A 72,089-nucleotide genomic window follows, 5' to 3' on the forward strand; every position below is an offset into this window, starting at 1 on the left:
ACCTACACAATAACCATATGACAAGGTCTACCTATTAAATAGAATAAATAGCGACATTTAAAACAATCATTCCTAAGGAAACATATATTATAACCTGCACAATAACCATACGACAAGGTTTACCAATTAAATAGCATAAATATCTACACTTAAAACAGTAATTCCCAATGAAACATATTTGTCAACATTGGAAAATTGTGTAGGAGTAGATTTCATCAGGAGAATTTTAGTTTTTTAAGTGAGAAGAGATTACAATATCTTGTGATTCTTACTAGATATTAAAAGGACTAGATATAATAATAATTATTATTACATACTATATCCCAGTGTTATAATATAATATTATTACAATTATAGTATTAGTATCTCTCTTATGTTATATCATTATATAATATAACATTAGATACTAGTATTACTCGTAATAGTAATATTAGTGTATTTATAATCATAATTGTATAATCCCCTCGTATCAATTAATTTGGATTTGGGTTAGACAATAATGACTTCACCCACATGATATAAAAATAAGTATTGAGAATCAATAATATTGTAGCTAAAAGCAATTGCAGCTTAGATTTCCCTTCTTTTAGAATGCCACATTATACTTCATGAAGAACACCTCAAAACCAACAAGGTACTTGAATTAAAGTGAGAACTACTACAACATCATAGGTTGAGCTCCACTCGTAGCGGCATCGTAGAAAATATCACCATGATTATAAACTACACAGAACGAACCAAAGATCACTTTGTTGATGATTAGCAATGACCTCTTTAAACCTAGGATTTGATATGCTCGTTAAGAGTTTAAGAAGAAAAGGGGTAGATTTCATTGTTCGTACCATTAAATAAACATAATGAATAATCAATTTGCATTTACTGAAAAGTAAGAAATTACCATTCATGTGAAACATGTTCAACACAAACCTTATCCTTGGAGGTGTGTTAGGGTAATCCTCCCTGAACTAGAATGTTAGCTTGAACATGCCTAGAAGAGGTAGACAAGGAGTCTTATTTTGGGGAAATACACACTGCCATCGCACAGAGTGTCTCGAGGCGTGTAAACAATTATGGACACAGACCCCTAATAATTATATTAGGCTATTATTAGTATATTAGCTAATATAATAGTATTAATATTAATATAATATTATGTATTATATATAACAATAAATATATTATATTATTACTATTATCTAATATATAGTTATCCATTATAAATAATACTTAATAGGTGCATCAATGCAATTATAAAAAAAACCTAACCTTACAGAAATCAAATCCATATTAGGATTCGACCCAACAATTATAACACAAAGAAATTCAATTCATAAACACCCATATTGATTTCAATCTTCAAAAGAGTGATTCCATTCATCGAAATTCCTGCATGCATATTATGTAATAACAATGGCATGCAATTTCCAAAGTAACTACTTATTCAATTACTCATTTCATAATTCACATAGAAAGAGACCATCATCACAATACAAATATGCAGACAATGATGTACAATAAACACAAAATTGGTTTTAATATGTTTTTCATAAATTTCTTACATACAGAAATTCATCACCTCCTCTCTGACACTTTGAAACTGAGAATGTGCTTCTCTTCATCAAGAATATTGAGGCGCTCTAACACTATGCTCAACTTGAATCCCCAATACAAATTTTACCTCCCTCACACATCTGATCTTAAAATATTTTAATTAACGAACCCATCTGAAGTTAACATATACCAATTGACAAAGTCAATAAAGACAAGAAAGTTGGTGTTAAAGGCTTCAACCAAAAATCTCTATTCTCACATTATGTGTTCATATTTATTCCCACATTATGTATTCATTTTCCAATGATAAAAATATGTAATATAATTGTCAAACCACTTCAATTTCTTTCACCTTGGCACTTCAGAAATAGATAAAGTAGAATTATTTAGAAAAAAAATTAGGATGAAAACTAGAATTATTTACAAACAATTTTAGGATAAAATCTATATCCCAAAATGTGAAATACATAAAAGTGTTATATTAGGGCTTCATGATTGTATATGAATAAGAGGCTAATAATCACTTATAAGAGAAAATTTTGAAAAAACTAACATAATACTTGGTCTTACTAAGATCCTTTGGAATTAAAGAGGCCAAATGTTAAACATCTAATCCTTGTGATTTTGGTGAATATTTTATAAGTAAGAGAAATCTTAAAAATTAAAATAGAAGGAAAAGTTAAACTTGGAAATTGAAAATATAAAATATGTTATAACTAATTAATTATATAACTGGATAATAGAAAATAAAGTTACTCCCATATTGTCCCGAGGCAGCTCAATTGGCTAATCCTAAAAATGTGAAATTATTGAAACTTGAAAAACAAAAGTTCAAATCCTCTTTTTTCTATAACAAAAATAATATAAAAAAATATCAATTAAACACTAAAATGCCAAAACCCCATATCTAATCATTCTCTACATGATAGTTATCACAATGGACATATCCATGGCATGTGAATCTATGAATCTGACATCGAATAAATAAATACAAACAAATTTTAGGAGGCTTCATTCATTTTCAAAGTTCAGGATACAGAATTCATTTCTGGAATATGCACCCGGTCTCAATAAAGTGGTGAGATGATTATCACATATAACACTTCATGTGAAGCCAAATCCCGGAGTAAACAATCCATACAAGAATTTTCCAGTGGACGCCTGTTCTTCACTAGATGGATTAATATATAATGACCAGTAATTGAATGATTGCATTAATCTATACCTCTAAGATTGTGCAATTTCGACAAGGAGGCTAGGAGACTTACTACCAAAACTGCGTAAGGCATAGTCCAAGTTGTCAGGAGGCTGACTAACTATTGGAGCTGCGTAATGCACAGTCCAGCCTGGCTTACTGAAAACTAAAACTGTGCAATGTGTGGTTTCAGTCAACAAGGGCATGTTAACCCAACAAACTGCATTGCGTAGTTTCTGGGGCCAGCTCGGCTCTGCCTCCAAAAATTGTGCAGAGTAAGCCTTGGGGTCAGTGATGGCTAGTTTTGCACATTTTCTGTGAGGAAGGCAAATCCTTCATTATCACGGATGCACATTGTTGGCTGGGCAAGGCAAGGTCCGGGTGAAGGTAGCCCAAACTTGCCAACGGGTGATCGAAAACATAAGAAGGTTTGAATGCATTCCAAGATTGACTGTAAGAAATAGTGAATGATCATGCATGAAAAAAGTGAGTGCAAGATTTAGAAAGCAGGAAAGCGAGCATGTGTGTGAACAATAGTGACTGTTAGTGTAGAAATAGTGTCATGCATGCAACAATAGTGAGATGAAAAGGAAAACTGAAACAATGTTTCTACAAGCTAACATACATCCAAATGATAGCAGGCATACATTGAAACCAAACAGACAGCACTCACACAAGCCAAAATACAAAAAGCACCAAAAAAGCAGTAAAAAACATGAAAAACGGATTTACCTAGAAAAATTGAGTACTCTTGATATACTATTAGATATCTAATTATATTTAAAATATTATCCTATAATAATATTAGATACTATTAGGGATATATTATTATATTATATATCTATATATTCTATTATAATATATACTAATTATAGTATATACAATAATACCCAGTATCCTATTATCCCTATAATAAGATAATGGTATATATTGCCCTAATATTAGGATAATATTAGGATAATATATACACTATATATTAATAATAATAGTGTATAACATATACTATAAGGATATATATATAATATACCCTAATAGACAGATAGGGATATAGGGGTATAATATATATATATATATATATATATATATATACATATAATCCCTATATACCTGTACTATAATATATAACTATATAATATGATCCCCTTTATTAGTGATTTATAAAGGATATAATATATTAGTGATCTATATACCCCTATAGTGATAGTAATACTATATATATATATATATATATTTTGAGGTTACCCTAGGGTATCTCCTATAATATATACCCCTAATATATTATGGTATCCCTAGGAGATTATTAATACTATATCCCCTATATATTATCTCTATAATATATTATGCTATAATATATATCTTAGACTAAGTATATTAACTATTAATAAATATAATAACAATTAATGTTATTAATATAAGTAATAATAAAGGGTCCCCTAATAATCATGCTTAATTCAAAGAATGCTAAGACAACATGTATTTCATATCCTAAATTCCAAAGGTTCTAACCTAGCACACTTGTTTCTCACGCATAAGGCATTTCTTGAATGTCGTGTTCATTTAGAATTTACTGATAGCTTTTGTCTTCCTTCCTATCATCTGTTGGCATTATGATACAAGTGTTGTCCTTGATGGAAACTCACTCAGAGGTTTGATACAGGTGATGGCAACTTAATCAGAGGACAGATCTTAGTACAACAGGTCAAAAAGAGAGATATACATAGGTTCATTGTGACAAAGCCATGTATACGTGCGGGTTAAACATTCCGAAGACGCATGTGCGTATACATGCACTTTCACACAAGGAAAAGCACGTACATGTGGGAGAACTTATGTTTTGGTCCGTGGTATTTAGTCCTTGGTATTTGAACCTATGGTTGTGGACCATGGTATCTCGTCAGAAGTGTTGATCCCAAGTATTGGGTCCACGGAATTGTTTCTACATGGTTTTGGACCATGGTATTGAGAGAAGCCTAACTTGTATAAGGAGAAGATCATTAGGCAAAGGGAATGCAAGGAATGGATGTCTGACAAAGTGGGAAGATCTAGTTATGGATTTGTGATGCTTGGCTTAGGTTGGATATGATAGCGAATGTATAAATAATTATCTTTAGATCTATACGCGGGTTGTCTCTGGTGAAAGCGTGTATACACGAGGTTTTGATATAAGTCAAGTAGCATATGAATTATGAGATTTGGTGTTTCAGGTTGCTGTTGATTCTAGTGGTTGTTGCAGAGTTCTGGGCTCTAGTATGCGTTCTGTGTTTTTGATGACAGGGTTTCAATGATTCAGTATAAGTTGATGATTGTATTGCAGCAGTGATTGTTTTGTACTTATGGATCCAGTTTGAAAATGTATGAAACGTGGTCCTTGGAATAAAAGAAGGTTGTAGCCTTCTGTAGGTCAGCACCTACGTACTAGTATATCAGCTAGTACAAGAGCTGAGGGGGTTGTAGCTCCCTTCCAGAAGAAGCTGGAAAACGAGAGAGGGTTGTAGCCCTCTGCAGGTTGCAGCCTGCGTGCTGGTAAAGGACTGCACCAGTACATTGTAAAAGAAGTTTATTATTAAAGGAAGATAGAAACAAATTGCAGCAGGTGGTTTTCACCCACATTGGGTTTCCACCTTATATCATGGTGTTCATGTGTGCTCTTTATGTGTGATGATTTGTTCTATTTACTGTTCATATGGTTGATAATGTTTTGATGCATTCACTGAAGATGAACTAACTAAATCATAAAGTTTACTGGATGTATGCTAGTTGCTTTTAACACAGTCGCATATATACGCGGATATATTTAACTGAAGCAGCATATATGAATCAGAATATGAAAATCGAAAAGTGGTTGATTTGCTAATACTAATTCACCCCCCCCTCTCAGTATTATTTCCAACAATTGGGATCAGAGCAGGTCCTTTAGAAGAAGCTTGATCACTTGAAGGAGAGATCCATCAGAATGGCTAATCTAGAAAGAGAGGCACACATCAGGCCACCAATCTTTGATGGGAACAACTTTACCCACTGGAAGATAAGAACCATGGCATATCTACAATCGCTTGGAGCAGAAGTTTGGGGAATCATGGAAGGAGGATACAAATACCCATCAACAATTCCTACAGATACAACAGAGAGAAAGAAATATGAGCTCAATGCCAAAGTTGTTACTGTCTTATTGGGAAGTTTGACACAATCAGAATTTATGAAGGTCATGCATTTCAAATCAGCTAAGGAAATATGGGACAAAATCATTCTAAGCTACGAAGGAGATGAACAGGTAAAAAGAGAAAAGCTTCAAACTCTCAGAATCCGGTATGAAAATCTTAAGATGCATAGTAATGAAATCATAGCTAATTACTTCCTACGTATAGATGAGATTGTAAATTGTATGAGGAATTTGGGTGAAGAATTTAAGGAAGTTGTCTTAGTTGAAAAGGTTTTGAGATCCTTGTCTGCTAAATTTGATTCCAAAGTGTCTGCCATAGAAGAAAAGGAGAATCTGCAGAAAATCACCATGTCACAGCTTCACAGAATCTTAACTGCTTTTGAGATGAGAAAAGAGGGACCATCAGAAGCCGCATTTGGAGCATCAGGATACATGTCAAAAGAAGACGATGAGGTAAATTTTGTCAAGAATCTTAAACGAGGAACTAGACGGTACAAAGGTAAGCTACCTTTCAAATGCTTTTCATGTGGTAGAGTTGGTCACTACGCTGCTAGATGCCCCCATAACAAAGGAAAGATGTCTGAAGAAGGTAATAGAAGCTATTATACCCATGTTAAAAGTAATGACTCATTCAATGGTAGTGAAGACATTAGAAGTCTCATGGCATATGAAAAGAAGGATGCAGAAACTGAAGAAGTTACCAAATTAAATGAACAATTGGAGTCAGTAACCAGGGTAAGGGAGAAATTGCAGGATATAGTAAAAGATTAGAGCATAACAATTCAGAGACTTGAATCAAAGATCCTCTCTCTAAAAGAAGATCTTGAAAAATCAAAGAAGCAGAACAGAGAAGCTCTTGAGGAACAAGAACATGAAGTGATCAAATTAAAGCACCAAGTGGAAGAAGGAAGAAAATCTGAAGAAGAATTAAGGAAACAATATCTGGAAAAGGAAGAACAACATCAGGTTGAGGTAAATATCTTAAAAGGTAAATTAGAAGAAAAGGATAAATCGTTGTGATTTCAAGATAGTACTAAGATTTTGGATGACATTCTTGGTAGTCAAAGATCCCCTATTATCAAAAATGGTCTTGGCTGTTAGGATATTCCGACACATAGGAAATAGTTAAGTACAACTTGGTCTAGTATAGAGTTAGGTAAAGTGTGTTTCTTTACTATGTACATTTTGTAACTTATAATCCGACAGTCATGATATGTAGTGATCCGACGGTTCATTCTCTCCTCGGTATTACTGACACTTGATCCGTGGCTTGACACCCGATTGGTCCATGATTTCTATTTAAAGCGCATGGAGGGTCATTTGGAGGGTAATCCGTCTATGAGAGAAGCATATGTAAATTTTCATTCTTTTATTAATAAATTTCCTAAAGTGGTCGTGTTGGCTCAGGTCGTGGACTGTTTCCGTCTTTCAGGGTTTTAAACACGTCAAAAATACTGGTGTATTGATCTGCGATCTGGTTGTGAGAGGTGTCCTTTGGTGTTATGTCTGAGGAACTTACCGTATAAATTCCTATATGGTATCAGAGCTATTTGAGGGCCACGTCCGTTGGTGATCCAAATCTGAAGCCGGTAGAACTGCATCCGACTGTCGTTTTCTAGATCTACTGTTTCTGACTACTTTCGAGCTGAGAGGACCGCTCTGTTGTGTTGGGAGCATCTGTTCCAGTGAGGAACCCCTTTCGTTTCACGTGAAAAGTTTGCCAGTAGCCCTAGCTGCGTCATTTTTAAGATTTAGAGGTATACAGTGTTTATTTGCAGTTGACAATTATTTTCTCTCTGTTTATTTTGGTTTCGGTTTATTTAGTTTTTTTTATTACCGGATCTATACCTTTCATTTCTGCATATGCTCTTTGCCCTGTGACTTTGTGCGATCTGGGCAAATCAGAAACAGAAAGGAAGGATTTTTCTCATGCGTATGCTCTTTTCCACTGTGCCTTAGTGTGATCTCGGAAAATTAGAAACATTGAGGAAAATATTTAGTTTCCGGCTAAAGCTAACTTTGAGCCGCAAGGTTCATTTTTGAAAATATTTAGTTTTTCGGCTAAAGCTAACTTCGAGCCACAAGGTTCATTTTTTTTGTATGTCCATGTTGGGTTTTGTGTTTTTTGTTTTGTAGGGAAAAAGAACCTTCTCAAAGCAAGCACGCAACCCAAAGCATCAACCCCCCCCTCTCTCTCTCTCTCTCAAATTTTTTGTATAGCTCAATTGGTTCAAAACTATTTTAAGAAAGTAGAGGTCTTGGGTTCAAATCTCCTTTTTGTGAGGGCGGATTTTTAATTTCCGCACATTCCCACACTTCGTCGGCATCTTCAACAATGTTTTTTCAAAAATTCATAACTTCTTCATCTCGAAGCCGTTTTCAGAGCCGTTTTTTTTGAACCAGCCTAATTTTTTGAGATCTATCCATTGGAACACTTAGTTTCAACATCTTTAGCTTTAGTTTCCATTGAAATGGAAAGTCAATACCAAGTTACCCTTAACAGCACCAACTACTTCCAATGGTTGTCCTACATTGAGGATTTACTTAGAAGTAAAGGTCTCTACAGAATAGCCTCAGGCCGAGAAAAGAAACTGAAGGATGAAGATAAGGCTACTAAATGGGAAAATAGGAAAGATCAAGCACGCGGATTGATAGGGATGTCTATTTCTCTAGATCTTAGATTCCATATTGCAGAACTTGATACTCCAGATGAAGCAATGAAACAAATCAATAAAGTTTGTGGGATTAAAAATGAACTTAGAGCCCATCAACTTGAAAATGAGTTGCTTACACTGGACCCTAATAATTTTTCTTGCATTGAAGATTTCTTGTCCAAGTCCAAGACCCTTATATATCTCTTGGAAGGTGTTAAGGTTAAGAAAGAAGATAGTAACCTTATCTATTCCATTCTTACTAAGTTGGGACCAGCCTACTCTGTGTTTGTTTCCACCTTCCATTCTACAAGAGAAGCCTTCATTTCTCAAGGAACAGACTACAAGTCCCCTTCCTTTGACTCTTTTTGTGATTCTTTAATAAGAGAACAAGACAAACTCTTACACCTTGGTCTTCTTAATCTTGGAAACTCTTCCAAGAAAGCGTTAGCCGCCCAGCAGCAACCAAATTCAAAGAATCCTAAGAAGTCATATCCTAAAAACAATGGTCCTAAACCAAAAAGGGTCCTAAGAAATCTCAGCCTCAAAATGGAAAATCATTTCAACAAAATGATAAGACAAATAAAAACAAATGGAACAAGACTGATAGACATTGCAACTTTTGTAATCGAGATGGCCACATAGAATCCAAATGCTTTAAGAAGATGGAAGCCTTGGAAGCAGCGATGAAGAAACATAACATCCATTTGGAGCATTCTTCAACTTCAACTTCATCTTCAGGAATGGCACTTTCTGCATGTGGTTGTCAATCATCTCGGTCTGGTTATGCATTAAATGTATCTTCTTCTTCTCATTCTCATGAGTGGCTCATTGATTCTGGAGCTTCTTATCACATGGCCAAAAACAAAGCCATGTTTTCTTCTTTAAATGATTGTAACACCAAAAATATATATGTTGGTGATGATAGATCTCTTAATGTTGTAGGGATTGGAACTGTTCATCTAGACAATGGTCAATTTAATGATGTATTATGCATTCCAATCTTATCCTGCATCCTTCTATCTGTATATCAGATAACTCATTCAGATGAAGGTAAAATCATTGAATTTTCACCTCATGATGTTGTAATCAAGGACCTAAGAGATCCTAAACAGATTTTAGCTACTGCCATTGCTGATGATTCTACAAGGTTGTATAAGTTTCACAACTTTGAGTCATCAAATCTTCCCTCGGTATTTTTTGCTCATAATGATGAAGTGAGCAAACTTTGGCATGAGCGATTTGGTCACTTAAACTATCGCTCCCTTCAGCATCTATGTAAAGAAAATATGGTGACAGGTCTTCCTATGGTATCTTGCAGAGATGGTGTTTGTTCCGGATGTGTACTCAGAAAACATCATCGGGACAGTTTTGAAAAACGTGCCTCTTGGCACGCCTCAGCCCCTTTACAGCTTGTGCATAGTGATTTATGTGGTCCACTTCCAGTTGTTTCATTCTCTGGCTGCAAGTATTTCTTAATTTTCATTGATGATTTCTCCAGACGCACTTGGGTATACTTCTTAAAACTCAAGAGTGAAGTATTTAACACATTTTTGGCCTTCAAGGCCTTTGTTGAAAAACAATATGGACATCAAATTCTTAAGCTAAGATCTGATAATGGCGGAGAATATTTTAAAAACACATTCATCAACTTTTGCACTGAGAATGGAATTCAAATGCAACATACTGTTCCATATACTCGACAACAAAATGGTGTAGCTGAAAGGAAGAATCGCACCTTAAAGGAAATGGCTAATTGTATGCTACAATCTAAAGGACTTGGTCTTAGTTTTTGGGCAGAAGCAATTAACTGTGCAAATTACATAATAAATCGCACTCCTACTAAGGCTTTAAAGAATATCACTCCAGAAGAAGCATGGAGCTCAATCAAACCAGATGTAAGTCACTTTCGTGTTTTTGGAAGTGAAGCGTGGGCCCATATTCCAGATGAAAAGCATAAAGCTTTAGAACCTAAGAGTGAAAAATGTACTTTTGTTGGATATTCTGAAGATGTCAAAGGCTATAGAATTATTCCATTTAAGTCCAAAAATGTTATCATTAGAAGAGATGTAAAATTTGATGAAAATATATCGACCTGCGAGCCTAGTGCGGCAGATGTGCCACCTCTCCCTATCTCTTCTACTTTTGAAAACATTTCTTCTTCAGATGATGAAAGTGAGGATGAAAATCCTCCCCCACCATCTCAAGATCCTCCTTCAGCTCCTCAGCTTCCAAAATGGGTTCGTGCTACTCGAGATGCAACAGGTGATATTGCCGGCGATCCTATAGATCAGCGACGCACACGTTCTCAGTTTGACAGAGCCTCTTCTTTACTACCTCAAGCTCCAGTAAATTATGATCCTGACACCTTTGAAGAAGCTCTAGGCCATCCAGATTGGGAAGCATCTATGGATGAAGAATATCATTCATTATTGGCAAATGATACATGGGATCTTGTTCCTCTACCAAAGGGAAGAAAACTTGTTATATGCAAATGGGTTTACAGAACCAAGTATGGACCAGATGGGAAAGTTGATAAACATAAAGCTCGTCTTGTTGCTAAAGGTTTTTCACAGGTTGAAGGCATTGACTACACTAAAACCTTCTCCCCTGTTGCCAAAATGAACTCTATCCGCCTTGTTCTTTCCCTTGCTGCCTCGTTCAAATGGGAAGTCCATCAGATGGATGTTAAATCTGCCTTCTTGCAAGGGGACTTGCATGAAGAAATCTACATGGAACAACCCATTGGCTTCATAAAAACAGACTCCAGCCTTGTATGTCAGCTTAAGAAATCCCTTTATGGTCTCAAGCAAGCTCCTCGAGCTTGGTATGCCAAAATGGATAGCTTTCTTTTAGAATCTGGCTTTTCTAGGTGCCATTCTAACAATATTGTCTACACCAAGAAAGTGGGCAAGTCTCTTATCATTCTTGTTCTTTATGTTGATGATCTTATCCTGACTGGTAGTGATCCCAACCTTATAAACCATGTGAAGTCTAGCCTTAAAATGAAGTTTGAAATGATAGACTTAGGACACTTACATTATTTTCTCGGTCTTCAAGTCTTGCAATCCAAGGAAGGTATTTCCCTTTCTCAGTCCAAGTATGCCTATGATATTCTATGCCACTTTCACATGGAAGACTGTAAGCCAACCCCTTCTCCCTTTCAATCTGGAGTCAAACTTTCGGTCACTTGTACTTCTCCTGAAGTTGATGCTACCTTATACTGTCAACTTGTAGGAAAACTTTTGTATCTAACCCATACTCGTCCTGACCTTTCCTTTGTTGTTGGCCTTGTTGCTCGGTTTATGAAAAACCCCCGTGAAAGTCATTGGAAAGTAGCTAAAAGAATACTTCGTTATGTTTGAGGTACAGTTCAGTTTGGGATTCATTACAGTGCCGAAGCATCTCCTCTATTGGTTGGTTTCACTGATTCTGATTGGGCTGGTGACCTTGATGATCGGAAGTCTACTGCAGGTTAGGTGTTCACTCTTGGTTCTGGACCTATTACATGGGCTTGCAAGCAACAAGGTGCCATTTCTCTTTCTTCAGCAGAAGAAGAATATCGTGGTGTCGTAGAAGCTAGTAAGGAAGCCTTGTGGCTACCTCAGATCCTTTCAGAGTTTGGTTTTCAGCAGCAGCATCCGACTACACTTTGGTGTGATAATCAAAGTGCCATTCAGCTATGCAAAGATCCAGTCCAACATCAGCGCAGCAAACACATTGAACTGCACATGCACTTCATCAGAAAGCTCATTCATGACCATGTTCTTGAAGTGCAATATTGTTCAACAGATGATCAAGTTGCAGACATCTTTACAAAGGCTCTCACAGAGGCGAAGTTCACTAAACTTCGATTTATGGTTGGAGTTTAGGAAGTTGTCACTAAGGGGGGATAGGCTCTAGTGCCTCCTTCCTTCTCCTATTGTGTCATATTTGTAAATCCTTCAATCCTATCCCAAGTTGTTCTTAAGGGGGGATGTTAGGATATTCCGACACATAGGAAATAGTTAAGTACAACTTGGTCTAGTATAGAGTTAGGTATAGAGTTAGGTAAAGTGTGTTTCTTTACTATGTACATTTTGTAACTTACAATCTGACGGTCACGATATGTAGTGATCCGACGGTTCATTCTCTCCTCGATATTACCGACACTTGATCCATGTCTTGACACCCGATTGGTCCATTATTTCTATTTGAAGCACATGGAGGGTCATTTGGAGGGTAATCCGTCTATGAGATAAGCATATGTAAATTTTCATTCTTTTATTAATAAATTTCCTGAAGTGGCCGCGTTGGCTCAGGCCGTGGACTGTTTCCCTCTTTGAGGGTTTTAACCACATCAAAAATATTGGTGTATTGATCTGCGATCTGGTTGTGAGCAGTGTCCTTTGGTGTTTCGTCAAAGGAACTTACCCTGTGAATTTCTACATTGGCTTTTATGAACCTGTTGAAGGTGAATCTAGCTCATAAGGTGAGGCAAGAAACTCTAATGAGAAATTTGAAATGCTCAACAAGGAACAGCCAAGGAAAGAAATTCCTCAAAGAAAATCCTTTAATGTTGAATGCTATGTATGTCATAATCTTGGACATGTTGCAGTTAGATGTAGATGTAGAATGGTTCAATACCATCACAAAAGATCATCACATTCTAGGTATTTCAGAGGATATTGTTTTGCCTGCAATGCGTTTGGACACAAAGAAATTGATTGCAATAGAAGGAACATGAAATATGTAAGATGTTATACATGCAACAAACTTGGACATAAAGCAAGGGAATGTAGGAGAAAATTTCAAAATTCAAAACAAGAGGACCATACATCATGTCAGTTCCAGGAATTGAAGAAGACAGAATTAGAGACAGAAAGGTGTGACATAACTCAGTTAGCTGACATAACAGATACAGGGGAAACTGAAAGTGAAGAAATTCAGTATTCCATCTTGCATACACTGATATAATGAATATAAGTCGCGTATATACGCGAGTTACAGGCTGCAGAGTCGCGTATATGAAGATCAAAAGAAAAGGCAACAGAACATAATCAGGAAATGGTTCAGTCATGATATGTGATGGTTGGCACAGGCTCAGGGGGAGCATATACTTCAAATAATGCATTGTTGGCATTATGGTTAGAAGTTGTTGATGAAGTTTATAAAGCTAAATGATACATCTTGCTGTTTGATCAAAGGAATGGTATTGCAGGTTTGGATGCTGATGCTTATGGTGCAGATCATATATGATGTATGATAGTCATGGTCTTGAATGGATTGTTGGTCTTAGAACTTGCATCTGCTCAGGGGGAGCATGGATGGATTGATACAACTTGGCATATACAAAGGCGATCCCAATCAAAGATTTCAACAGGTAATGAGGGGGAGTATGAACAGCAGCGGGAAAGAACTTCTTGGTCTGCCCTTTGCCCTTGATGTCAAAGGGGGAGAGTGACTTCGTGTGGTGGTGTTGGGTCCCTATAATACTAGTGATTACCCCATTACTATTGTATTTATACCCCTTATTTATATTTTTGTGCCCCATAGAATCCGTCTATTGTTATTTTTGTGGCTTTATATTATTATTGTTAGGTCGGCTGGATTATATTGTGACTCCTTAGACTCCTATATATAGAAAGGAGGTTTTGTCATTTGTATCATCCAAGAATTATTCATTTATGTAATGTAAAGGAGGTTTCCCCCTCGAAGAGGCTGAATTCTAAGGCGTTGATCTATCTTTTCTATCGTTTCTTGAGCTGGTTTCATAACATTTGGTATCAGAGCTTTGGATTCTAGGGTTTCGCTGCTCCAAACAGGTCATCGTGGCATTTTCGCTATAACTTTTTTTCTGTGAAGTTTCAGAAGTCGAAAAAAAACCCATTTGAGAAGAATTGGCGCTGAACCTTGGGTCCGAATTTCAGAGCTTTTAGCGTGATATTTTCGGAGATATGATCTGAGGAAGTTGGTATTTTTGTAGACTCCTGAATTACATTCAAAACAAGTGACCTGGGAAAAATAGTCATAACTTTCTCTCTGAGGATCAGATTGAAATTTCGTAAAAAGGTACAGAAAGAGGACAGACTTTAGTTTCTTGTGGGTGTTTTTTAGATCCAAAGGTCGAAACAGTGACTCGTGGCACGTCATACAAGTTAGCTCTACTGAACAAGTCTATAATCAAGTCACTGTGAGAGATTTTTCATAACTCTTCCTTGGAGAATCCAATTTGGGTCAGACTTCTGGCATTGAAAAGAGGACACAGAGAGATACTTGAGGTCACAAGTTCAGAACTAGATGACTGGAAAGTACAGAGATACATCAGAAGCAATATCGAGCTCCTACAAAGTGAAAAAAGGTGTGTAGATTTTTTAAATTTTTGCTTAAGCTTGGTTTGAAAATTTATTTTGAAGGAATTCAAAGGGCATAGTAGAGCATTATTATTGGTAACTGATGCCCCGAGGAAAGAAAATGCGAACACCTAGTAAGGAACCTGAAAGCTCTAGCATGCCTCATGAAGAAGAGGAAGAAATGCTACATGATATATCAAAATTACAAGAACAAGTGCAACAAATATCACGCTCACAAAAGTTAACAGATGCTAACATAAATGGTGTGGAAGCTAAGATGAATGGCATGGAAGCTAATATGGACAATTTGAAGATAGATTTGAACACAAATTTGAAGACAGGCATGGCAGATTTGAAGACAGATTTGACTAAATTTCTACAAGAAATACTTACTAATGGTGAAAAGGTAGTAAAGGAAACTCATGATGAGAACAAAAGAAATGTTAATCATGATTCCAAAGCTGCTAATGTTGGATTGAAGAATCACTACATTCCAAAAATCGATATGAGGAAGTTTGATGGCAAGGATCCTGCCACATGGATATTACAGTTGGAGCAATTCTTCGATCTCAATAATATGCAAAACACACAAAAGGTACGTATGGCAACTTTATATTTGGAACCAAATCAGTTTGTATGGTATCAATGGCTTTGTTCTCATAAACAATTTATCGCTTGGGCAATTTTTACGAAAGAATTGATAGCACATTATGAGGATACAAAAAGCAACACTTTTTTTAGCCGATTGATAAGTCTCAAACAAAAGGGTTCAATAATGGAGCACATTGAGGAGTTCCAAAAATTGAACATAAGGGTAAAAGATATTCCAGAGGAGCATAGGATTGATGTGTTCATAGGGTCTTTAAAGGATAATATCCAACATGATGTGCTCCTTTGGGAACCTGATTCATTAGAGTAGGCATTCAGGTTAGCAAGAAAAATGGAAAGAAAAATTATGGCAACTAGGAAGCATACCATTCACAACTATAAAGATGGAAGTGTTGTTGCCCATAGTCTTCCACAACCTACAAGGTTGACACCACAACAATTGGAAGAAAAAAGAGCAAAAGGGCTTTGTTACAATTGTGATAGCAAATACACAAAAGGTCATAAGTGTGCTGAGAAGAAATTATTCTACATAGATTGTGAAGAGGAAGAAGAAAAGGAGCAAGAAAGGTCAAAAGAAGAGAATATATTCCAGGAACAAAGCCTAGATGAAGAACAAATAAATCCGACCATATCTTGTAATGCATTGGCGGGAATTACCACTCCTCAAACCATCAAGATAGAAGGACAAATCAAGAAGAAAAAGGTAATAGTGTTGATTGATTCGGGAAGCACGCACAATTTTATTCATTGTAGGGTAGCAAAAGAATTGAATTGCTTCCTATATCCAGCACCAGAGTGTGAAGTGATGATTGCAAATGGAGGAACAATAAATTGTTTTGGAAAGTGCCATAATATCAAGCTATCGATGGGAGAATATGTATTGACTAGCCTAATGCTTTCCATTCCAATGGGAGGTGCTGATTTTGTACTAGGAGTCCAATGGCTACAATCCTTGGGTACAATAGCTTTTAATTTTCAAGAACTTTTCATGAAATTTTCTGTGGAAGGAAAGGAAGTTGAATTAAGGGGTATTTCAGGGAAACCAGGAAATATAATCAGCTCTAATGGCATGACAAAGCTTCTAAAAAAGGAGCAAAGAGGTGTAATTGCACAATTATGTTCGCTAGATGTTTCCACATTGGAATCATCTATTTCTCTGGATCTCCAAAAAGTCCTGGACAATCATTCCAAGGTATTTGAGACTCCCAAATTTCTCCCACCTATGTGTGATCATGATCATGCTATTCATCTGAGTCTAGGAAGTGTTCCTCCAAACATCAGGCCGTACAGATATCCATATGTCCAAAAAAATTGAAATTGAATGTATGGTTGCAGAAATGTTAGAGGCTGGTATAATTCAACCGAGTCAAAGTTCTTTCTCAGCTCCAGTAGTATTGGTGCACAAGAAGGATGGATCATGGCGCATGTGTCCAGATTATAGGGAGCTCAACAAGCTCACTATTAAAGATAAGTTCCCCATTCCTGTCATTGATGAATTAGTGGATGAATTGCATGGATTAATTTACTTCACCAAGCTGGATCTTCATTCGGGATATCATCAAATCAGAATGAAGATTGAAGACATTCCAAAAACGGCATTTAGAACTCATGAGGGTCATTATGAATTTTTGGTCATGCCTTTTGGCCTTACCAATGCACCTTCAACATTTCAAGGTTTGATGAATTCAATTTTCAAACCATTCCTTAGAAAATTTGTGTTGGTATTTTTTGATGATATACTAATCTACAGCAAGTCTTGGAAGGATCATGTTGAACATGTTGACAAGGTGCTACAACTATTGGAGGAGAAACAATTATATGCAAAAAGATCCAAATGTTTCTTTGGAGTCCAGGAAGTGGAATATTTGGGTCATATTGTATCTCATGAAGGAGTTAAGGTAGACCCTAGCAAAATTAAAGCCATTAAGGAATGGAAAATCCCCACATCCATAAAGCATCTGCGAGGATTTCTTGGGTTGACAGGGTATTATCGCAAGTTTGTTAAGAATTATGGGAGAATTGTTGGCATTATGATACAAGTGTTGTCCTTGATGGCAACTCACTCAGAGGTTTGATACAGGTGATGGCAACTTAATCAGAGGACAAATCTCAGTATAGCAGGTCAAAGAGAGAGATATACGCAGGTTCATTGTGACAAAGCCATGTATACACGCAGGTTAGATGTTCTGAAGATGCGTATGCATATACACGCACTTTCATGCAAGGAAAAGCGCGTACATGTGGGAGAACTTATGTTTTGGTCCGTGATATTTAGTCCTTGGTATTTGAACCTATGGTTGTGGACCATGGTATCTCGTCAGAAGTGTTGATCCCAAGTATTGGGTCCATGGTATTGTTTCTAAATGGTTTTGGACCATGGTATTGAGAGAAGCCTAGCCTATATAAGGAGAAGATCATTAGGAAAAGGGAATGCAAGGAATGGATGTCTGACGAAGTGGGAAGATCTAGTTATGGGTTTGTGATTCTTGGCTCAGGTTGGATATGACAGAAAAGGTATAAATGATTATCTTTACATGTGTACGTGGGTTGTCTCTGGTGAAAGCGCGTATACACACGGTTTTGATATAAGTCAAGTAGCGTATGCATTATGAGATTTGGTGTTTCAGGTTTCTATTGATTCTAGTGGTTGTTGTAGAGTTCTGGGCTATGGTCTGCGTTCTGTGTTTTTGATGACACGGTTTCAATGATTCAGTATAAGTTGATGATTGTATTGCAGCAGTGATTGTTTTGTACTTATGGATCAAGTCTGAAAATGTATGAAACGTGGTCCCTGGAAGAAAAGAAGGTTGTAGCCTTCTGTAGGTCAGCACCTACGTACTAGTATATCAGCTAGTACAAGAGCTGAGTGGGTTGTAGCTCCCTTCCAGAAGAAGCTCGAAAATGAGAGAGGGTTGTAGCCCTCTGCAGGTTGCAGCCTGCGTGCTGGTAAAGGACTGCACCAGTACATTGTAAAAGAAGTTTCTTATTAAAGGAAGATAGAAACAAATTGCAGCAGGTGGTTTTCACCCACATTGGGTTTCCACCTTATATCATGGTGTTCATGTGTGCTCTTTATGTGTGATGATCTATTCTGTTTACTATTCATATGGTTGATAATGTTCTGATGCATTCAATGAAGAGTAACTAACTAAATCATAAATTTATTGGATGTACGCTAGTTTCTTTTAACACAGTCGCGTATATACGTGGATATATTTAACTGAAGCAGCGTATATGAATCAGAATATGAAAATTGAAAAGTGGTTGATTTGCTAATACTGATTCACCCCCCCCCCAAGTATTATTTCCAACATCATCACTACCATAGCATAGGTTGTTCAAAAATAAATGATCCTCAAGGCATACATCTACTTTTCTTTTGTTATCATGTGTAAATGGTGTGTTACATCTCAAGCTTAAAACAAGGTAATCTAATTACATATGACTAGGATAGAAAAATGCAAACATCGTGGAAGGTTGATTAAATGTCAAGGCACTATATCCCGCCTATTCACATTATATTCTATCCTAATATATTAGTATAGAATAGGTATTACCTAGTATATAGTTAATTCTAAGATAATATTACTAGTATATATTATATTATACCTTACAGCTAGTAATTAAGTATATTATCTATATACTTATTAGTATAGGGGATATATAATAGGATATTAATATACTATATATTATATTAGTATATAATAATATACTAATAGTACCTATATTGATATTATATAGGAATCATATAAAAATACCTATAATATTATATATTATTATACCTACAATAGGATATACTATAGGTAATAGGGTATACCTATAATATAGTATATAGGAGATATATCCCCTATAGTATACCATATATATATATATATATATATATATATATATATATATATATATATATATATATATATATATATATTAGGGGTAGTATAAGGATACTAGGGTATTAGTATATAGGGATATATAGTATCCCTTATAAGTATTATATACTAATAATACTATATTATATATACCATATATATGTGTGTGGGGGTGGGAGGGATATATGTATATATTAATATATATCCTATAATATTATATATACTATATTAGTGTACTATATCCTTGGATTAATTATGATACTATTACTTTATAGTATCATGGTATTATAATATAATGGATAACCATATATTGCTTTCACTATTATTCATATTCCCTATTCAATATGAATGACAAAAGACTGAATTCAAAAATTAAATGCCCAATGTTAAATTATGGATAAGTTGCGAAAATCTTTAGTTAAAGACAAACTAATATACACTAAAATATAAAACTAGAAAGAATAAAAGATAAGATATAAGAGAATACCAAAAATAGTATCTTGTTGTTGGGCTTTCTAAAAAATACAATAGAGTTTCTAGTAAGTAGAACTGTGTTGAAAATGCGTTAGAAGTTTCAATGAATGGCAACGAAATATAAAATCCACAAAGTAAATTTTAACACAAGGTTGAAAAGAAATATATATAAATAAAATTATCGCATCATACTATTAATAATATCCTATATTAGGCTCTCTGGCATATTAGTATATTAAGGGATATATACTATATATAAGGGATATCCTAGGGATATAGGTATATGGGGATATCCTATATACCCCTCATAATACTAATATACCCTATATCCTAATATTATATATTTATTTATTTATAATTTTTCAATGTTAAATCCTTTCACTAGTGGACCATTAGGTAAATTAAAAAAAAGAAAAAAAAGACTATATATAAAAACCAATTTCATTAAATTTGAAAGTTACAGAAAAAATTAAACTAAAAAATTATAAATTTTGATTTTCACTCTTTGTTTTAAGTTGATTAATATTGTTCTATTAATTTTCCTTGACCATCCTTAGCCTAATGGACCATTAGATGAATTAAGAAGTATTGTTTATAAAATACAATTTTATTAAATTTGAAACAATAAGATAACATATATAGTGTGGAATTGTGAATTTTTATTTTAGAAGTGTCAAATCCTTTTAATTTACATAATTGTATTTTAAATATACAAATTATAATTTTAAAAAGTGTACATGTCATTCAAAAAATTATTGAATATTGAATAATTCCCTAAAATATTCATTTTTTCATTCCAAAAGTGTGGATTTCAACTCTAAAGTTATAGTTTTGTATTCTAAATATTCAAAGTTCTATTACAATTTATGAGTTTGCAATTGAAAATAAAATAAATAGAATTGTATGTTGTTTGGATTTTATTATTATTATTATTATACCTTAATATTTATACTAGTATATTATTATAATGCTATTAGGATAGTATGATTAGTAATATATACTATATTATATTAATTATTATACTTATATTATCCCTAATATCAGTGATAGTATTATGTTATGGGATTAAGGGGATAATTTTATATAATAATATTATATTTTATATCATTATTATAAATATGAATTTAATAATATATAATAGGGTTATTAAAGTAATAATTAAAAAATAAATAAAAAATAAAAATAAAAAAATTACGTTTGTTCTTGAAATTATTTTTCCAAATTCTAGTGAAAAAATATATTTAATCTATAAGTTAGACTAAGCTTTAAAAAATATTTATTTTTCTTTTAGTTATTTCAGAGCATTAAAAATACATTTCTAGTTTAAAACAATCTTCTCTTAAAATAGTAGGATTTTATACATAAGATGTTCTCTTTCAAGTCTCTTTTTAAAAACTATGTCTAAATTTCAAAAAAATGAGAAATTCTATTGAGTGGAAAGTCTCTTTATGATATCTTTTATAACAAAGTTAATAAAGTAATAGTGATAGCTACCATTGGGATATAGATGAGTTATGTGTGTGCGGTTTAGTGATCATTAGGTTACTAGTTCAAATTTGATGGAGCAAGTCGAAGGTGAGAGCCACATGTGGGGAATAAAAATTGTCCTATGGGACATCTAATCTCGATCAACCCTCACATGCTTGTAGTGATAGCATCTTGTAAGTGGGAAAATCATTTTTCTATTCAACATTAAAGTTGACATCCACTTAGCTTTCACTTAGGTAGAAAAAAGGACAAAATTAATAGCCATGATTTTGGAAACTTTAAAATAAGGTGATAAAATCATTTTTCTATTCAGTATTGGGGATGACTCTTATTTAGGTTGGGCTTAGCTAGAAAAAAAAACAAAAAATAGTAGCCATGGGTAGAAAAGTGTCAAAATAAGGTAAAACTACGCATCCAAATTACTTTCATAATAAAAGGAACAATATAGTTGAGCATATCTTACAACATTTTGAGTGAAACCTAGTTATTATCACTTAGTCAATGAAGAGTGATTGTTCTGATTCTATTTTCGTTTTTTTTTTAAGATATAGGTGCTACTAGAATTCTAATCTAGTTATACAAAAGGAGTAAGGTTGTTTGAGGAAATATATATGAAGACTTTGTTAAAACTTATGAAGAGTTGGTTAGTTTAAAAATTTTGGACAAGGTATTCAAGTTTACAAGATTCTGTGCAGAAGGGAAAGTTTCATTTTTGTAACTTAGCTTTATCTAGATGAGATTATTCTATGCGTAACATATTTATTGAATATATAATTAAGAAGTTATTCCGTGCATAACATATTCATTGAGTATATAATTAAGAATTTTAGGAAGATGAAAAGTGAGAAAAAATTACAATTATTTATTTAAAATTTTATTTTTTTATTTCATGCATACCTTATTTAATATATAACTAGCACAACCACATTAATAAATGTGGTTGATAAACGATGATACATATCAATTATAAATAATGTTAAGAATTAATGTTATTATCAATAATATTAATATAAATATCAAAAACATATTAATAATAGTTAATATTATATTATTACTATTACATTAAATAATAATAATTAATAATAATAAATAAGTAAAAATAATAACAAAAATTATATTAATAATAATTTAATAAATTATATTAATACTGATTTAACAAATTATTATGAAATAAACATTAATAAAAATCGAACAACAATTTAAATGTGGTTGATTGGAAATTCAACTTTAAACACTCTACCAGAACACACTTATTAAACATTAGCCTCTTCTGAAACACACCGAGACTGATGACAAAAGCTACCACAATTGAAATCAACAAGATAATGATAATGACCATTCATGCTTTCCAACCAATCCCTTCTCATATTTTTTTCATTATTGTATAATGTTGATAAGAAAAAGATGACGAGATATGTAAACCATCTATTGATTTAGCTCTTGATATAGTTGTAAATTTCAGAGGAATAATATTAAACCTAGGGGATAAATAATATAAACCCTAAAATAAACATGCTTGACCATGATTTGCAAGCATTGATTTTCATACTGAGATTATGTTTGTCACAATGTGATGTTGGGCCATGGTTGGCCATGGTTCATTTTCATATTGAGATAATCTTTGGCACATTGTGACATTGGAACATCATTGACCATGGCTAACCATTATTGTAAACCCAAGTGATTCATATTAAACCATATAATTAATATTTTTTTTTCTCGGTAAAAGACTATCTAAACTATTGTATTATATGTACATGGACACTTTTACAAACAGTGAGGCATGTCTGCCAGGGCCAGCAGATGCACCCTGGATTTCTTGGCTTGAGCACAGAGAGCTCCCACTCAGGGGCAGCATCTACAAAATTCCCAGCTTCCAAAAGCTCCCACGCAGGGGCAGCACCGACTAGACTTCCCATAATCTCTGTTAAAGTTCACCAACGTCCTTCAGAGAGGCCCAACAGACATGAAAACCAATGCACTAAGGTGCAACTTTACACAAAATAGACACAGGACTGCCCACGCAGGGGCTTACTACTGATATTGACTGAGTGCTATGGCTATCAGACAGCCAAAACTGAACCAACATAAACTGAACAGTGTAGAGAATTGACCAGAGACCATACAAACATGAACAAGACAGAGACAGAGGTGTCTGCTGCCAATAAACATAACCGAATTGCAAAACCAAATTACCCGCTGTTGCTTCAATCCTGGAATCGGGCTGAGGGTGGGCAGATGGCTTCAAGATGTGCTTTAGTGTCTTCACAGAGGCTTTTATCTTCCTTGATGTACGCCCATCCATGTCCCTCTTCGACGCCTTCCCACATCGCCCTCCATTTTTCCTCGTCAATGCCCGGAGGTGCCAGCCCCATTGCATGTGAGGGGCCTTGCATAGGCTCCTTCCCCTTAGTGCTTGCTTCCAAACCATATAATTAATATTATAAACCTTATGAATAATATTATACCCTAGGAATGTGAACCAAATATACCCAAGGGATTGCTATTATAAACTAGAGGGAATAATAAACCCAAGGGATTAATATTAAAAACCCAACAAATTGATATTATAAATCCAATGGAATAATATTAAGCCCAAGGAATTAATATTATAAACCCAAGGTATATAAATCCTAAGATAAATATTATAAACCCAAGGGAATAATAAACCAAAGGGAATAATATTAAACCCAAGGGATAAATATTATAAACCCAAGGTATATAAACCCTAAGATAAATATTATAAACCCTTAAATAAATATTTGTCACAATGCGACATTGGAATATGGTTGACCACGATTGATTTCATATTGACACAACATTTTTGACAGTGCCACATTCGAAAATTTCCCACCATCATTGACCATGGTTGATCTTCATATTGAGACAATTTTATCACTATGTGACGTTGGACCATGGTTGACCATGGATGACCATGGTTGTGACAATGTGGCATTGGACCAAGAGACTCTTTATCGTAATGTGACCATGGTTGAGAAAACATTTGTCACAATGTGACGTTGGAACATGGTTGACCATGCTTGATTTTCATATTGAGATAATGCTTGTCACAATGTGACATTGGTTGATTTCCATATAAGAAAATGTGTATGACAATGTGATGTTGGACCATAGTTGACCTAAAGATTAATATTATAACCCCTATGAATAATATAATACCCTAGGAATATGAAGCCTTAGATGAATAAACCCTATAAAACATTATTTATATATATTTTTTAATGAAAAAAAATCAAAATATAGTGCAAAATCTTAGAAACAAATGAATAATATATAATGATTTTTTTCAAAAAAAAATTCATACAAAATAAAATGAAAGGAAATAAGAATTTTTAAATTCATTTACTATAATTTCATTTGAATATATTAAATTTTAAAAAATGTATCATGTGAAACATTATTCATGGAATTTTAAATCTATAAAATTACAAATTTTTAATGTATGATATATTTCAAAAATTGATAATTAAATAAATAAAAACAAAAACCCAATTTTATATTTTTAATTCATCTATTTTACTAATAATGAATTTACAATATAATGTATTTCATATTTGAAAAATAAAAATACATTTCAAAACATCAACCATAGTTTCTAAATTTCATAATTTATTAATCATCGAGGAACTTATCATGGAACTTATTTATATAAAAAATGTACTTCATAAGTAAAATATTTCAGTGTCGTATTAAGTAAAATATTTCAATGTCAACTAATATGTACAATGAAAAGAAATAAATTTGAATGGTTAAAACATTTTTAAGCATTTCAAGTAATGTTATTATTTTCTATTTGAGCTATATTATTTTTGTCAATTTTACCTTTGAGATGCAAACATTTTTTTTCTTGTACATTTTAAAAAAATTACACAAGAATAAATTATATATCTCTAAACACTTCTTAGATTTGTTATTAAAATAGATCAACACTAGTATTTAAATTAAAAAAACTAATAAGATGAGCTTGCAATTTGAAAATTTGTTATTGAATGATTGCTAATAATTCATTCATGCTACTTTACCTAATTCTACACTAATCCTACATTGAAAACCTAGGATAGACCAAATTCATAGTTGAGATACTTTTATACTTTTGTATTTGAAAAGTAAATAAACCTTCCATAGAACACTCCTTCAAATCATTAACATCTAAAGCACACTCGGTTACTAAATTTATAGTGGACACATGATTGATCTCGTGGAGATTTGTGGCATAAATTGGTCAAACCTTGTACTCCTCATTTGTGTGGTGACACATATTCCTCTTGAGAGTTAAGGTCCCATAATTTGGCCTCGTGATCCAATATGAAATGTCCAAACTTCTCATAGAGGTTGTCCACCTTAAATTTTCCACTATCATACACCTGTGGTAGTGTACTAATATATGTATGTTGGGATATTGGTAAAGAAGACAGGGACGTAAGTTGTTGCAATGATTATAGGAAAATACCTTGTTATATATGGTATGGAAAACTTTGTTATTAGTCGAATAATACATAGCACTCACAACTTGTAGCCCAGATTCTTTTAGCACTGGAGTAGACAATATGATCTCCGAACACATTAAGCGACATCTTAACGCCAGACTGAATGGAATTTATTTGCACCATAGTGAAGATATATGAAAATACTTTGGGATAAATATGCTTGTATATAAATGAATGTTTAAATAATAATGAGGAACTTATCATGCAGGAACTTATTAGAATTGGAATAATCTCAAATCCCTAGGAAATAGGTAGTGGGGATACACATGGCACAAATGTATTTTTTTAATTTATTAAAATTAATGGATCATTCTGCTAAAAAAAAAATTCTTATAATAAATAATAATGAGAAACTTATTAGAATTGGAATAATCTCAACATGGAGGAACTTATTATAGTTGGAATAATCTCAAATCCCTAAGAAATTGGTGGGTGGGAGCCACGTGGCATGAATCTAAGTTTTTAAATTTATTATAAGCATTGGATCATTTTGCTAAATAAATCTTTCTTATATATAAATGAATGTTATAAATAATAATGAGGAACTTATTAGAATTGGAATAATCTCAGCATGGAGGAACTTATTAGAATTGGATTAATCTCAAATCCAAAGGAAACTGGTGGGTGGGGAGCCACATGGCACGAATCTAATTTTTTTAATTTATTAAAAGTAATGGACCATTTTGCTAAATAAATTTTTATTATATATAAATGAATGTTACAAATAATAATGAGGGACTTATTAGAATTTGAATAATATCAACATGTAGGGACTTATTAGAATTGAAATAATCTCAAATCCCTAGGAAGTTGGTGGGTGGGGAGACACTTGAACGAATATAATTTTTTAAATTTATTAAAAGTAAATGCAACCTAAAAACTTTGTTATACACTACAACCACTGATAAACATTAAGAAGAAGCATATGATGAGAATATTCCCTTGAGAATCAATCTAGGCCCTCAATTAAAAAAAAGTCAACAAACCTCCCTCTATCTAAAGTTCATATATATATACCTATCGGTGAATTAAGAAGTTAAAAAAGATGACAAGTGAGAAAAAACTATTATTCTTTATCTAAAATTTAATTTGTTTAGGAGAAATTATAAGGATGGGTAATAAAGTATACAATTTTTATTAATTTTATCTCATTGTCCACTTTTATTCTTTTATTTGATGGTTTTGGAAAAAAAAATCCAATTATTTTCTGATTTGTTTTAATATATTGAAAATTATATTGTTCTAAATGATTAGTACAATTAATATAATAGTAAGGATATTGTTTATTATTTTATGCAATTTTGGTTGATGGTGAATAGGTGACCAGTTTAAATTCATAAATTAATAATGAATGGGTGCATTATTGAAAGAGTTTTTATTTAATAAATCATCAATTAATTTCTTCGATTAATAAAAAATAGATACACTTTAAAATGCCATTGATATAAATATTTTTTCTTTAAATTGTGTTTACCTTAAATAATGTTTATAACATAATTCATTAGTCTCTAAAATGAAATACTATTCTCCAACCTTATCTTTAAAATTCCATACTAAAATAAAATACTTTTATTTTCTTTAACAATATGTGTATTGTGTTAATCAACCTCCAAATACTATATTACATATATCAACCTCCATTTATATTTCAGTAATGACAGACATGGATGAATTCATAAAATTTGAAGCTTAGCTTTGTTCTATATATTAAATTCAAGGATCTCACCTTAGAACCCCAAGTATTTCTCAAGGTTAAAATTTCTTATAGATTAGGCAGAGAAAACTCCTTCTCTTGAAGTGGATGATCTTGTAGCAAACTTGGATTCTACAAAGTATACATGGTGTTCGCTTATTTTCTGATTTAATGGATTTTGGTCTTTGGCATCTTTCTTTCAAGAGTGGGTGAATCAGAATTGGTCCTTGTTTATGAAATTGATTTTTTTCTTGAAAGGATTCTTTGTGGTATTTTCTAGAAATGTAGCGGCTGATTAGAAAGTGTTTCATTATGGTTTCTCATTTTTATATGCAACATCAGGGATCACACTGATTTAGGTTGAGATTAGCTAAAAAGAAAACAAAAATAATAGCAATGGTCATGAAAATGTCAAAATAAGGTAAAACTACACATCCAAATTACTTTGGTAGTTGAAAATATCTTACAACTTTTTGAGTGAACCCTAGTCATGATCACTTACACAGAGAAAAGTGATTAATTCTCTTTTCATTTATTTTATTTTTTTAAGTTATAGGTGTTACTAGAATGGTAATCTAGTTATACAAAAGGAGTAAGGTTGTTTGAGGAAATGTATATGAAGACTTCGTTCAAAATTATATTGTTTTAAATTATTAGTACAATTAATATAATAATAAGGATATTGCTTATTATTTTATGGAGTTTTGGATTGATGGTGAATGGGTGACCAGTTTAAATTCCTGAATTGATGATGAATCGGTGCATTATTGAGGGAGACCTTCCTATGATAAATTTTGAATTATTTTATTGGATTGATGGTCAATAGGTGAATTCTTGGATTGAGGGTGAATGAGTACACTAGAAAGTGAGCCTTTGTTTAATAAGTCATCAATTAATTTCTTATATTGATAATGAATAGGTACATAATTCATTAATATTGATGAGGAAACTTAACTTTAAAGATATTTATGTATTTTAACTTTTCTCCTCCTCCTCCTCTTCCTCCTCCTACTCCAAAAATTCGTTGTATATTTTTTTTTTAAATCATTAGTAAACATTTTGATTTCTCTTTATGTATTTATCATTATACGTTGTAGAAACCTATGTTGTGCTATCAAGGTTACCTTTATCCTCATTCCCTATCATTTTCCACAACCATACATACACATATATTTATAAATTTAAATTTTTATATTTTAAAATAGAAAAATAATTCTATTTTTTATATTATACTTTTAATTCTTATATTAATAATAATGTTATTATAATAACCCCTGATCGAGGTGCGGTAGGTACAAAGTGGTGATGGAAGTCGAGGTGGGACATAGGGCATGGGGGCCCAATGTGAGAGCAGACACCCAGCTGGCTCGAAAGGTAGAAGTGTAAGTGGATGGTGTGAGGCCATGCGCACAGGTGGGCCAACAAGCAGTACAGGGAAGTGGGGAAGCAGTCAGTACAGAGCTAAGGAAGATATGGAAGATGGTGGAGGTGAGAGATGGTGACCTGGTGTCAAGTGTGGGAGCGGGAAGGCAAGTGGCAATGAGGACGGAGTAATCCCATGGCAGGAGCATCCGGTGGTAAGAGTGGAGTTATGAAGGGAAATTATGGAAAGGTCATGGAAACCCATCTTGACCAAACTGAACGAGGGAATGGGTAGCCGGAGGAGGACAAAGGCATGTGGAGAGTCCTTCGGATGGCAGGCGACGTAGCTGGACAAAGAAACAAAAAGGTAAGACAGTTAGAAGAGGAGGCATCTGCATGCAGAGTGCGAAGGTAAGACTTTTTGCGGAAGGTGGTGGAAGTGGGTCAGAAGATGACGAGTTGCAACTGGGTTTCATAGGCAAGATTTTGTATGTCATCTCAGCTCACTTTCTAGATTTCCTGGAAAAAATTATTTTTACAGAGGATTACTGGTTAACGACTATGGTAACTCAGGGCGCAACAAAAATAGAGACATGTTTGTTCTGAGGCTCTAGCTTGCTAACCTGGAGTGATTTTTCCTGGAATGCCATCGAGGAGAGGGGGTTTAGGAACTTTGTCATGGATCTCTGAGTAGATAGGTCCTGAGGGGTGGTGGCCCACTAGGATTTCCTTTGGGGTTTTCACAATGGAGGTAGAATGAAATCTGTCGCACCAGTTTGGTGGAGTCCATGGCCTAGGAAGGAAGGAGTTATAGTCATTGGTGTGGGGTCAGTCGCCTTCTTTGACCCTACAGAAAAGTTGTGTATTGTCTGACTCGAGCCGATCCCAGACCTGGTTGAAGGTCACAGGTTCAAAAGTAGTAGCAGGGGTAGAAACTGAGATAGGAAAACAACAATGAGAAAATCTTGGTATTTCCCCTCTAATGGGACCCAAAATAGGAATGCCTGCATAATTATTCATATTGAGAATCATTATCCCGTCCATTGGGGTGGGGATAAGCAGGGGGGAAGAAAGGTGAATATGGAGGAGAAATAGAGAGACCCCGTGGGCATTGGGAAACTGGGTTCTTCAAAATTCAACAGAGAACCACTGTAACGAAGTGGAGGACAAAAGCCTCAATTTCCCTAAGGAGGAAGGGGGGAATTCAGGTGTTAAAGAGGGCTACTACAATTCTCCAAGTTGGGAGAAATTGGAAAATCTCGGGCCAGAGAAGCCTATGTTTACTCTGTTCAAAATAATTCAGACTTATAAGGAATTTTCACTAGTTTATGTTCCAGGTAATATAACTACCAGAGTGTAGCAAATCGCGGAGTTTCAGAACTCATATAGCTCTCCAACCCAAGAATAGGTGAGTCGCCCGGAATAGGTGAGCTGCCTAGAAAAAGAGGTATTAAGCTAAAAGGAGAACGAGATGGAAAAGGAAGAAAAACAAGTGGCAAAGAGAGGAAATAGAGGAATGGGAAGGGCGGCAAAAAAGACAAAAGGGTTGGAAGCAACCTCTAGCAAAGGACCAAATAAAAGAGGAAGGAAGACTGGGAAAGAGAATATGAAGAACCTAATAAATGCATATGTGGTTGGAAAGCCGTCGGGGGTGAAAGCACAAATATCCGAGTGGGAGAGGGAGCTCAAAGATAGTATAGAAAATTAGGAGATTGAGGCTGAATAATGGGAAACCATGGTTAAAGACCTCAAGAATACCAGAGGACATAAAACACTATTCTGGAAAACAATTCAACAGTATTGGGTCATGAAGAATATCCTTGCCTGAGCAATGACAACATATAAGGAGCGAGAAGGAAACAAAGGAGGCCAGACCAGCCGAGCCTAGTATGAAGGATTTGCATAGGGAGATTTTATTTATCCAGATGTAATTGTACTGAAACAACCTCACGGTGAACAGGATTGAACAAAGCATATTGGACACTAGTTTGGGAGGTGTGTTGAACAAGACTATTAAAGATTGTATTCAGATTATTGTCTAACGTACTACCGTGCATATAGTTAAAGTCAAGGAAGCACACAGTCTGTGGAGCCTGCAGTGCATTGGCAGGAACAACAATGAGTATGAGGAGAAGTAGGATGATGTATAAGACCCTAATAATTTGCCCCATCACAAAAAATCGTTTCATTGGAAGTAGAATTCTCATGCTCACTACATAAAGGAGAGTTTGCAAGGGATGCCAATGTTGTTCCTACAATTTTGTATATATAGATTTGAATAATTTTGTATATATAGATTTGAATAATTGAATTGCATATTCTATATATAAGAATGATAACGAGATTTGAAGTTTTAGTCCCATTGTCCACTAATCCAAGAGTTCATTATGAAAGTCAATTCATCTCCGATATGAACCCTTTTTATATTTTTTGGCGTGTGGAGCGGGTATAATGGGATTCCACTTGACTACAATCATGTTTAAGATAAAAAATCCAAAACGTCTGCTGGGATTTCACGTGATATGTATTCACACTTCGTTTTCCTCTGTGAATGACAATGTTAATTTGACTCGAGTTTCGTTCAACAAATAAATTTTTAAAATTTTAAGATTTTATTAATTTCGTTTGTGAACACCACTTGCACATAAAAACTTACCTGATTTTGTTTTCTTTAAAGGCATAGTTCAACAAACAAACAAGTAATTTATTGGATCCTTTTTCAATAATCCAATATCATTTTTATTTTTCTTTTTTATTGGGTATTTTTTTTATAGCATTTATCTTTTATTAGGATAAGGTTATTATTACTAGTTAGTATCCTACATATCTAATTAAAATAAAGAAATAATTATTGTTAAGGTTAATATACCTATACCATTAGGGGTACATAGTATTACTATATAAGTTATAATATAATATACCCTATATATTAGTATATAGGGATATATATTAATAATATGGTATATATTATAGATATTATAATACCTTATATAGTATAATCTATACTAATATATTATATATTATATTAATAATTGGATCATAGTATAGTAATCATAGGTATATTAATTATATCTAATAGATACTAATAACATAGTTTAATGGTACTAGGTTAGATTAATTAGTCTCTATCCAAATTTTAGATCCTTCAGAAAAAGTTTTCCAAACCTTTTTTAGGAAACTTTAGTGACAATAACTAGAGCATAGGAATCACACACCAAGCATGTTGATAGGTCCTTGTGAATGTAGAGGGAAAGCAAGTTATTCATGAAGCACTCAAAATGTACTTTTGAGGCTCTTGAGTTTCAATACAAAATTTATGATGGTGTATGCATTAATCCTAAGAAAGTGGTAGCTATGTAACACTTTCCCTATCTTGAAAAATGACAAAATTATGTGAATTCTCAGGAGTTACAAATGAAAAGTCTACAAAGCCTAACTATGGTAAGAAAAGCCTCCTATCTGCACCATATCAAACCCAAAAGTTAGACAGTTAACATGGTGGCCCTGGGTCGTTTTTATTGTGCTTGAGCTATAGAAGTTTCATTAAAGTCATCTTGTCCCCATTTACTCCCCTTACTAGGATATAGGCTCTAATATGTATTATTATTGTGTAAATTTTGCATTTATTGAACTATAATTCAAATATACCCTATAAAATTCATGTGTGGTTATTTTAGTACTAGATCACAAAACTTGATATTATGAATGTTGAAAGAGAGATTGGGTATCTTTCCTAACTATAATCAATTACTTAAGTGTACTAGATGGTTTCTAGAATTTCTCAACAGTGTTGATATGAAACCTAAAGGCATTGAGATCTAATTATGGTGTTCAAAACCTCCTAATCACACACATATCCCCCTAAATGGAAGACATCCATTAGAAAGGACCCACGAGATATTTTAGGGGCTTATTCATGGATAATAAGCCAAATAACCTTTATACATGGTCTCGAGAACTTATTTTCCTCCATTTTCTACGTTATTGTCGCTAATACCCATTTGTATTTGGAAAAACATACCAATGGGTAGAGTCTATTTTGGTTTATTTCCCCTGACAACCTCATTATAAAAGATAAAAATAGAATCTACCCTCTGACTAACCTCATCATAAGAATGCACACAAGAAATACAATTGGAATCATATTGTACCTCATAAGCTAATGGGACTATATTCATAGGGACTTTTGGAATAAGAAAAATGGGAAAAAAATGGCAATTGTATGAACTACAAAAATGGCAACAGCTGTTTTACACAGAAAAACTTTTAGATATAGAAATAAACAACAAAAATTCCCAAAAAATGTAAACTATGTTTTCTGACTAGTATATATTTAGTATACAAACTATGAAAACACATATAAAAGAAAATACAAACTATGAAAACCCATATAAAAGCAATAAGTAAGAATGCAAATTTGGAGAGAAAATACAAACTATGAAAACTAATATAAAAGGAATAAATCAGAACCCAAGATTTGAAACTCCAAACGTTCAGGTATTCATCGATTTCAAAAATTCTGAAGCATGAAGTCTAATCAAAATAAAATTAGTGATATGCAGACAAAGAGATTTTCATGGAGTTAGTGATTGCTAAAGTTTATAATCGGTATTGTTTTTTTCTCCAATAATTGTTGTCTATGTTAATTTGCGAGTGGTCCCAACAGTATTAATTTGTTCTGCTATTACTAGAATATTAATATTATATATATGGTACTAGTACATTATATTCTAATAATCCCCTAAAATATTATATTATATATTATTATATATACCCTCTAATATAGGTATCCCTATTAATATTAGTTATAGTACCCCTATCTAATAGTATATCCCATATATACTATTATTAGTGTATATAATATAGTATGTGGGATATTATAGGGTGGGTGTATTATACCATAGTTAGTAATATTATATTGGATTACTAATATTAATGAATAATTCATTTCTATATTGGGTGTTATAGAATTTGAGAAAGATAGTGTATTGTTAATCATTGAATTTAACAACACCACACTTTATCAGTATGCGATGGCCTTAATGCAAATGATTGTGACAAAAGGAGAATGATAATAGGATACATGAGGGAGTAGAAAGGGAAAAACTTACACTTTTGATGGTAGTAAAGGCCTCAAAATGAAGGCCCAGTGTCTCCCCGACACCTGAGACTTTGCAAGTGCTTATGCAATCTTGGGTGAATAACTAATTTAATTCCAAAAAGGTTCCTCAAAATGGATGAAATCTATGTTGCCAACACCTCCCCTAATTATCATAATACAAGGGTATATTTCACATATCTCATCTTACTTGTCTCTTTAATCTAGTTTATTACATTTATAATATTTGTAAACCTAATTTACATTTTAGATCTATGGGTTATGGAACACTACACATAATAAGTGATAGGGTATAACCCTATATGGCATTATACTATACCCTATATATTAGTATCCCTATATACCTAGGGTATATATTATCCTATAATATCCTATGGGATAATATATTATATAGGATACCCTAATATAATAATATTATTATATCCCCATATATGTATATATATAGGGCACCCTAATATTAAAAGATATTAGTATAGATACCCTAATAACTATATATATCCCCTATACTATAGGATAATATATATATATATATATATATCTATTATACTATAATACGAGTATCCTAATAGTATCCTATATTATAAGGGATATATATTAATAACAATATATAGGGATACTCTTAATAGGGATAAAGGGATATTAGTGTTGGGTTGTGTTATATTCTTTCGACAACTAGCCCACGTAGTTAACCGAGGAGTTAGAGGGGAGGTGAAGCCCCCCTTCATTACACCAATTGTGTAGTGAGGGGGTCACAAGGGGTTTGAGGCGTACCTGTAGCCCCACGTTATGGGGTCCAGGGAAGCGCCTCAGAAAATGTTGGTTTTGGACCCTATGTTAGGATGGGCAGACCCACCTATGCTTTTGTGGATGATTTTCGCACATGTTTTTGGATGCGATGGTTTTCGGTCCATGGTATTGCATGCTTCAGCATGTATAAATATGTATTATAACATTGAAAGGAACATAATGACAAATCAAGCTAGTAGTCCCGGTTTTGGGATCCAAGGGAAAATCTCTGTGTATATGTGTTTTATGTGTTATGCTCCCACATTGTTTATTTTCTGTGTTTTAGAATTCGTATGCAGGTAATTTCTGTACAGGGTTTAAACTTACATTTGGTATCAGAGTAGTTTTGGCTTCACACTTGGGCATGTGGTAGACCCTGTTCAGTGGGAGATCTACGAGATCGATTCTGGTGGTGAAAGAAGATGGCAAGCAGTGGAAAGATAGAGATCGATAAATTTAATGGTCAGAGTTTTGAGTTATGGAAACTCAAGATGGACAATCTGTTGGTGGATAAAGATCAGTTGATTGCAGTAGATCTGGGTACTAAACCAACGAGAATGTCTGATGAAGAATGGAAGAAGTTGGATCGGAAGGCAAAGAGCACAATATGATTGTGTGTCTTAGATTCAATATTGTTGAATGTATCGGGGGAAGCTACGACGAAGGCTTTGTGGGACATGTTAGGGACTTTGTACCAATCTAAGTCTCTGGTGAATAAACCGTTTTTATAGAAAAAGTTGTATAACCTGAGAATGAAAGATGGAGACTCGGTGACAGAGCATTTGAATGCATTTAATATTGTGGTAAGTCAGTTAGCATCTATTGATATTAAAATTTCATATGAAGATAAGTGCATCAGTTTGTTGTGTTCTCTACTAGATTCATGGGATAGTCTGGGTATTACAATAGGAAGCAATGCAACTGCCTTGCAGTTTGATGAAATAGTGTCATCCTTGCTGATGGAGGAAACGAGATGGAAAAATATGGAAAGCCAGAATGGTGATGCCTTGTCTGTACGAGGACTATCCCAAAATAGAAGTAAAAATAAGTCATTGAGTAGGAGATCTAAATCTCCAGGAGAACCTGTAAAGGTGGTGTGCTGGAAATGTGGAAAGGAAGGGCATTACAAAAGGGACTGTAAATCTAAGGCTCCTAATAAAGGAAAGGGATCTGATGATGCTCCTTCTGCAGAGGCAAAAATCATCTCAGATGAAGGTGGGTATGTGTACTTGGCTTCTTCAAGTAAACTTAGATCATGAGGCATGGTTGATTGACTTAGCTGCATCCTTTCACTTCACTCCCCATGGAGAGTGGTTCTGCGAGTATGAAAAATATGATGGTGGTGATGTCCTCTTGGGGGATGACAAGAAGGCTAGAATCGTTGGTCGCACAAAATTAAAGTTGAAGTTGCAAGGTGGAAGGGTTAGAACACTTCTGGGTGTTCTACATATTCCTGCATTAGCCAGAAATCTCATTTCTGTAAGCAAGCTGGATGATGCAGGTGCAAAAATAGTGTTCGAGAAAGATACCTACAAAATGGTTCAGAGAGCACTCGTATTGATGCAAGGAGTTCGAATTGGAACTCTGTACAAGCTGCAAGGTAGCACCTTTATTCATGGGTGCAATAGTTCTGTGATTCCTGAAATTGGAGCAAAAAATCTAATGGTCTTCGGAAAGAAGACCATGTTGTGGCATCAAAGGCATGGACGTATTGGAGAGAAGGGCCTTCAAATACTTCATGGTAAAGGTATGGTAGAAGGTATAAGTAATAGCTCTCTAGATTTTGATTTCTGTGAAAATTGTGTATATGGGAAGCAGAATCGGGTGAGTTCCCCTCTCGTAGTAAGAAGGAGAAACAAATATTAGAACTTGTGCATAGTGATGTGTTTGGACCTGTGAAGGTTCCATCACTGGGTAAGTCTGTGTACAATGTATTATTTATAGATGACTTCCCAAGGAATACATGGATACACTTCCTTAAAAAGAAATCTAAAGCCTTTAACAGGTTTAAAGAATTTAAGGCTCTCGTGGAAAATCAGACAGAGAAGAAGATGAAGGTGCTGAGAATAGCTAATGGTGGAGAGTTTTACAGCAAGGAATTTAAAGAATTCTGTAAGAAGTGTGGTATAGCATGACAGAAGACTACACCATATACACCTCAGCAAAATGGAGTTGCAGAAAGAATGAATAAGACGTTGACAGAAAGGGAAAGAAGCATGCTTAGTGGTGCTAGTTAGAACAAGAATTCTGGGCAAAGGCAATGGATACTACATGTTACCTGGTCAATAGGCCACCTTCATCAACGTTGGAGGATAAGACTCCACAAGAGGTATGGACTAGTAAGAAACCTTCTCTTTCAAATCTGAGGGTATTTGGATGTGATGCATATGTACATGTTCCAAAGGAGGAACAAACCAAGTTGGATAGTAAATCTTAAAAGTGCATCTTTATTGGGTATAAAAATGGTTTAAAGGGTTATAAGCTTTGGAACCCAGTAACAAGGAAGGTTGTGTACAGCCGAGATGTGGTGTTTAGGGAGGTGAAAGATGTTATTAAACATGAAAATTCCAACCAAAGGAACTTGAGAAGATAGAGTTTGAGCTAAAGGAGGAAGAACTAGACTCTACAGTAGAGGAGGAATTAGAGGATGAAGAGCCACAAACTCCGGGTGTGAGAAGATCAGTTCGAGTAAGAAGGCAGCCAGAAAGGTATAGTCCACCTGCTTTTTGTTCAAATTTTGCTTTATCTATTACTGATGATGATCCCAGAACTATGAAGGAAGCAGTAGATTCAGAGGATGGCAAACTCTGGAAAGAGGCCATGGTTGATGAAATGGCATCTTTGTAAAAAAATTGGGTATGGGATCTAGTGGAGTTGTCGGCTGGAAGGAAACCCATTAGCAGCAAATGGGTGTTCAAGAAGAAGACAAATGCAGAAGGAAACGTGGAGAAATGCAAAGCTCGGTTGGATGCAAAAGGTTATTCCTAGGTGTCGGGAATTGATTTTGATGATATTTTTTCTCCTATTGCCAAGGTAACTTTTATTATATTACTTTTATTTGTTGCTGCTGCTTTTTATTTTGAGGTAGAACAGATGGATGTGGAGACAACATTTCTTCACTGGGATATGGAAGAGGAAATATATATGAAGTAACTTGAAGGCTTTGCGGTGAAGGGTAAGAAAGAACTAGAATGCAATTTAAAGAAGTCTCTGTATGGGTTAAAACAGTCACCAAGGATGTGGAATCAGAAATTTGATACATTTATATGGGGACTTGGCTTCACCAGAAGCAAAGCAGATCACTGTGTGTATTTTAAATTAATTGGTGACCGTGTTATTTATTTGGTCTTGTATGTGGATGATATGTTGATGGTTGGAAATGACAAAGAAATTATCCAAGATTTGAAGACCCAATTGTCCTCCAAATTAGACATGAAAGATCTTGGTGTTGAAAACTATATTTTGGGCCTCGAAATTAAAAGAGATCAGGCAAAGAGGAAGCTCTGGTTAAACCAGAGGAAATATGTCGAGACAATGCTACAGAGGTTTAATATGTAGGATAGTAAACCTGTGAAGGTTCCTATTCCTATAGGTGTGAAGTTATCTGCTGAACAATGTCCCAAGACACAAGAAGAGGAAGAGGACATGTCCCGTGTTCCATATGAAAGTGTAGTCGGTAGCCTAATATATGCAATGGTCTGTACTAGACTAGACATTGCACATGCAGTGGGAGTATTGAGCAGGTTCATGTCAAAACCAGGAAAGGAGCATTGGACAGTAGTGAAGCGGGTTTTCGAGTATTTGCATGGCATTAGTGATTATGGTTTGTGCTACCAAGGAAGACCAAGATTGGACAAAGTGTTGGATATTCGTGGCTTTGTTGATGCAGACTAGGCTAGAGATCTGGATCAGAGAAGATCTACAAATGGGTATGTGTTTAACATATTTGGAGGTGCAGTCAGTTGGATGAGTAAGAAACAATTTGTAGTGGCACTATCAACTACAAAGACAGAATACATGGCAACCACTCTTGAAAGCAAGGAAGCATTTTGGTTGGAGAGATTGTGTTCAAGTATGGGGTTAGTACAGGGAGCTATAAGGATAGACTGTGACAACCAAAGTGCAATTTTCTTGGCAAAAAACCTCGCATATCATTCAAAGACAAAGCACATTAATGTTCAGTATCACTTTGTAAGGGATATGATAGAAGACAAAAAGGCGTTGCTCATAAAGGTGGACATTTTGAAGAATACTACAGATGCATTGACAAAATCTGTGAGCTCTAAGAGGTTTTCTTGGTGTAGAGAGACAATGGGCATTTTAGGGCTGGAAAAATGACTAAGCTCTCTTGTGGCCCCCTGTCGAAAGAAAACAACAAGTGGGATAATGTTGCATTGTGTTATATTCTTTCCACGACTAGCCCACGTAGTTAACTGGGGGGTTAGAGGGGAGGCGAAGCCCCCCTTTTTTGCGTTGATTGTGTAGCGGGGGGGGAAGGCGGGTAACAGGGGGTTTGAGGCATACCCATAACCCCACGTTATGGGGTCTAGGTCAGTGCCCCAGCAAATTTTGGTTTTGGACCTATGTTAGGATGGGCGGACCCACCTATGGTTTTGTGCATGATTTTCGCACATGTTTTGGACGAAATGGTTTTTTGTCCATGGTACTGGACATGATGGTTTTTGGTCCATTGTATTTCATGCTTCGGCATGTATAAATATGTATTATAACATTGAAAGGAACATAATGAAAAATCAAGCTGGTAGTCCCGGTTTTGGGATCCAGGGGAAATATCTATGTATATGTGTTTTATGTGTTATGCTCTCGCATTGTTTATTTTCTATGTTTTAGAATTCGTATGCAGGTAATTTCTGTATGGGGTTAAAACTTACAATTAGTATATATAGGGTATACCCTATAAAATGATTAGGATAAGGGTAATAATACATTATATATTAATAATGTATCATTATATATATAATATTATAAGGTATCTTATTATACAAATTTTCAATACATTGCAATGATTGAGTGTGCATTATTTATCTATAATTATGTACAAGTTGCAATCACATGGTAGGTTACACTGTGTTTTGAAGCCTAGGTGGGAAATTTCTATATGGTGTCATAGATTTTTTGAAGCAATGGCAAAGAGAGAAGTAGGATGATGTAGAAGAGCCTAATAATTTTCCCATCACATAGTATCCCTTCTTTGGAAGTAGAATTCTTGTGGTCACTGAACAAAGGAGACTCTACCGGGGAAGTAAATGACATTGTTCCTGCAATTCTTTATATATAGATTCGAATAATTGATTTGCATATTCTATATATAAGAATGAGAACAAGAAAAAATAATCCACGAGTTCATTATGAAAGGTATTTCAAGTCTAATACAAACCTTTCTAATATCTTTTTGGCATGTGGAGTGGATATAACAGGATTCCACTTCACCACAGTGATTTTTAAGATAAAAATTCTAAAAAGTCCAAAAAGTCCACTGGTATTTCGCGCTTCCTCCTCGCTGAATTCCAGCGTTACTTTGACTCGAGTTTGGTTCAACAAATAAATTTTTAAAAATTTAAGATTTTATTAATTGCATCTGTGAACACCACGTGTATGTATACAAACTTCGTTGATTTTGTTTTCTTAAAGGCGTAGTTCAACAAGTAATTTATTGGAATTTTTTTCAATAATCCAATATCATCTTTCTTTTTCTTTTCTCTTTTATTGGGTATATTTTTTTCTTTATTTTTCATTGTGTTTATTTTTTGGTTAAGGTTATTAGTCCCTGCCCCGGACTATTAGCCATCGCTCGATCGCTGACCAACTATTAGTTTATAGTTTGACTGTTTTTTTTCACTGTTTTTGCAGGTTAATCTAAGTTTAATTCTCTAAATTTTATTCAACAAAAATTTTAAGCAAAGTTTTGGTTTTGAAAAACAATTAGGTTCTTATTGCAACCTTCACCGAAAAAATATTGGGACAATATGATGTTATCCAAAGTACGGTGGATGCCGGGTTACTGGTTCCAGGGACGTGCCATCTGCCATGTTTGGTTGGCATCGCAAAGCCACCTGCCACTGCAGAAAACAACAGAAGTTCTGCATGCTTTGGCTGTGGAATCGGAAGGGTCTGAAGGAGTGGTATCAAGCTTGCTCGTAGCTCACCCGTAACCACCAGCTAGTTTGCGGAGCAGAGGAGCAGAGTGTGTAGAGCAGCAGGAGCAGAGAGTGTCGAGCATGGCGCATTGTGTTTTCGGAGAAGGGCGCGCATTGTGTTTTCGGAGGACGCATATGCACCAGCTAGTTTGCGGAGCAGAGGAGCAGAGGGTGTCGAGCAGCAGGAGCAGAGAGTGTCGAGCATGGCGCATTGTGTTTTCGGAGAAGGACGCGCATTGTGTTTTCGGAGAAGGACGCATATGGTTGTTTGAGAGTTATCGTAATGACTCTGTGAGAGGAGTGAGGGATTATGTTTCTTTGGGTTTTGGGTTGATCAGTGTTTTCAGTTGGGTTGTTGCTGAGATTCCACAAATTTTTACCAACTTCAAGAATGGATCTACAGAGGGAGTCTCGCTTGCGTTTCTCATGACATGGGTTGCCGGGTAAGCAGGCTTTTGAGCTTTTCAACTGGTGCTTTTGAAGTTTTGGGTGAAGAGGTTCTCACAGAATTTTTTCTTCATAGATGTCTACTGCTTTTCTTTTGGTTATGTCATTTTCTTTGATTTTTCAAGATGATAACATGTTGGAGAACATTGTTTACTTGTTCAAGTATGTTCTTAGATTTGTGTTTAGTTCTAATTTCTCAAACATGTTCTGAGATATGTGCCATCAATCTAAGAGCTGTTGTCATTGTATTTGTTCCTTTTTATTATAGTAATTAAGGTCAGGCACCGAATATCTGCAGGATAGTGAATGAGGATAAACTATCTATGTTAGCATGCTAAGAACTTTATTTACATTTTCAATATGTTCTTCATGATCTAAGAGATGCTATAAATGTTGCAGGGATGTTTTCAATCTTATTGGGTGTTTGCTGGAGCCAGCAACTGTAAGTAGTTTTTGAATCCGGTCGTCTCTTACTACTATAGAACAAAATCAGCGATTAAAATCTGGAATATCAAAATAACACTATTCTATTCCGAATAGATTGCAGCTGTCGAAGGTTTTTCTCTCAAATAGACTTGAAAAATTGCCGGTCTCTGAATACGAAGTTAACTAAGCTTAATTATGGGTTTAATGAGCTTGAGAGCTTAAGAATAAGCTTAGTGCTCGGGAGCCTCATCGTCCGATTTGCTGGGAGCCACTCATATATATATATGTCAGTCATTTCTAACATCGAAATATGTTCTACACTTTGTACGGAATTGTTGGGGCCACTCAAACATAAATTTCATCTAAAATATTGAAATATGTTCTACGCTTAATGCGGAATCACAGTCTAACTCATAAATTCCTCCTGACGAATTCGTCTTGCTCACAGAAGCCCTTTGCTGAGTAGAGTTTATAACATAGTTACCAAATTCGGCCGTATTGTCGAAAAAAATTCGAAAATTCGTTGGTTCGATTCGATTTGCGAATTAATTCGAAAATTCGGGTTCGATTCGGTTCACTGAATATTACGTTCACGGATTAATAATCCACGCCTCTTGCTTGAAAAACCATCGGTCCGCTCCTTTTCATAAGGGACATTCTTAGCCGTCCTTCGAGGGTTAACACCTCCATAGATCAGGTCGTGAACTCTTCCAGACCGTTAGCCTTGGTTTCACTTGGTTGGGGCAGAGTTTCAGTCTGCCTTCCACCGAATATCAAAAACCTTACAGCTACCTAACCCGCTAACACCCCGGCGAAGAGAGTCATTATTTGTGTCACATCCTCGAATTCGACAGAACGCTTTCCTGTTATCTCTCAAATTATAGGCATTGAAGCGATCGAGCGAGAGGGATCAGAAAAGACTTCAGACTGACGAGAGTGGGAAAGTCGAGGAATTACCGCTGACATTGCTATTATATTCTTAGACTGATTCTTAGACCGCACTTTCATAATTTCGTGAAAGGCCTTATCCAAAGAACTTTTTACATGCAATTTTGGTTTAATGAGCTAATGTTATTGTACCTTTCTAATCGAGACTCTAGTTTTCAATTTACAGTTCAAAATCTTTTTTAAATTTAGGAAATAGCATGAGAATATGGTTAATAAATGATAAGGTTACTTGTCAGTTTATGCAATAAGAAATTTACAGTAAATTTAACAAGTTTTTGTAATAAGAAATTTATAGTAAATTTAGCAAGTTTTTAATGAAATATGTAAAAATCTATAATTTTTACGATAATTATGTGTTTATAGAGTAAAGCAAAAAATATATATGATATATATAATTTGGAAATTTGTAAGTTTATTAAATTTAAACAAATATATTTTAAAAATAGAAATATTGCATGAATTATATTAGTAAAAAGCATAAATACTAAAGTATTAAGTATTCAATTATACAGATTAACATTTTGTATTATACTAAATAATAGAGTTTGTTACTATACTTTATAAATTACACGTGAGTTTGGTTTGAAAAATAAATAATGATAATATAAGCGTATATTTTTAAACACTGTTTGTACACACTTAATATACCATTTCATTGTGACCATAAAATACTTAATAATGTGGAATTTATGTGATTCATTGTAATATATTATTTTTTGAAAATTCACTTTATATTAATGTCATAATTTGTGGTGCAAGTGGGTGAATGAATCAATACAAAAATTCTTAAAACTTACTATTTTACTTGCCATTTTAAATATAAAGTTATATAATTTTATCTGCGATATTTATAATTGAAATCGTTTTAAAAGAGTTTTTGTTGTTTTCAAAGTTATAATTGTATATTTAAATTATTTAAAATATTGGAATAACAAATATACTGTACTGCCGAATTTTTCCCGTATTAAATTTTAAGTAACCGAATTTTTTCCGTACCGAATCGAATTCGAATTCGAATTCGAACTTGGTAACTATGGTTTATAATGAATGTGCAGCCTTTACTTCTCTTTTTTTTTTGTCAAGACAGATACTTACACACACTGGATCTTTATAAATGCTTCTGATAGCTTCTGTTCATCAGTGATAGGGTTTTCTTCTTAATAGTAAATTGTCCATTTCAATTTTAACTCGCCCTAATGTATGTTAGCGAATTTGTGTGAAGTCCATTACCAGATCTAAGCATTCGTTACATGATTAAGTATAAGGTCATGGAATAAGGGTTAGCTTTTTGAGTTACTCTTCTTTCCGTGTAAGGAAATATGTTGCCGGGAAATAGGTTAGCAGGTGACTTGTGCAAGGTTCATTTTCCTGATTAACAAGTTAATGAACAAAGATTCTTTTTAGTTGGTTAAGAGTTCATGTTTTTAGAATGAAGGAAATAGATTAACATGAGATTGTCCAATAGTTGGTTAAGAGTTCATGTTTTTAGAATGAAGGAAATAGATTAACATGAGATTGTCCAAGATCCATGTGTTAAGGGTGATCACTTTTAGATATAAAGAAATGGATTAAGAGGTTAGCCGTCTATTAAGAGTGCATATGGTTAAGAGTTGATCTTAGTCATATGGTTGTAGACATATGGTTGTAGACAATGTAAGAGTTGATCTTTGTCATATGGTTGTAGACAGTGTAAGAGTTGATCTTTGTCATATGGTTGCAGATGGTTAAGAGTGGATTTTCATCGAATATAAGAAAATAGATTAAATAGATTAATGGATTTTCATCGAATATAAGAAAATAGATTAAATAGATTAATTAACTTCAACAGTTGATTTTCATTGAATATAAGAAAATAGATTAACAGAACAGTTGATTTTCATTGAATATAAGAAAATATATTAACAAGTTAATGCCCCCACAATATAGAAAGGGATGTGGCAAGAGTGAAATCTTGTATAGTTTGCTTAATTTTAGACCATCACCATGAATGAATCTAATATGAACCACACTTTAATAATTCTAATATCAACCACACTTAAATAAATAATTCTAATTTTAATATGAACTAAACTTAAATAAATAATTCTAAGTGATTTGATAATTCTAATTTTAATATGAACTAAACTTAAATAAATAATTCTAAGTGATTTGATTTTTTTTTCAAACAACATGATTTTTTTTTAATAATAATGATAAATTAACTGTGATTTCTAACAAAAATTAATTATAACTTTTAACAACTAATAACCACTGATAATAACCATCCTCATTGCTAATCTAACTATTAAATATAAACCAACTAAATCCTCTTAAGTTTAAAACCATAAATTTTATCCATACATATTTAATTTCATCGATGATTGAAATTTCATCTTACCATATTTACATTTTCCAAATTCAAACAATTTTCTAACCATAAAATAGTTGTATTCGATAAAAGATTAACTTATTCCCACTCAATCAGGAAGTGGTCTCCTTGAGTTGTCTGATTTAGCACTGTTAAATATGACACTGTTATAGTTTAGAAGGGCTCCACTTTTGAGAATCCTGGTTATCCTAATGACCTCAGTTAGAGGTAAGAAAAAACGTAAACAAACCAAATTTGTCGCCCTCTTTCATGTTATCGTTATCCGCAAGTGTACCAGGTTCCAATATCAATAAAGAAGATTTAAAGTTTCGTAGTCTGTGTAAGTTTCATTATTGTGTGCAGCGGTTTGGGCTTGTTCGAATTCGGAGAGCAATTGTGGTTGGGCTTGCCGATGAAATCGAAGGTATGGCGACTTTAAAACATAAATCACGTCTGTTCTTTTAGACAATTCAATCTGTTTTAGCATTCAAATGATCCTTTACATGTAAAAGTTGCGGATGCCTGCAAAATCTGTCATTAAAAGTCTTTAAATTTGTAATACCGATTGAAATTATCTGTATTTCTGAGCGGAGGTGTTATTGAATTCTCTCTGGGCTTCAATCTGTTTTAGCATTCAAATGATCCTTTACATGTAAAAGTTGCGGATGCCTGCAAAATCTGTCATTAAAAGTCTTTAAATTTGTGATACCGATTGAAATTATCCGTATTTCTGCGCGGAGGTGTTATTGAATTCTCTGTCTGGGCTTAGGGCTACTTTCACACAATCTGTTATGTTTTCTGTTGAGGAAATCCGAATACTGTAACTTGTTGCGATATTAATTGGATGCTTACCATCTTTCCCCATTCCGATATTCTGATGCATTGCCCTGGTTATAATTTGTGTACAGTTTCTAGATAGATACAATATTGTTCATCATTTGTTCTAAGTGCATTTTGGTGCTCTTGGATTGCTTTTCCTTTCTCCAAACCTGCGTTTCCTGCATATTTTTATTATAAATTAGATTATTATAAATTAGATTTGCTATCTGTGGACAGCAACAAGGTTTGGTTTAAATGCTCTTAATGCATCTTATCATTTATTGGGCATTGGTCTATTTCACAGGTTTGCTTCCATAGACAGCGGCAACCTCCATGCTTTCAATGAATTGACCTAAAATGAAAGGAAAATCCTATTACCCTGCGTCACCATGGTCAGGAAATTCGTAAGGGTGCTAATTTGAGCAGCAACAAACACAAAACGCAGTTTGTTGTCTTGGGTTAATAAATGGGGTGGGTCCGGCAGGGACTACTGGCTGCATGCAGCACTTGTTTTTTATACCTTTTCCAAAGTAAAAGGACAATTAACCTCCATGCTTTCAATGAATTGACCTAAAATGAAAGGCAAATCATATTACCCTGCATCACCATGGTCAGGAAATTCGTAAGGGTGCTAATTTGAGCAGCAACAAACACAAAATACAAAATGCAGTTTGTTGTCTTGGGTTAATAAATGGGGTGGGTCCGGCAGGGACTACTGGCTGCATGCAGCACTTGTTATTACAAGTATCCGACATATATATTTTTAAGGTTAATATACCTATACCATTACGGATACCTATTATTACTATATAAGTTATAATATATTATACCTTATATATTAGTATATAGGGATATAATACGGATATATATTAATGATATGCTATATATTATAACACCTTATATGGTATATTAATTTATATACTAATATATTATATATTATATTTATAATTAGATCATATTATATTATAATAATATATAGTTATCTAGATATATTAATTATATTTAATAGATACTAATAATATAGTTTAATGGTATTAGGTTATAATAATTAGTCTCCATCCAATCTTTAGATTTTTTTAGAAAAAAAATTCCAAATCTTTCTTAGAAAATGTTAGTGACAATAACTAGAGCATATGAATCACACACAAATCATGTTGATAGGTCCTTGTGAATGTAGACAAAAATCAAGTTATTCATGAATCACTCAAAAAATGTACTTTTGAGGCTCTTGAGTTTCAATACAAATGTTATGATGGTGTATGCGTTAATCCCAAGAAATTCATATCTATGTAACAAATTCCCTATCTTGAAAAATGACAAACTTATGTGAATTCTTAGGAATTACAAGTCCATCGTCTACAAAGCCTAACTATGGTAAGAAAAGCCTCTTATCTGCACCATATCCAACCCAAAAGTTAGACAGTTAACATGGTGGCGCTGGGTCTTTTTTATCGGGCTTGAGCTATAGGATCTTCATTTAGGTCATGTTGGCCTCATTTACTCCCCTTACTAGGATATAGGCTCTAACACATATTATTATTGTGTAAATTTTACATTTATTGAACTAAAATTCAAATATAACCTATAAAATTCATGTGTGGTTATTTTAGTACTAGATCACAAAACTTGATATTGTGAATATTGAAAGAGAGATTGGGTATCATTCCTACCTATAGTCAATTACTAAATCTACTAGATGGTTTTCAAAACTTCCCAATGGTGTTGATAAAAAAACTAAAGGCATTGAGATCTAACTATGGTGCTCAAAACCTCCTAATCGCACACATAAATCGAAGACGTCCTTTAAAAAGGATCCACGAGATATTTTGATGCAGGAGCATCAAGGGCGTTTTTTTTATTTTGTAAATATGTTAAAAGGGGGTGTGATAATTTTTAATATTTTATTAATTAATTTGAATAAAATAGGAGAAGGTGAGGATTTTTGTAAATATCTTTTTATTTAATGAAGGATATGAGGGAATTTAATTAGTTGAAGGATTTTAGGGATAAAGATCTATCCTTTAGGGATGTTGAAAGATTTAGGGATTTGTTGAGGAATTGAAGGGGTTGAGAATTTAATTAAATTATTTTTAAAAATTGTATAAATAGGAAGGGATTTTGAGAGAAAATACATTAAGATTGTGAGAGAGTGTGTGATTGAGAGTAGGCTTGAACAGAAAGGCTGTAACCCTTCAGCAAATTGTAAGGGCCACGACTGTTGAATATCTGGCCATGAAGAAAGTTTGTAAGTATTTTTTTATTAATATGATAAGTGTGGTTTTTAGAAATTGGATGTTAGTTTATGAAATTGGGTTCAATATCAATCAAATTGTGAAGGGCGCTTATAATACTTTGAATGCGTGATCAATTTTAGTTGTTGAAAGTTCGATGTATGTTGAGATCGACTGAGTATTTGATGTAGTATTAAATTCGCATTTGCTGTGATATATAGAGGTGAGTTTGTGAAAATGTTCAATGCGTGCTGCATAAAACTTAAATTGAATTTAAATTGAGATCACACGTTGTTTGATTGGGTTGTAAGAATTGGATAATACATTAGAAGTGCAGAAGCAGCTGCGTTGAAATCGAATCTGGGCCTTGAAGTTTCTGTTTGGGGTCGATTTCATAGCTCTAGCAGAATTTTAATCTCCGTAGTTGTTACCATGTGTAAAGCGCTGAAGCTACATATGAATTCGAACCTTGTTCTTTGTGTTAATACTAGCATTAATTTATAAGGAGTTGAAGGCCTGTAGCATTGCTTGGGCGCAGATTTAATGGTCGATGTCAATTAGGCTGAATTGGGTATGAATGTTTTATGATTAGATGATGCAAATGCATTGATCTGTGGTTAAATTAAAAGTGGACATGATTAGAGCTAGATATAGAAATCGATATAATAGAAATTGTATCGATTTTGTTTGAAAGGGTAATACACATTCTTTGACCACGCGGTAGTGAGGAGTTAAATCGATGGTATAAGTCGATATTTTTGGTCTGCAATGCGTTGTTGTACGTTGGCAAGTAAAATAAATGGAACGGATTATGTTTGACATTCAAATTAACAAATTCAATGATGATTTATGTTAAAAGCACAGGGGAAACAGTATCCGGTTCTGAATTCATGCTGTAGAAGTTTTTATGTTAATTTGAATCGATGAATTGATGAGCGCAGAGAGTTTTATTGTTTAACATTGAAGAATCAAACCAGCAAATCGACCAGAATTATGTCTCTGGTTCGTTGAACTAAATTTTAGGTTTCAAAAGGAAATAGCTGACACGTAGAATATGTGTAAGCGGCGTTTGCATCCAGGAACATACGCAGCAGAAGCATATGGAGTTTGGAGCTGGGTCGGATGGAAATGTTTTTATTTGAATTGATGTCACAGCAGAAGAAATGACATGAACAGGATCGATCTACAGCGATGATAAATGCAGAGTTGAAGAGTGGAATCGTGGAAGGGGAAAGTCTGAACAGAGGTAAGGTAAATTGCCAGGCTCGAGATTTAAATCTGAGTTGAGATTGGTTGAAGAATGTATGAATTTGAATTGAATTCAGGTAATAAATTGAGATCTGGAATTGTTTAACAAAATCGACTGTAAATATTGAAAGGAAATACCTGTGTTGATGTGAGATCACTGGGTACGCTGTAAGGGAAAGGTGCACAGAAACAATGAACTCAAAGTTGATCCTTGACATTTGTGCAATTGGAAAAGGGAAGTCAAAGCGTTGAAGAGCGATGAGAAAGGTAAGTGCGTTGCTGACATATGCTGAGCTGGATTGTGAATGTATTGATTTAATGAACCAATATCAAAGCTAATGGAATGAGGGCGCATCATGAATTTGTGTAAAGCGCTCCTGGAGTTAATCCAGTGATCTGTGTGGACTGATGTCCTTTGAGTAAAGATGGATGGTATTATAATTTCTATTGGTTGATTGAGTAAATAATGTTAAGATTGTTAAAAAGGAACAAGAGCATATTTCTTTTGTTGGCTTATGATTGTATCCAATATGAAAAGTCATGTGAATTTGTGGTGGTAGAATGGAATTGAGGGACTAATGAGATATGGAATATGGATTATGGAGACATTTGAGTTGGTTGAAAATTTGACGCTTATGAAATGGTTGTTATGAAAAGTAATGTGCCAGGGATTGGTGTTTTTGATTTGGGCAAAAGCTGAGTAGCATGTTTAATATGCATTATTATTGAAGATCCTGCGTATTGCAGGGTGAGCCTGCGTCAAATTTTGGTATCAGAGCTTGGCTCTGTTGAAATGAAGAATGTTTGTTTTTCTGAATGAAGACAGAAGGTTTTTTAATCTGTGATGAGTGACTGAAAGGGAGACCAGCTTCTAATTTGATAGTCAAGCAACCAGAGTACAACTGAATGAATGAAGAATTGTGCAGGTATTTTGTTGTTTAATTTTGATTTGAGTTTTACTGACAAAGAAATGGATTGAGGATTGATGGTTGCAGCAATGAAGAAACTCAACAAAGAATTAATTATTGCTGACAGCTGAAGTTTGCCAAATAAAGCCAGAAGATTGGAAGAGAGGATCAGATTTTAAAATCTGATTGACAATAGTTGAATCTCGAGAAATTGTGTAGTAAAAGCATAAAGATTTGCTGATATAGACTTGTAGGAGTAGTGAGATTCTAAAGGTAATTGAAGTGCAGGTGAATGGAAGGACAAGATCAGACGAGATCTTGGAGGTAAGATGTTATGATTTTATTTGGAATATTGTAGCCTTTGAATTGAAGTATTATTGCAACTCCCAAAAGGCAATGTGATTAGAATTGCTAACAGATAAAGGAAGATGGTGAAAGTTTCTAAGTGAAAACATAGATGTGGCAGAACCTTGAGGAATTCCAATAGAGATTGGATAAGGAGGACAGTTGTGAACAGGTAGATGAGTTGAAGCCCAGGAAGAGCAAAGAGAAGTGCTCAAAGGAGGTTCCGTAGATAGAGAACCAATTGCTTGCCAAAAGACTGAGTGAGGAGAGCTTGGTGAGGTAAGTGGCGGCAGGACAGGACTTGCTGCTGAAGAGGCTTTAGTGCAACTCATAGTAAAGTGAGTGAGGAACTCATAATGGAAAGGATGATGACTAGTGACAGTCGTAACAGAGGTTCTGAAATAAACCACAGCAGAGGACAAAAGAAGAGGGATGCCAAGGCAATTGGCATACAGAGACAGTTAAGCAAAGAGGAATATGAGAGGGAGAAGGCTGAGATAGCAATTCAGCTTGAGGTGTTAATGGAAATGTTGCAAAGAAATGAGGTAGACCATAAGCATGGTTATGTCATGAGAAACAAGTTGAAATGGCAGAGGCTACAAGAGAAGAGGAATCATCAGGTGAATATGCAGTTCATAAAGGAACTAAGAGAACTTGAACATGTTATAGATGTCAGACAGAGGATAGAGAAGCTTGAAAGAATTAATCTACAACAAAGGGAAGATGCTAAAGAAGATGTTGAAGTTTCGATATGTTACCCAGAGAGTGGACCATTACTTTTTGAAAGTGATGAAGAGCTGGAGGAGTTGAATCATATGAATGATTTGAAGCAGCCGGAAGATTTGATGATTGAAGCATTAAACAAGACCGTAAGGTCTTGTGATTTTAAAACTAATGATTTGTGTGTGATTGCAGGTTTGGAAGAAGAGGAAGAACATCTACTGAAGGATGTTAAGGAAGATTTAGCAGAAGAAAGACCATGTGATAATGAGACAATAACAAATGAGGAAATGGAAGATCGTGTAAAATTTCCAAAGTCCACTCCAAGTAAAATCATTGAGTTATATAGAGAATTAGACTTTCAAAGGAGGAAATTGGAAGAACAGAGGATGAATGTCCGGGATAGATTGCTGAAGAAGGATGACAAAGCGGTTGTCATAAATAATAATCAAAAAGAAATTGCAGATAGTGAGCAAAGGAATGTTGCAGAGGGAAAGGAAGTTTGGGAGGCCGCAACATTTATAGTAGCAGCAACAGAAAAGGTGCAAAACAATAGTAAGGGTGAAAAGGAAGCAATCAAAACAAGTGAAGAACAAGCAAGAATGAGAATTCAGCAATCAAGAGATGGAAACAATTAGCAGACAGAGGACATACTGGACAGAGAAATTGAGTTGATAAGGAGGTTAATGATAAAAACATCCCAGAGAAAGACAGCCGAAAGAAAGAAAAGGAGCGACAACAAGAGAATGACAGTGAAAGATTGCAAGAGCAGAGCAAGTGGAGCATTACAGCACAAAATATGGAAACCTGGAAGACAACAGCAGAGAACAACAGTAGTAAAGCAATCGACAAGCACGGAAAGATTACAAAATAAAATTTGGGATCCAAGAGGAAATATCCATACTTATGACCAGGTGGTCATGAATTTTCTTACATGGGGAGTCTGATGTAGGAGCATCAAGGGCGTTTTTTTATTTTGTAAATATGTTAAAAGGGGGTGTGATAATTTTTAATATTTTATTAATTAATTTGAATAAAATAGGAGAAGGTGAGGATTTTTGTAAATATGTTAAAAGGCGGTGTGATAATTTTTAATATTTTATTAATTAATTTGAATAAAATAGGAGAAGGTGAGGATTTTTGTAAATATCTTTTTATTTAATAAAGGATATGAGGGAATTTAATTAGTTGAAGGATTTTAGGGATAAAGATCTATCCTTTAGGGATGTTGAGAGATTAAGGGGTTTGTTGAGGGATTGAAGGGATTGAGCATTTTATTAAATGATTTTTAAAAATTGTATAAATAGGAAGGGATTTTGAGAGAAAATACATTGAGATTGTGAGAGAGTGTGTGATTGAGAGTAGGCTTGAACAGCAAGGCTGTAAGCCTTCAGCAAATTGTAAGGGCCACGACTGTTGAATATCTGGCCACGAAGAAAGTTTGTAAGTATTTGTTTATTAATATGATAAGTGTGGTTTTTAGAAATTGGATGTTAATTTATGAAATTGGGTTCAATATCAATCAAACTGTGAAGGGCGCTTATAATACTTTGAATGCGTGATCAATTTTAGTTGTGGAAAGCTTGATGTATGTTGAGATCGAATGAGTATTTGATGTAGTATTAAATTGGCATTTGCTGTGATATATAGAGCTGAGTTTGTGAAAATATTCAATGTGTGCTGCATAAAACTTAAATTGAATTTAAATTGAGATCACACGTTGTTTGATTAGGTTGTAAGAATTGGATAATACATTAGAAGTGCAGAAGCAGCTGTGTTGAAATCGAATCTGGGCCTTGAAGTTTCTGTTTGGGGTCGATTTCATAGCTCTAGCAGAATTTTAAACTCCGTAGTTGTTACCATGTGTAAAGCGCTGAAGCTACATATGAATTCGAACCTTGTTCTTTGTTTTAGTACTGGCATTAAGTTATAAGGAGCTGAAGACCTGTAGCATTGCTTGGGCGCAGATTTAATGGTCGATGTCAATTACGCTGAATTGGGTATGAATGTTTTATGATTAGATACTGCAAATGCATTGATCTGTGATCAAATTAAAAGTCGACATGATTAGAGCTGGATATAGAAACCGATATAATAGAAATTGTATCGATTTTGTTTGGAAGGGTAATACACAGTCTTTGACCACGCGGTAGTGACGAGTTAAATCGATGGTATAAGTCGATATTTTTGGTCTGCAATGCAATGTTGTACGTTGGCAAGTAAAATAAATGGAATGGATTATGTTTGACATTCAAATTAACAAATTCAGTGATGATTTATGTTAAAAGCGCAAGGGCAACAGTATTCAGTTCTGAATTCATGTTGTAGAAGTTTTTATGTTAATTTGAATCGATGAATTGATGAGAGCAGAGAGTTTTATTGTTTAACATTGAAGAATCAAACCAGCAAATCGGCCAGCATTATGTCTCTGGTTCGATGAACTAAATTTTAGGCTTCAAAAGGAAATAGCTGACACGTAAAATATGTCTAAGCGGCGTTTGCATCCAGGAACATACGCAACAGAAGCATATGGAGTTTGGAGCTGGGTCGGATGGAAATGTTTTTATTTGAATTGATGTCACAACAGAAGAAATGACATGAACAGGATCGATCTACAACGATGATAAATGCAGAGTTCAAAAGTGGAATCATGGAAGGGGAAAGTTTGAACAGAGGTAAGGTAAATTGCCAGGGTCGAGATTTAAATCTGAGTTGAGATTGGTTGAGAAATGTATGAATTTGAATTGAATTCAAGTAATAAATTGAGATCTGGAATTGTTTAACAAAATCGACTGTAAATATTGAAAGGAAATACCTGTGTTGATGTGAGATCACTGGGTACGCTGTAAGGGAAAGGTGCACAGAAACAATGAACTCAAAGTTGATCCTTGAAATTTGTGCAATTGGAAAAGGGAAGTCAAAGCGTTGAAGAGCGATGAGAAAGGTAAGTGCATTGCTGACATATGATGACCTGGATTGTGAATGTATTGATTTAATGAACCATTATCAAAGCTAATGGAATGAGGGCGCATCATGAATTTGTGTAAAGCGCTCCTGGAGTTAATCCAGTGATCTGTGTGGACTGATGTCCTTTGAGTAAAGATGGATGGTATTATAATTGCTATTGGTTGATTGAGTAAATAATGTTAAGATTGTTAAAAAGGAACAAGAGCATATTTCTTTTGTTGGCTTATGATTGTATCCAATATTAAAAGACATGTGAATTTGTGGTGGTAGAATGGAATTGAGGGACTAATGAGATATGGAATATGGATTGTGGGAACATTTGAGTTGTTTGAAAATTTGACGCTTATGAAATGGTTGTTATGAAAAGTAATATGCCAGGGATTGGTGTTTTTGATTTGGGCAAAAGCTGAGTAGCATGTTTGATATGCATTATTATTGAAGATCCTGGGTATTGCAGGGTGAGCCTGCGTCAAATTTTGGTATCAGAGCTTGGCTCTGTTGAAATGAAGAATGTTTGTTTTTCTGAATGAAGACAGAAGGTTTTTGAATGTGTGATGAGTGACTGAAAGGGAGATCAGATTCTAATCTGACAGTCAAGCAACCAGAGTACAGCTGAATGAATGAAGAATTGTGCAGGTATTGTGTTGTTTAATTTTGATTTGAGTTTTACTGACAAAGAAATGGATTGAGGATTGATGGTTGCAGCAATGAAGAAACTCAGCAAAGAAGGAATTATTGCTGACAGCTGAAGTTTGCCAGATAAAGCCAGAAGATTGGAAGAGAGGATCAGATTTTAAAATCTGATTGACAGTAGTTGAATCTCGAGAAATTGTGCAATAAAAGCATAAAGATTTGCTGAAACAGACTTGCAGGAGTAGTGAGATTCTGAAGGTAATTGAAGTGCAGGTGAATGGAAGGACAAGATCAGACGAGATCTTGGAGGTAAGATGTTATGATTTTATTTGGAATATTGTAGTCTTTGCATTGAAGTATTATTGCAACTCCCAAAAGGCAATGTGATTAGAATTGCTAACAGATAAAGGAAGCTGGTGAAAGTTTCTAAGTGAAAACATAGATGTGGCAGAACCTTGAGGAATTCCAATAGAGATTGGATAAGGAGGACAGTTGTGAACAGGTAGATGAGTTGAAGCCCAAGAAGAGCAAAGAGAAGTGCTGAAAAGAGGTTCCGTAGATAGAGAACCAATTGCTTGCCAAAAGATTGAGTGAGGAGAGCTTGGTGAGGTAAGTGGCAGCAGGACAGGACTTGCTGTTGAAGAGGCTTTAGTGCAACTCATAGTAAAGTGAGTGAGGAACTCATAATGGAAAGGATGATGACTAGTGACAGTCGTAACAGAGGTTCTGAAATAAACCACAACAGAGGACAAAAGAAGAGGGATGCCAAGGCAATTGGCATACAGAGACAGTTAAGCAAAGAGGAATATGAGAGGGAGAAGGCTGAGATAGCAGTTCAGCTTGAGGTGTTAATGGAAATGTTGCAAAGAAATGAGGTAGACCAAAATCATGGTTATGTCATGAGAAAGAAGTTGAAATGGCATAGGCTACAAGAGAAGAGGAATCATCAAGTGAATATGCAGTTAATAAAGGAACTGAGAGAACTTGAACAGGTTATAGATGCCAGACAGAGGATAGAGAAGCTCGAAAGAATTAATCTATAGCAAAGGGAAGATGTTGAAGTTTCGATATGTTACCCAGAGAATGGACCATTACTTTTTGAAAGTGATGAAGAGCTGGAGGAGTCGAATCATATGAATGATTCGAAGCAGCCGGAAGATTTGATGACTGAAGCATTAAACAAGACCGTAAGGTCTTATGATTTTAAAACTAATGATTTGTGTGTGATTGCAGGTTTGGAAGAAGAGGAAGAACATCTACTGAAGGATGTTAAGGAAGATTTAGCAGAAGAAAGACCATGTGATAATGAGACAATAACAAATGAGGAAATGGAAGATCGTGTAAAATTTCCAAAGTCCACTCCGAGTAAAATCATTGAGTTATATAGAGAATTAAACTTTCAAAGGAGGAAATTGGAAGAACATAGGATGAATGTCCAGGATAGATTGCTGAAGAAGGATGACAAAGGGGTTGTCATAAATAATAATCAAAAAGAAATTGAAGATAGTGAGCAAAGGAATGTTGCAGAGGGAAACAAAGTTTTGGAGGCCGCAACATTTATAGTAGCAACAGCAGAAAAGGTGCAAAACAACAGTAAGGGTGAAAAGGAAGCAATCAAAACAAGTGAAGAACAAGCAAGAATGAGAATTCAGCAATCAAGAGATGGAAACAATCAGCAGACAGAGGACATACTGGACAAAGAAATTGAGTTGATAAGGAGGTTAATGATAAAAACATCCCAGAGAAAGACAGCCGAAAGAAAGAAAAGGAGCGACAACAAGAGAATGACAGTGAAAGATTGCAAGAGCAGAGCAAGTGGAGCATTACAACACAAAATATGGAAACCTGGAAGACAACAGCAGAGAACAACAGTAGTAAAGCAATCGACAAGCACGGAAAGATTACAAAATAAAATTTGGGATCCAGGAGGAAATATCCAGACTTATGACCAGGTGGTCATGAATTTTCTTACATGGGGAGTCTGATGCAGGAGCATCAAGGGCATTTTTTTTATTTTGTAAATATGTTAAAAGGGGGTGTGATAATTTTTAATATTTTATTAATTAATTTGAATAAAATAGGAGAAGGTGAGGATTTTTGTAAATATCTTTTTATTTAATAAAGGATATGAGGGAATTTAATTAGTTGAAGGATTTTAGGGATAAAGATCTATCCTTTAGGGATGTTGAGAGATTTAGGGGTTTGTTGAGGAATTGAAGGGATTGAGCATTTAATTAAATGATTTTTAAAAATTGTATAAATAGGAAGGGATTTTGAGAGAAAATACATTGAGATTGTGAGAGAGTGTGTGATTGAGAGTAGGCTTGAACAACAAGGCTGTAAGCCTTCAGCAAATTGTAAGGGCCACGACTGTTGAATATCTAGCCACGAAGAAAGTTTGTAAGTATTTGTTTATTAATATGATAAGTGTGGTTTTTAGAAATTGGATGTTAATTTCTGAAATTGGGTTCAATATCAATCAAACTGTGAAGGGCGCTTATAATACTTTGAATGCGTGATCAATTTTAGTTGTGGAAAGTTCGATGTATGTTGAGATCGACTGAGTATTTGATGTAGTATTAAATTGGCATTTGCTTTGATATATAGAGGTGAGTTTGTGAAAATGTTCAATGCGTGCTGCATAAAACCTAAATTGAATTTAAATTGAGATCACACGTTGTTTGATTGGGTTGTAAGAATTGGATAATACATTAGAAGTGCAGAAGCAGCTGTGTTGAAATCGAATATGTGCCTTGAAGTTTCTATTTAGGGTCGATTTCATAGCTCTAGCAGAATTTTAAACTCCGTAGTTGTTACCATGTGTAAAGCGCTGAAGTTACATATGAATTCGAACCTTGTTCTTTGTGTTAATACTGGCATTGAGTTATAAGGAATTGAAGACCTATAGCATTGCTTGGGTGCATATTTAATGGTCGATGTCAATTAGGTTGAATTGGGTATGAATGTTTTATGATTAGATACTGCAAATGCATTGATCTATGGTTAAATTAAAAGTCGACATGATTAGAGCTGGATATAGAAATCGATATAATAGAAATTATATCGATTCTATTTGAAAGGGTAATACACAGTCTTTGACCACGCGGTAGTGAGGAGTTAAATCGATGGTATAAGTCGATATTTTTGGTCTGCAATGCAATGTTGTACGTTGGCCAGTAAAATAAATGGAACGGATTATGTTTGACATTCAAATTAACAAATTCAGTGATGATTTATGTTAAAAGCGCAGGGGAAACAGTATCCGGTTCTGAATTCATGCTGTAGAAGTTTTTATGTTAATTTGAGTCGATGAATTGATGAGCGCAAAGATTTTTATTGTTTAACATTGAAGAATCAAACCAGCAAATCGACCAGCATTATGTCTCTAGTTCGATGAACTAAATTTTAGGCTTCAAAAGGAAATAGCTGACACGTAGAATATGTGTAAGCGGCGTTTGCATCCAGGAACATATGCAGTAGAAGCATATGGAGTTTGGAGCTGGGTTGGATGGAAATGTTTTTATTTGAATTGATGTCACAGTAGAAGAAATGACATGAACAAGATCGATCTACAACGATGATAAATGCAGAGTTGAAAAGTGGAATCGTGGAAGGGGAAAGTCTGAATAGAGGTAAGGTAAATTGACAGGCTCGAGATTTAAATCTGAGTTGAGATTGGTTGAAGAATGTATGAATTTGAATTGAATTCAGGTAATAAATTGAGATCTGGAATTGTTTAACAAAATCGACTGTAAATATTGAAAGGAAATACCTGTGTTGATGTGAGATCACTGGGTACACTATAAGGGAAAGGTGCACATAAACAATGAACTCAAAGTTGATCCTTGACATTTGTGCAATTGGAAAAGGGAAGTCAAAGCGTTGAAGAGAAATCAGAAAGGTAAGTGCGTTGCTGACATATGTTGAGCTGGATTGTGAATGTATTGATTTAATGAACCAATATCAAAGCTAATGGAATGAGGGCACATCATGAATTTGTGTAAAGCGCTCCTGGAGTTAATCCAGTGATCTGTGTGGACTGATGTCCTTTGAGTAAAGATGGATGGTATTATAATTGCTATTGGTTGATTGAGTAAATAATGTTAAGATTGTTAAAAAGGAACAAGAGCATATTTCTTTTGTTGGCTTATGATTGTATCCAATATTAAAGACATGTGAATTTGTGGTGGTAGAATGGAATTGAGGAACTAATGAGATATGGAATATGGATTGTGGAAACATTTGAGTTGTTTGAAAATTTGACGCTTATGAAATGGTTGTTATGAAAAGTAATATTCCAGGGATTGGTGTTTTTGATTTGGGCAAAAGCTGAGTAGCATGTTTAATATGCATTATTATTGAAGATCCTAGGTATTGCAGGGTGAGGTTGCGTCAAATTTTAGGGGGTTCTTCATTGGTAATTTGCCAAATGGCTTTTATACATGTTCTCAGGAACTTATTTTCCTCTATTTCCTATGTTATTGTCCCTAATACCCATTTGTAGTTGGAGAAACATACCAATGGGTAGAGTCTATTTTGGTTTATTTCCCCTGACTAACCTCATTACAATAAGCAAAAATAGACTCTACCCTCTGACTAACCTCATCATAAGAATGCACACAAGAAATACAACTGGAATCATATTATACCTCATAAGCTAATGGGGCTATATTCAGGGGGACTTTTGGAACAAGAAAATTGGGAAAAAATTGACAATTGTGTGAACTACAAAAATGGAAACAACTGATTTACATAGAAAATTTTTTAGATATATAGTAATAAACAACAAAAATTCCTAGAAATGTAAGTTGTGTTTGCTGAGTAGTATAGACTTAGTATACAAACTATGAAATCACATATAAAAGAAAATAGAAACTACGAAAACCCATATAAAAGAAATAAATAATAACACAAGATTTGGGGAGAAAATACAAACTATGAAAACTCATATAGAAACAATAAATTAGTACCCAAGCTTTGAAACTCCAGACATCCACGTATCCATCAATTTCAAAAATTCTAAAGCATCAAGTCTAATTGAAACACAATGAGTTATATGGAGACAAAGAGGTTGTCGTGGAGTTAGTGATTTCTAAAGTGTATTCAATATCATTCTTTTCTCCAATAAATTCTCTCAATGTCAATTTGCGAGTAGTCCCATGAGTATTAATTTACTTTTCTATTACTATAATATTACTATTATATATATGGTACTAGTGCACTATATTCTAATAATCCCTATAATATTTTATTATATATTATTATATATACCCTCTAATATAGGTATCCCCATTAATATTAGTTATAATATCCCTATCTAATAGTATATCCCTTATATACTATTATTAGGGTATATAATATAGTATGTGGGATATTATAAGGTGGGTGTATTATACCATTTTTAGTAATATTATATTGGATTACTAATATTAATGAATAAGTCATTTCTATATTTGTTATGAAACCAGCTCACAAAAAGATAGAAGAGATAGATCAACGCTTTAGAATTCACCCTCTTCGAGGGGGCAACCTCCTTTACATTACGTAAATGAATGATTCTTTGATGATTCAAATGAAAAAACCTCCTTTCTATATATAGGAGACTAAGGAGTCATAATATAAGCCAACCGACATAACAATAATAATAATATAATGGCACAAAAATAACAATAGAGGGATTCTATGGGGCATAGTAATAACAATATGGGGACAATAGGGGCACAACAATGTTAATAAGGGATGCAACTACAATATTAATGGGGTAATCACTAGTATTATAGGGACCTAACATGCCCCTCTCCTTCAAAAAAGTGTTGTCCTCAATGCTTGAGTTGTTTTGGATGCTTCTGTATAAAATTCTCATCCTCCCATGTGGAATCTTCAGCGGATAAGTTCTTCCACTTGATGAGATACTCCGAAATTGATCAATTTCATAGCTTTCGAGTTCTTGTTTCTGTGACTGCTTCCGGTTCCAATATAATTTTTCCTTCCTCGTCAAGTTCTGGAAATATTGTTTAAATTGGGAGCTGCAGGAAGCTCCAATTTGTATGCCATAGTACCAATCTTTTGCAACACCTTGTATGAACCATAATACTTTGGTGATAATTTATTATCCTTCTTAGCTTGCTTGAGGGAAATTTGTCTATATGGTTGTAGCCGTAGGAATACCCAATCACCTACATCAAAACTTTTTTTCTTGTGACGTTGATCTTCCTATTGTTTCATTCTATTCTGCACCAACACAAGGTTATCCTTTAAGAGTTGGAGGACTTGTTGATGCTCGATGTGATGTTCCACTGCTTGAACCTTAGAATTTTCTCTTAAATATGATGTGATGGATGGTGGCTGATATCCATCAAGTGCCATAAATGGGGTCATTTTTTTTGTTGTATGGAAGGAAGTGTTATACCACCATTCAGCCAAAGGCAACCATTTGACCCAATGTGTCTATTTATCAAATACGAAGAAACATAGATATCCTTCCAAACATTTGTTTACCATCTCAGTTTGCCCATCAGATTGAGGATGATAAGATGAGCTATGAGCCAACTGAGTACCAAGACAAGAAATTAATTATGTCCAAAAATTTCTTGTGAAAATGGGATTTGTGTCACTTACAATAATCTTTGGGTTTCCATGTAGCTTTTGAATTGTTTCCATAAATGTAGTAGAAATTGTATCTCTTTAAATGGATGTGATAATGCACAAAAGTGTGCATACTTGGTAAGTCTATCAACTACCACCATGATGGCACTCTTTCCCTCAGACTTGGGTAAACCTGTGATAAAATCCATTGAAACCTCCTCACAATGTTGGCTTGTAATGGATAAAGTTTGTAATAAACCCGGGGTCTTAATTGTTTCAACTTTATTTTGTTGGAAAACCAAACATTCCACCACAAAATTTTGAATATCCGATTTAAGGTCATCTGAAAAAAATTCCTTCTTAACCCTTTGTTAAGTTTCTAAAAATCTTGAGTGCCCTCCTAAGGGAGAAGTGTGTAATTCCATAAGAATCTTCTTTTTGAGTTGGGAATTCTTATAGAGGTATAAGTGATATTTGTACCATATCAAATCATTTTTCCAGCTAAATGTATCAGATGTACTAGAATCTTGTTGTAACTTTCGAATAAGTGCCCACACTTCTTCATCATTCTTCCATTCCTTATGGTGCACAACAATGCTTCCACATCCTCATCCTTTCTTGAGAGTGCATCTGCCACCACATTTTCCTTCCCTTTTTCGTAGATGATTTCAAAGTCATAACCCAACATCTTTTTGACCCACTTTTGTTGCTCTTCAAAGGATAATCTTTGTTTTAAAAAGTATTTAAGGCTATCATGATGTGTTTTTACCTTGAAGTGTCTTCCCATTAGGTATGGTCACCATTTCTTAAGTGCATGTAGTATTGCCAACATTTCCTTCTCATAAATAGCTTTGTGTAAAAACTTTCCCTTGATTTGAAAACTTTCAAAAGAAATGGGTCTTTCATCTTGCATTAAAACAACACCAATTCCATTTCCTGAAGCATCACATTCCACAATAGATGTTTTTGTGAAGTCGAGTGTAGCTAAGACCGATGCTTAGCACATTGCCTCTTTAAGATGTTTGAAGGCCTTTGTTGCTTTTGGAGTGCATGAAATGCACCTTTCTTCAATAATGTTGTTAGAGGTGCTGCTATTCTCCCATAATTCTTAACAAACTTGCGATAATACCCTGTCAACCCCAGAAATCCTCGTAGATGCTTTATGGATGTGGGGATTTTCCATTCCTTAATGGCTTTAATTTTTCTAGGTTCTACCTTAACTCCTTCATGAGATACAATATGACCCATATATTCCATCTCTTGTACTCCAAAGGAACATTTGGATATTTTTGCATATAATTGTTTCTCCTCCAATAGTTGTAGTACCCTGCCAACATGTTCAACATGATCCTTCAAAGACTTGTTATAGATTAGTATATCATAAAAAAATACTAACACAAATTTTCTAAGGAAGGGTTTGAAAATGGAATTCATCAAACCTTGAAATGTAGAAGGTGTATTGGTAAGGCCAAAAGGCATGACCAAAAATTCATAATGACCCTCATGAGTTCTAAATGCTATTTTCAAAATGTCTTCAGTCTTCATTCTGATTTGATGATATCCTGAATGAAGATCCAACTTGGTGAAGTAAATTGGTCCATGCAATTCATCTAGTAATTCATCAATGAAAGGAATGGGAAACTTATCTTTAATAGTGAGCTTGTTTAGCTCTCTATAATCCAGACACATGCGCCATGATCCATCCTTCTTGTGCACCAATACTACTGGAGCAGAGAAAGAACTTTGACTAGGTTGAATTATACAAGCCTCTAGCATTTCTGCAACCATACGTTCAATTTCACTCTTTTAGGAATAGGGATATCTGTACGCCTTGATGTTGGGAGGAACACTTCCTGGAATCAAGATGAATAGCATGATCATGATCACGAATAGCTGGGAGACCTTTCGGAGTCTCAAATACCTTGGAATGATTGTCCAACACTTTTTGGAGATTTGGAGAAATAGATGATTTCGTTGTGGAAACATCTAGCGAACATAATTGTGCAATTACACCTCTTTGTTCCTTTTTTAGAAGCTTTGTCATATCGTTAGATTTGATTATCTTTACCAGTTTCCCTACAATAACTCTTAATTCAGCTTCCTTTCCCTCCGCAGAAAATTTCATGAAAAGTTCTTGAAAAGTAAAAGCTATTGTCCCCAAGGATTGTAGCCATTGGAGTCCTAGTACAACATCAGCACCTCCCATTGGAATGGAAAGCATTGGGCTAGTCAATACATATTCTCCCATGGATAGCTTGATATTATGGCACTTTCCAGAGCAATTTATTATTCCTCCATTTGCAACTACCACTTGACACTCTGGTGCTGGATATAGGAAGCAATTAAATTCTTTTGCTACCTTACAATGAATAAAATTGTGGGTACTTCCTCAATCAATCAACACTATTAACTTTCTCTTCTTGGTTTGTCCTTTTATATTGATGGTTTGAGGAGTGGTAATTCCAGCCAATGCATTAGAAGATATGGTCGGATTCATTTCTTCTTTATCTAGGCTTTGTTCATGGAGTATATCCTCTTCTTTTGACCTTTCTTGCTCCTTTTCTTCTTCCTCTTCACAATCTATGTAGAATAATTTCTTCTTAGCACACTTATGACCTTTAGTGTATTTTCTATCACAACTGTAAGAAATCCCTTTTGCTCTTTTTTCTTCCAATTGTTTTGGTGTCAACCTTATACGTTGTGGAAGACTAGGGGCAACAACACTTCTATCTTTATAGTTGTGAGTGTTATGCTTCCTGGTTGCCATAATTTTGATTTCCATTTTTTTTTTCTAACTTGAATGCCTTCTCTAATGAATCAGGTTCCCAAAGGTGAACTTCATGTTGGATATTATCCTTTAAAGTCCCTATGAACACATCAATCCTATGCTCCTTTGGAATATTTTTTACCCTTATGTTCAATTTTTGGAACTCCTCAATGTGCTCCATTATTGAACCCTTTTGTTTGAGACTTATCAATTGGCTAAAAAAGTGTTGTTTTTTGTATCCTCATAATGTGTTGTCAATTCTTCCATAAAAATTACCCAAGTGATAATTTGTTTATGAGAGCAAAGCCATTGATACCATACAAACTGATTTGGTTCCAAATATAAAGTTGCAATACGTACCTTTTGTCTGTTTTGCACATTATTGAGATTGAAAAATTGCTCCATCTGTAATATCCATGTTGCAGGATCCTTTCCATCAAACTTCCTCAAATTAATTTTTGGAATATGGTGGGTCTTCTATCCAACATTAGAGTCTATGAAATCATGATTAACATTTCTTTTGTTCGCATCATGAGTTTCCTTTACTACCCTTTAACCATTACTAAGCATTTCTTGTAGAAAATTTGTCAAATCTGTCTTCAAATCGTCAATCTTATCTTCCATTCCCTTTATCTTAGATTCCACGCCATTTATATTAGATTCTGTTAGCTTTTGTGAGAGTGAAATTTGTTGCACTTGGTCTTGTAATTTTGATACATCATGTAGCATTTCTTCCTCTTCTTCGTGAGTCATGCTAGAGCTTTCAGGTTTCTTACTAGGTGTTTGCATTTTCCTTCCTCAGGGCATCAGTTACCAATAATAATGCTCTACTATGCCCTTTGAATTCCTTTAAAATAATTTTTCAAACCAAGCTTAAGCAGAAATTTAAAAAAATCTACCCACCTTTTTTCACTTTATAGGATTTCGATATTGCCTCTGATGTATCTCTGTAATTTCGAATCATCCAGTTCTAAATTTTCAATTTTTAGTACCCCTCTGTGTCCTCTTTCCAATGCCACCAGTCTGATCCCAATTGGATTCTCCAAGGAGGAGTTATGCCAAATCTTCCACAGTGACCTGATTATAGACTAGTTCAGAAGAGCGAACTTGTATGACATGCCACATGTCCTGTTTCGATGTTTGGCTTTGAAAAATATATACAAGAAACTATAGTCCATCCTATTTCCATTCCTTCTAACGAAATTTCAATCCGATGCTCAAAGAGAAAGTTATGACGATTTTCCTCAAGTCACTTGTCTGGAATGTAATTCAGGAGTCTGCAAAAAGACCAACTTCCTTAGATCATATCTCCACAAATATAGCGCAAAAATCTCTGAAATTGGGATTCAAGGTTCAATGCGATTTCATCTCAAATGGGTTTTTCTTTTTTATTCTGAAACGTCATAGAAAAAAAGTTATAGCGAAAATTCCACAATGACCTATTCGGAGCAGCGAAACCCTAGAACCCAAAGCTCTAATACCAAATGTTATGAAACCAGCTCACAAAAAGATAGAAAAGATAGATCAACACCTTAGAATTCAACCTCTTCTAGGGGGTAACCTCCTTTACATTACACAAATGAATGATTCTTTGATGATTCAAATGACAAGACCTCCTTTCCATATATAGGAGTCTAAGGAGTCACAATATAAACCAACCAACCTAACAATAATAATATAATGGCACAAAAATAACAATAGACGGATTCAATGGGGCACAATAATAACAATATGTGGACAATAGTGGCACAACAATGTTAATAAGGGATACAACTACAATAGTAATGGGGTAATCACTAATATTATAGGGACCTAACAATATTGGGCCTTATAGAATTTGAGAGAGATAGGGTATTATTAATCATTTAATTTAACAACACCACACCTTATCAGCATTTGATGACCTTAATGCAAATGATTGTGATAAAAGGAGAATGATAATAGGTGATATGAGGGAGTAGAAAGGGGAAAAATTACACTTTTGATAGTATTAAAGGCCTCAAAATAAAGGCCCAATGTCTCCCCAACACTTGAGACATTGCAAGTCCTTATGCAATTTTGGGTGAAAAGCTAAATTTAATTCCAAAAAGGTTCCTCAAAATGGATGAAAACTACTCTGCCAACACCTCCCCTAATTATCATAATACAAGGGTATATTTCACATATGTCATCTTACTTGTCTCTTTAATCTAGTTTATTACATTTATAATATTTGTAAACCTAATTTACATTTTAGGTCTATGGTTATGGAACACTACACATAATAAGCGATAGAGTATACCCCTATATGGGATTATACCATACCCTATATATTAATATCCCTATATACCTAGGGTATATATTATCCTATAATATCCTAGGGGATAATATATTATATAGGATACCCTAATATAATAATATTATTACATCCTCATATATATATATATATATATATATATATAGAGAGAGAGAGAGAGAGAGAGAGAGTACCTTAATATTAGATGATATTAGTATAGATACCCTAATCTATATATATATATATATATATATATATATATATATATATATATATATATATATATATATATATATATATACTATGGGATAATATATATATCCCTATTATACTATAATAGTGGTATCCTAATAGTATCCTATATTATAAGGGATATATATATTAATAATAATATATAGGGATACCCTTAATAGGGATAAGGAGATAATAGTATATATAGGGTATACCTTATATAATGATTAGGATGACGGTAATAATACATTATATATTAAATACGCTATCATATTATACAAATTTTTAATACATTGTAATCATTGAGTGTGCATTATTTATCTACAATTATGTATAAGTTGCAATCACATGGTAGGTTACACTGTGTTTTGAAGCCTAGGTGGGAAATTTGGATATTGTGTCATAGAATTTTTGTGTGTCAAGTTAAATAAATGTTAAGTTTAGGGTTTTAGCAGTAGAGTTTGGAGGTAATGTCACTTAACAGGTTGGCTAGGGGATGGTTTATCTCAAGTAATTAAACGATATAATTACAAATGTAGATATCTCCATCCATTCCTTCACATGCCTAAATTTTACCCACAATCTTTAGGGTTGAATGAATCTTATATTTTGGTTCCAAAATGCTAAGTACAATAATAAAATGATGGCACTCTTTCTTCTATCAACATTCATAACAAAGATTACGCAAAATGTCAGACATAACAACTCGATTCAATGAGAATTGATATTATTACCAACAAAATGCTAAACATGAATATAAGAACATGTAATAAATCAAATGATTATCTTTTCTCTCAATAATTTCCCATCAATTTGGTTGCAAAGGAATGATTCACCTTCCAATTGTAGGAATCAATTTAAATTCTACGCTTTGGCTATCCCTTTAAATAATCATAATACTATAACAAATGCATAAATATTATTAATCATATTATAATATAGAGCACCTTAGTTATATTATAACTAGGTATATTATATATATATATATATATATATATATATATATATATATATATATATATATATATATATATATGTTACTAACTATATACTTTTTGTATAGTAATATATAGTATATCATATTAATAGTGATATTAACATTTTTGAAGCAAAAAAAGTTGTTGAAGACAAAATGTAGGAACTCAATCAAGCCCTTATCATGAATGGCTTTGATAAAGTCAGAAATGATCAAGTCAAAAAACATCATCAAGACTGGGAGAATTTATGTAAACAAGAGGAAATATTTTGGAGACAAAAATCTAGAGTTCAATGGCTAAAAGAAGGGGAGAGAAACACTAGATTTTTCCACAGATCCACCATGGTGAACAGATCTCATAATAGGATCTCTTCGATTAAGGACGAGGGAGGTCATCTACTTAATTCCCATGAATATATAGAAACTATGTTAGTTCAACACTTTCGAGGTATAGCAAAGGAAACCATTTCAGACAGTGATCATTTTATCAGGGACTTAACAAGGCATATTCCTAGGCTTGTAACAAGAGAGGATAATTTCAATCTTAATAGGCCAGTGACTGAAGAGGAGGTTAGTGAGGTCATCAAAGAAATGCAGGATGGTAAAGCGCCAGGCCCTGATGGTTTCAATGTGGATTTCTTTAAAGATTTTTGGAACATTGTTAAGTAAGATATTCTGAATGTAGTGGAGGATTCCAAGTTGAACAAAACCATTTTGAAGGTGCTCAATACTTCCTTCATGTCCTTGATCCCTAAATAGGACAATTCTTAGACTCTATACAGGTTTAGACCCATATCTTTGTGTAATGTTGTGTACAATACAATATCCAAGGTTGTTGCCAATATACTCAAACCACTTCTTCCTACTAGTTTCTGTGGAGAAATCTGGTTCTATGGAGGGCAAACAAATTCTCAATAACATCATTCAAGCACATGAGGTGGTGCACTCATTGTTAAGCAATAGGAAGGTTTTCATGATTATGCAATTAGACCTAGCCAAATCTTATGATAAGCTGAATTCGACCTATATTAGGAAGGTCCTTATAGCCTTTGGATTTGATCATAACTGGGATAGATGGGTCATGGCCCTGGTTACTTCTTCTAGCTTTTCAATTCTGGTTAATGGTTCTCCTTCCAAGAATTTTACTCCTTCAAGAGGCATGAGGCAGGGAGATCCTCTCTCTCCCTTTCTCTTCATCCTCATGATGGAAGGACTTGGTCAGTCTATCAAGCATGCGAAAGAAGTTGGTAACATCAAGGGTCTCCAACTTTCTGAGACTGGATAGGCTTTGACCCATCAACAATTTTTTGATGATACTATGCTGCAGGGAATCCCCATGGTCAAAGAAACACTAGCTTATAAACAAATCCTGTGTGACTTTTCCATGGCTACAGATATGGAAGTTAATCCCTCCAAATCTAAGATCTTTTTCTTTAATACCAATATTGTTATTTAGAGAAATATCTCCAGAATTCTGGGATTTCAAAGGGATGTCCTTCCTTCCAAATACTTGGGAGTTCCTCTAACTGATAAACCTTTGCATAAGATCATTTGGGATTCGATGATTAATAAGATGCAGGATAAAATCAGGAAATGGATTATTAAATCTTTAAACTTGGCTGGGCGGTTAGTGCTTACAAAAGTTGTACTTCAATCAATCCTCGTCTTCATGCTATCAGCCCTTCTAGCTCCAAAAGGAGTTTTGCAACAATTTAGAGCCATTCAAAGAGACTTTCTTCGGGGTAAGGGGGAGGAGAGAAAGAAATGGGCCTTGGTAGCCTGGGATAAGATCTGCAAACCTAAAAACCATGGGGGTCTTGTATTGGATGATCCGGAAGTACTAAGCAAAGTTTTAGGGGAAAAACTATGGTGGCAATGGGTAAAAGATCCAAAGGCTCAGTGGGCTAGTATTTGGAAAGAAAAATATGCCAGCACTTGGCAAGATAATGATCTCATAAGGATGATTGGCTTCATAAAAGGCTCACACATCTAGAATAAGGTCTGGGAGAATAGAGGCTTAGTACAAAAAAATAGCTTCTGGGTCCTTCCAGATGCCAGCTCTGTGAAGCCCAAGAGGAAACGATGGAGCACCTCCTCAATAATTGCATTTTCACCTCTAGGTTGTGGGATACTTTTGCCACGATTTTCCAACAGACAGATAGGGATAAAGGAAGCATTATCAACACCCTGAATAACTGGAGACAAAACTTCTCTGATTATGAATTTCTTTGCTCAGCTTGGGCTTTAACGCCAAGCTTCATAATTTGGAATGTCTAGAAAGAAAGGAACAACAAAATCTTCAAAAATGAAAAAAGTTCCTCCCAGCACATTTTTGAGCAGATCTTAAGACAGCTTAAGGAGACGATAGGTACTACAGTGCGAACTTCCCCAAAGAACCCACCTTTAGAAGTTGAAATGTAGATACTTCTTCAGTTGGGTATGCAGGGGTTTATATCTCAGGACTTGGATAGGAAGGTAATGAAACTGGACACTAATCAGGATTACTGGCATCCTCCCCGTTAGGGTTTTTTGAAATACAACACTGATGGGGCCTCAAAAGGCAACCAGGTTATTTCTGGCTTTGGAGGGGTGTTAAGGGATGAAAATGGTTGCATCCTTTTTATTTTCCATTTCCATTTAGGAAGAGCCACTACCAATATGGTGGAATTAATGGCACTTGAGCATTTCTTAGAATTCCTAAAACAGGATAACCTCCAGAATATAATTGTTGAAGCTGATTCTGAGTTAATCATTAACTCGGTTAAGAGAATCAGTTGTGCCACGGAGCTTGAGAAGGTCTCAAAACACTGGAGGTTGCTTCAGGTCTTTCAACGGATTCAGCTTCACCTCCTGTGCTTGCATACTGTGAGTTTTACCCATGTGTGAAGGACGACAAATAAACTAGCGGACATTCTGGCCAATCAAGGGGTGCTCTACACCAAAAGCAGGGTCGAGTTGAGTTGGCAAGAGATGCCTTAGAATAGATTAAAGGCGCAATGTAACGATCAGGTGGATGAGGACAGAATGGTGTTTCGAAAAAGAACCACAGAGATGGGGTCTAGTTGATTTGGATTCATTATGAAGTGTTATTTCCGAAGTGAGGTAATTTTTGGGATGTAGGTCATTGTCGGCCTCCTCAACCCTGGTAAGTTCAAACAAAGAATTCTTAGGTGGAAGTTGCTCAGCAAACGCTGTTTCTCTGATGGACGGCTGGACGATTGGATTTTCATGTTCCTTTGGTTCATTCACCCGAGGAGATGGGATGGTGTAAGGAGCCAGAGTCTAGGCTTTCTCAACAGACTCAAAACCCCCGTATTTCTTTCTATGGTGGCAATACCGCTCTCAAGGTGGTTTCTAGATTTTTGCATGCTCTTCAAGCTAGAAGTGGTATTTCAGAGTTAGGAGTGATTCCACTCATCAAGAAACACGTGGCCAAGGGAGGGAAGGGAAGGGAATACCACCCTCATCACAAGGTAATTCTCGGTGCTTTTGGCTCATGCAATATGATCCTCAGCTGTCGGATCAAGCAAGACAAATCTATGGTGAAGAATAAGCGAGCATGTTAGTGGGTCCAGGTAGTTTTTCATGTGGTAATTCTCCATGCTTTTAGGTCTTGCAATATTATCCTCCACCATTGGATTTGGTGAGGAGAACCAATAGTTAAGGAAAAGAATGCAGGTCCAGGTGAGGGTTATCATACGTTCTTGTTTCACTTCATGGTGGGAATCGGTGGATTTCGGGCAAACTACATGCTTGAGGGTTATCCCCCCATTTGGACCCGGAATCCTTATAGAGTGGTCCCTATTTCCTCATCGGGTCTGATTCTAATTTTAAATTGTTTGCTTGTTTTCACCTCGACTTAAGCCTTGTCCATCAGTTATCTGGGGGGGATCGAACAGTCTCAGCTTTTTTTTTGTATTTCGAGGGTTTTGTAGTTATGTTTACGGGCCCTTGGCTCGGTTTTTAAGCCTTTAGACCGGTGCCCTAGGCTTTAGTGGATAGTTATTTCTTTGGCCCATAGTTCCTTTGGGACTGTTGTATTTTATGTAATTTGTTTTCCAATTTGGTGAAATAGAATGTACGACTCTTACTTTAGCAAAAAAAAGATATTATGATAATCTATTACCCATATAATATAGTATCATGTATTATATATTGGGGTACTCACATCTTGGGCTAATAAGTAACCCTATTGAGGCTATGAATGCCTGCTCGCAGAAGTGGCTCTACCTATCATTATAAGAGTTGATTTTTATAACTAAAC

The 72,089-nt window shown here is 34.6% G+C and overlaps 1 protein-coding gene across 1 annotated transcript; it reads left to right on the forward strand.

Moving 5' to 3' along the window:
- The first annotated feature begins 41,033 nt into the window (after positions 1-41,033).
- LOC149213353 (uncharacterized) lies at positions 41,034-42,023 on the forward strand. The gene is made up of 2 exons (XM_089388993.1): positions 41,034-41,395; positions 41,799-42,023. The coding sequence occupies exons 1-2, from the start codon at positions 41,034-41,036 to the stop codon at positions 41,854-41,856; spliced, it is 420 nt and encodes a 139-aa protein (XP_089245119.1). The 3' UTR covers positions 41,857-42,023.
- Positions 42,024-72,089: the final 30,066 nt, after the last annotated feature.

The sequence above is a fragment of the Pinus tabuliformis genome, chromosome 1_1 (genome assembly GCF_031772625.1).
Source record: "Pinus tabuliformis cultivar Carrire ecotype Pingquan chromosome 1_1, CPIR1, whole genome shotgun sequence".
Classification (NCBI taxonomy): domain Eukaryota; kingdom Viridiplantae; phylum Streptophyta; class Pinopsida; order Pinales; family Pinaceae; genus Pinus; species Pinus tabuliformis.

Excerpts from the sequence above, each read along its gene's own strand:
- LOC149213353 (XM_089388993.1), top strand. The coding sequence starts at position 41,034 with ATGGCGCATTGTGTTTTCGGAGAAGGGCGCGCATTGTGTTTTCGGAGG. Across the intron at positions 41,396-41,798 it reads CTCATGACATGGGTTGCCGG|GGATGTTTTCAATCTTATTG; the intron begins GTAAGCAGGCTT and ends TAAATGTTGCAG.